The sequence below is a fragment of the Juglans regia genome, chromosome 10, assembly GCF_001411555.2.
Source record: "Juglans regia cultivar Chandler chromosome 10, Walnut 2.0, whole genome shotgun sequence".
NCBI classification, from domain to species: Eukaryota; Viridiplantae; Streptophyta; class Magnoliopsida; order Fagales; family Juglandaceae; genus Juglans; species Juglans regia.
Genome location: NC_049910.1, coordinates 18,932,757 through 19,004,845, shown reverse-complemented (window position 1 = coordinate 19,004,845; position 72,089 = coordinate 18,932,757). Strand labels below are relative to the sequence as shown.

The 72,089-nt window shown below is 35.3% G+C and overlaps 1 protein-coding gene across 2 annotated transcripts; it reads left to right on the top strand.

Annotated features, from left to right (window-relative positions):
* Window positions 1-21,097: 21,097 nt before the first annotated feature.
* LOC108996643 (probable LRR receptor-like serine/threonine-protein kinase At1g07650) lies at window positions 21,098-37,645 on the top strand. 2 transcript variants are annotated; one of them, XM_018972646.2, is made up of 24 exons: window positions 21,098-21,338; window positions 21,609-21,786; window positions 25,554-25,625; window positions 25,801-25,869; window positions 25,954-26,025; window positions 26,713-26,784; window positions 26,886-26,957; window positions 27,324-27,395; window positions 27,476-27,547; window positions 27,643-27,714; window positions 27,797-27,868; window positions 29,318-29,389; window positions 29,479-29,544; window positions 29,841-29,906; window positions 29,995-30,033; window positions 30,173-30,231; window positions 31,545-31,924; window positions 32,022-32,217; window positions 33,457-33,603; window positions 34,589-34,707; window positions 35,523-35,733; window positions 35,834-36,074; window positions 36,378-36,528; window positions 37,032-37,645. In XM_018972646.2, the coding sequence occupies exons 1-24, from the start codon at window positions 21,218-21,220 to the stop codon at window positions 37,410-37,412; spliced, it is 3,072 nt and encodes a 1,023-aa protein (XP_018828191.1). In that variant the 5' UTR covers window positions 21,098-21,217; the 3' UTR covers window positions 37,413-37,645. The 2 variants fall into 2 exon arrangements, with proteins under 2 accessions (XP_018828191.1, XP_018828195.1); XM_018972650.2 differs by lacking the exons at window positions 21,098-21,338; window positions 21,609-21,786 and adding an exon at window positions 24,681-24,917.
* Window positions 37,646-72,089: the final 34,444 nt, after the last annotated feature.

Sequence of the window (72,089 nt, the reverse complement as noted above, 5' to 3'; positions counted from 1 at the left end):
TTTAAAAACTTATATAGATGATCCTTTCCCAAAAGTGGAATGAGTTAGAACCAGGGTCTCATCCTCAAGCAGACTTAAGAATATTCCCCTAGATGGGCGAACATCTATCTCCAACCCCAATTTTGTGGCTACCTCCTTAGCCTCTACGGTAAATTTCTTAGATTGTTTTAAATGCTTTGATACAAACTCATATCCTGCTTGAGCCTCAACATCTTCTGAGGGTCCAGTGAGGAAAGACCAACATCGGACTCATTAATAAAAGCTACTATCTTTTTTAGTCGCTATGCTGACACTTTAAGCAACTCTAAAGTGGATTGTAGGCGAGCCATTATTTCACTGATCTCGTCCATACTCAAGTGATGGGAACCAAGGTGGGCCTAGTTTTAAAGATATGTTGCATATTCTAGATTGGCCAAATACGAGTTCAAGAGCTTAAATGATGAAGATTCAGCTTTGATTCATTTGATGAACTATGGAAAGGGCAACAACAAGACTTAAAGGCTTTGGGCACTTGAAGGCTTTCAACTTATTTAATTCATTTAAAGCACTTATTTTATTAGTTTCGAATAATTGGGTTTATTATGGGAAACACTTAAGGGGGTCTATGCAAGGGCATGTTGGGAAAGTTATTATTTTATTGAACTAGGGTTAGGGTTACTGTAGCCGAGTTACTGTAGCGCGGCACTGTTCATCCAGGGGCACTTTTGGAAGATGGGGGTTTATTTTGGCTAGGGTTTCATTAGGTTTTCCTTTAAATACTCTATGTAGCCTCATTCTAATCAGATAATGAAGTTTATGAAATTTGATGAATTTATTCATTGTGAGTTGAGTTTTACTCCTCTTGTTCTTAATTGAACTTTTGAACTTATCAAAGGTAAATCACAACCTTTGTGGCGTTCCTCCTTTGTAATTTGGGTTCTTGAGACGGGTTCTTCAATGGGTCTAGATTTTAATATAATCTAGGTTCTTGAAACGAGTTCTCATCGGGTCTAGATTCTCCATCCATAGACTTGATTTTGGCTTTCTTGGGAAGTTTTCAAATTGATTGTGGGTTCAAGGGATTCCTTTCCCGCGGGTTCATATCATTAAAAATCAATCTGGTGCTCAATGCCTCTAATGGGTGGCAACTCATTTGGCATCTCCTCCGGGAATACATCCTCAAACTCCTGCAACAAAGAAACAGCCAAACTAGGAAGAGACTGATTAGTTTCATCAAGAGTAAGATAAGACTCTTTATAGACAAGGAAAATCATAGGGCGATCTGCAAAGAAAGCCCTCTTAACCTCACTCTCTCTTGCATAGAAACTCACTTTTGCCTTTCCTTTTCTCTCAGAAGACTCTCTTTCTTTTTTCTCTCGTGGCTCCACTATTTTTTCTTTACTCTCAGCCACCTCTCTACTTTCTTTCTCACTCTTTCTTTTATGCTCATATTCACTCTCACTCTTTCTTTTTTGCTCAATCTCTTTTTCACTCTTCCTTTTTTGATCACTCTCATTTTCACTCTTTCTCTTTTGATCACTCTCATTTTCACTCTTTCTTTTTTGAGCAACCTCACTTTTCAATTTCAATTGGTCTTCATAGACCTGGCTTGGAGTTAAAGGAGCAAGTTTAATAATTCATCAAGCATATCATCCAATCTAGGAATGGGATGGCGATACTTTACCGTGATATTGTTGACCGCCCTGCAATCAATGCACATCCTCCACGTCCCATCCTTCTTTGGCACTAGTAGCACTGGTACTGCACAAGGGCTCATGCTCTCCCTCACGTACCCCTTGCTCATCAAATCCTCAACTTGCCTCTGAAGCTCCTTTGTCTCCTCTGGATTACTCCTATAGGCTGGTCGGTTTGGAATAGCAGCCCCGGGCACAAAATCAATCTGGTTCTCATCGGGTCTAGATTCTCCATCCTTGACTTGATTTTGGCTTTCTTGGAGAGTTTTCAAATTGATTGTGGGTTCAAGGGAATTCATTCCCACGGGTTCATATCATTGGTCTTGAGTACCTGGCAAAACTTCTATCATTCCTAGTTAGGAATGATAGTGGGTAAATACAACAGTGAGATTTTGAGAAATCTCAATAAGTAAACAAATAGTGTGCAACATATATCATAAGCATATGCAGCAAACTTAACAATGAATGCATGGACATGGACTTGTATATATGCTCTTGACCTTTCAAAGATTTTGTATAAAAACATGACTTTCATAACCTTGACTTTTGAAAACATGATTTCTTAATTTCATATTTATGAGCTCGTAGTGTTTCTTGACTTATAACATATCATATCATAACATAACATTGGATACCTCACAGCTCCCCTATACACCTGTGTTCCCCACTAATTATCGCATCAACCATTGGCCACTTTGACCAAGGTGACTACGTCTTGCCTTTCATAAACGGTAGCTCGCATTTCGCCTTCACCATTGGTGCACCCACTAGCTTTAGGTGCAATCCCGCTCTGTTATCCTTTTCATTTAGGTACCATTCGAGATTTGCCGACAGTACTTCGTCGACTCAGGGGTATCCTTCTATTTTAAACACTCCTAAGATGACAAATGAGTTCCACTAGGACATTCTCCCGTCCCAGTATTTGGAGTCGTGATAAAAATTTTACTTTTTAAAAAGACTCTTTTCCTTTCAAAAAGGGTTTTCACAATCTCAATGCATGTGACATGACAATGGACCTTAGAATTTTCATAAGACACATGAAATACCACAATGCTTCATCATAACCATGAATGCCGAAATGTTCATCATAAAATAAAGCATCCATACATGCAATGCATATCCCATTACAGCTTGAAAATATTAGAACATGTTAACATGTTCCCTTATAACAATTCAAGGCATACGAACCAATCGAAGGCATATATTTCAATCATTATCATGTAAGGGCCGAAACACATAGGACCCTAACCTAACCAAACATCATTCATAACACCTCAATCTTATGACTCCAATGATCATGCTTCATTCAAGGGGTTAGCCGAAACCTCTTATCTTAGTAGACATGCATTTTAATCAATTATCATGAACTTGAAATCTTATAATGTATTGAACATAAATCAATAAAGAATTTCTCATAGGTGGCCGAAACCTTTCCTTGTGGTTATGGACAATATTTTCTTGAGTTTAGTCTCATACTAAAACATTTGAGTGACAACCATTCATGCATAGACAAATATAGTAGAAACTGAACCCTAACATGGCATTCTTACTCCCTTTTTCATATCATACTCATCTCCCTTAAACCATTTCCATCATGCTTTAAAATAATCATAACAATGAAATTCATAACACATGGAAGAACATCAAGTTCCAAACAATCATACAAAAACTGAATCAGCCAACAAGTTCACAAACCATATGCATAAAATATCCAAGTACTTAGAGGTACTTACAAAAATCTGAAATGTATTTTTGATAATAGCAAGCTGAAAAATCATATATAATACTATTAGAATCATTGCTCAAGAAAAACCCTAACCAAGTGTTCGTGTGTAGTATTTCTTACACCTTTTTCTTTCCAAGAAAAACCAACTTTTCGAACCCTTCCCTCTTTAAAATCTGAAACTTGCCTTCAATATAAACCCTAGCTACTACTTACTAGTGTCGTGACCCACCTTCCTCAAACATGAACTTTCTTCTTCTAGCTCAAGTGTGCGTGTGTGAGAGCATAATTTCTAGATGAACTTGACTCAAAATCAAGACCTCTCTTCCTTGAAGCCATGCGTGCGTGTGTGGGTAACAAAAGAGAAGTTGGTTTCATACCTTCTAGGTCTTCTTCTTGCAAGTGTCCCTTCACTTTGCTTACTCTCAATGGATTGTTTGGATGGTGAGAAAATGGTGGATACTTAGAAGAAAAGGGGGTGACCGAAACTTACAAGAGCAAAACACAAAGATGGCCAAAAGGGTCCTAGGGTTTTCGACTCTTCCCTTTTTATAGACACTCAAGGGCTTTCTTGCATGAAGCAAGCTCATGCATGATTGCCAAGTAGAGTGTAGCCCTACTACCTTCTTCCTCTAGCTCATCATTAGCTCAAGTTGGAAACCCTAAAATATCTTCTAGCATGTGGCGTCCTCATTTCCCCAACCGAACCTCACTTCCTCTTTTACCCTCTCTTTTCTTATCTTGATTCAATGTATCTTATAGCTAAAGGGTCTTTTACTAAACTCAAATTTCTCTCCATCTCTTACAATGGTGCATGTGTGCCAAGTGGCATGTGGAGTGTGCGTGCATTGCAAGGGCTGTTGAAACCCTACTCTTCCTTAGAAGATTTGCTTTTCACTACACTTTTGGACAAACAAGTGATTGGTCCTTTCTGGCACAAAGACCCTTGCCCTAGCCGTCCACTTCAAGGGATTTCCTACACAAAACATCCTTCTAGAAGCCTTGGGCGTGTAGCCTCCCTCCAAGCTTGATGTTGCTCCTTCATAAGAAAACCTTTTTACATACCTCCATGCATGGAAAACACTTGGCAAAAACCAACATTTTTGCACCCCCATTGTTGCCGTCCATGACCTTTGGCCTTTCTTAGTTCCACTTTCTCATATTCCTAATCATTTCCTTCTAGGTTCCTTCCCCATAGTGACATGTGCCAAAGGCTTCCTTCCACAAGCAAAAATCTTCATGCATGCATGATACATGGCAAAAATGTGCTAGATTTTCCTATGATAGGCGTGTAAGCCAAAACCTAGCTTCTTCTCACCTTTTTTCCCTTATTTCCATCTATATTCCTCAAGCCCTATACATAACCTCATTGCATGTCAAACACCATGCATAAACCTTAAGTTGGGCGTGAGCCCTAATTTCATTGGGCTTCAAAAATCCTAATTTCCTATAAGGGCCGAAACTCTCTTAGGTTCTAAAAAAAAATAATTTACGCAAAAGCCTAAAAAGTCTTGGTCGTCACAACCATGTTCATAGAGGAAGTCGAGTTATAATCTTCAAACAAATAAAAGAATAGGCTTAATCAAATCAAAGAAAGGTCTCCATGTTGGTGTGCAATATGGAGACACGAGCTTGTTTATATAGACAAAGCCCAATGACTTTCCCTATTGTTGAATATTGGTCATGGCCACACAGTGGGATGCACAATGCACAAAGGGGAGAAGAGGCTCGACCTGCAATGCAATGGAGAGCTTCAGAGAGAGAGAGAGACAGAGAGAGAGAGGTGAAGGAATGAGTTCGATAGGTATTTGACATTCAACGGCATTTTCGAACGGCGGCCACATCAAGAGGCTCAACACGAAGGAGAGGAGGCTCAGCTTCTGATTTTTGAAATGTTTGTGACGTCGTCAAACGGTGGCTATGCTGAGAGAGGTGCAACGCAAAATTTGAAGGGTAAGGAAGGAAGAGGTGAGATGTGTAGGAATGGAGGGCTGAGGAGGAAGGGAGAGATGCAAAATCTGAGATGTGATTTTAAATTTTAAATGGTTATGTTAACTGTGCTAAAAGTTAAAAAAAAAAAAAAAACAACATAGGTAGCATAGCAATAGTACGAAATAGTAAAAATATCATTACTCTTTTAGTAGATTTCAACAATGGGTGATGATACACTTACTACGCCATAACAACCGCTTTATTACCCATCCAATGTTGGCATTATTTTTTCTTTTGGGTAATTACATTTTGCCTCCTTAAACTTACACTTAATTCACAATGTGCCTTCGAAACTAATAATTGCATCAAAGTGGACTCTCGAACTTTCAAAACTTCTCAACCCACACTTCCGTCTACCAGCAACGTCAAATTTAACGAAAATTCACTGCAAAGATGTAATTATCATCTAATTTATTATCATTGACCATATAAAATATAAAATAATATATGTTATCAATTAATAATAAATCATTAATCATTAACTATATATAAAATTATTTTATACCTAAGTTACAAGCAAGTATGAATAATCTATATAAACAATGAAATTATTTGATATTCATTAACCATATATAAATTAATAAAAAAATTATTTAATGATTTATGATTTATTATTAATTGATAGTATATATTATTTTATATTTTATATGGTCAATGATAATAAATTAGATAAAAATTACATCTTTGCAGTAAATGTTATACACATGAGCAGCACGTGTATTGAATTTTTGTTAGATTTAACGCTACTGGTAGACAGAAAGCGGGGTTGGGAAGTTTTGAAAGTTCGAGGGTCCACTTTGATACAGTTATTAGTTTTGGAGGCACATTGTGAATTGAGTGAAAGTTCGAGAGGACAAAATGTAATTAATCATTTTCTTTTTCTTCCAAATGCTGAAAGTCTTCTCTCCTTATTTTTCTTTTATTTTTGCATCTCTCCTCCTCTCAATCTCCAGCTCTCAATGGTTGCCTTTCAATTTTCATTTTCGCACTAATCGTTTAGGGAATCTCAGATCCAAACATTTTCGACTCTCCTCCTCTTAATATCAGACCCTAACATAGGGGAGAGAGCAAATGAGAGATAGAGAGAGAGGGGTTTGGGCTCAGTTGGTTTGGGCAGGCTGAGCAAATTGTGAGAGAAGTATTATACAAATCGCTCACAATCCATTTCAAAAGAAGAAGATAGAGAAGAAAAAAAAAATTTTGAATGGATAATAAAGCAGTTGTTGGGATAGTAAGGATATCATTTCCCTTCGAGAAAATAAAAAATTACAAAAGAAACTTGGGACTGAAATCCAAGACAAGTTGAAGGCCGCTGATAATGATCGCTGCTGCGAGTGATTCTTGTCGTGTTTAAAGATTACAGAGACAAGTCAACTTATTGACTTTGGTTATGACACGTAAATAAAATTTAAAATGAAAGAAAAAGAATTGAAATGGAGACAGAAGAAAGAGCAGCTTAAGCCTTATCAATCAATTTCATGGGTTTCATTGGCACAATAAAAGAATCCTTCCTTCACGTCTCTACGCAATCAGTACAAAGAGGACCCGTTTACGCGCTTTCTCAGCACCAACCGCCTCCATTAGTCGGCCCACGCATTTTGTCGGCTTCTCCCTTTCTTTCTGCTATTTAATACGTTAATTCGTAGGTTTGTTTTGGTAAAAAAATTTGTGATTAAATATTTCTTATTTATTAATCTTTTATATAAGTTTAAATTCCTTAATTGATATATCCACATAGCACTGCTGATCTATTTATCACATTAATTAGAGTTCTGTTATATATAATTATTTTTTTACATACTTTTTATGCACTTCACTGATTTAATTAGTCAAATTAATTATTTTATATTAAAAAAAATATATAGTCAATCACATTAATAGAATGTATAAGAAGTACATAAAAATGATTGTATATAAATTTTTTGCATTATAATTATAAAATTAATATTGTGTCTATGTTATATTAAGAGAGTAATGACAATTCTATTGTAAATAGATAAACTATGCATAATTTAAAATTTAAATAAAAATATAAACTATTTTAGATGGAGTAACACTGTTATATTAGTTTTTTGTTTTTAGAAACCATCAACAAATCAAAGCCTGCGGAAAGGTAGCTCCCCCCTTCATCCCTCCTTTATATCTTCTCTAGTTTTCTTCTTTTCATTTTTTTTTTTTTTTGGTTAGTTTTTCAGGGCTAAGTATAATGGAATGCCGATCTGCTGCTCTCCAATGTTCGGCGTCTGGCGACCACCACACACCCTACTGTAGGTTTCCCAATGCACTGATCCCTTAGACGGGTGAAGAATTTCACCGAACGGCACTATGCGTGAGCCACACGCACAGCATGGTCCAAAGTAGGTCGTGAAATCCACGCACCACTGCTAAGGATGATTTTCTGTCGCCACGCGCGGCTTTTCTAGGTCCAATGCCACCAGTTACTTTAGACTTGACTGACCACCATACCCTCAGGGTGGCGCGTGGCTCTCATACGCCATCACAATCCCTTTGTTTGTCATTTTTTTTCTCTAATGTTGAAAATGTAATTCTATGTCTTTCCAAGATATAATTTTTTTTTCTCATGTATCTTTAATTTATATTATGTCTTTTGCTTTAGAAAAATAAAAACAAAAAACACAGTCTCTTGGACTTTTATCCATAGAGTATGTCTCTTAGACTTTTGTCCATAGAGTGTGTCCTCTATTCCGTCTTAGACAGAATATGGATTTTGTAAACTCTGTCTTGAATAAAGGTGTGATGTCTCTCAGACGGTGGTCTGTAGATGTTTGCAGCATGAACTAGACTATGTCAATCACAATTGTGTACTTGAGAGCTATTAATGTTGTAGTTGGTTTGTTATGTATGTTTCGGGTCAAAGTTGTAATATTCGTTATTAATGAATGAAATATGTTTTATAAAAAAAAAAAAAAAAAAACTATTATATTAGTTGAGTGCAAAATAATTGCATTATCATATTAGTTTATTAAAATAATTGCATGTAAAGATATTTCTTCTTATTTTAAGTTGTTTTTAAAAGTTTGTAGGTCGTTTCAATTATTATTAGTTTGGGATAAATATAAAAAGCCTTTTCAATTTATAATTGCCCCAAAGTATCAATTTTGACTATCAAAAATTTGCAACCCAACCTCTCTATTAAAATTTGGACATAAGTACCCTTGATAGAAAAGTTAAAATTGATAAACCATAGGTTTCCTCTACCCAATTTGTGTTTATGTTTTTAATTATTTTAATAAACTATGTGGCATACCATCTCAAGATGACTATCTAAGCGGTAAATTTCAGATAATCAAGTAGTATTATAGTCACAATATGTTTTACAATTTTGTCATAAACGGATAGTATTTTAAAAAAAAATAACGTATAAAATAATTATGGGAGTTATAGGAATATTATTACTTTAAAAATGTCCTTTATTTAAAAATATTATAAAGAAAATTATAGAAGATTTTGTCTTTATAATTTCTTTATTATAAATTAGACGATAAGTTGAAGAATGTTTAGGTATTTTATCCGTTTAAACATTAAGTTCGTGGTTCGGAAATATTACGGAAAGCATAACTTGTATGGTAAATAATATTTGTAATTATAGAGTATAAAAATATTATATATTTTTTTAAAATAAATAAATAAATATAAAATTCATATAAAAAAAATACGCAACATTTTCATAACTCATAATTATATTTATTCAACTTGTATATACTGTTTTTCGAGTCTTCCTTGAGTCAATGGGCCGTACCATCTTCGTAAGTGCTTCACAACTTGCAACTTTTGTGGATCGATCCATGCATGCACGAGTGTACAGAGATGGGACATTTGTCTATGTTAACTTTTCAATTTTCAAGTAATTAGAGTAAAAAACTTTCACAACTTGCAACTTTTGTGGATCCATGCATGCACGAGTGTAGAGAGATGGAGACATCTGTCTATGTTAACTTTTTTTTTTCGAGTAATTAGAGTAAAAAATTTTCACATTTATATTTTAAATAATATTAGATATAATTATAGAGTATTAGAGTATGCAAATGATAAATAATTTTTTTGAAAAAAAATGTGATTTATTATTTAAAAATTAATTCTTTTTGTATAGATATCGTATTTACTTATCATTTTCAAAGAGATTATAAGACGCTTGCATATTCCACAATTACAAATATCATTTCTCTTATACTTTTTATACATTATTGTTTTTGTATGACTGAGTCACTGACATGATATTATTATAGAAAAAATAGTTGTATTATTATTGAACAAAAAAATATTTCCATTTCATTATTCAAATTATCACTCTTTCTAAGATTTATCAACTTTTTTAACATCCAAACATTAAAAAGCATACGATGTTTTTTATTTCCTTTTATATTATTGGTTAAATTTTAAGAGGAAATTGAATTATATATATATATATTTTTTAAATGACAATTACAATAATTACCGACAACAATTTTAGTAGTTTGATATCTATATTTTCTCTTTTTACATTGTAGTGTCACGTCAAGGAGACAATGTAAACGATATAAATTAAGGAGTATAGTAACATTATTCATTTTAAAATAAGTTATAGTTTAATTTTAAAAATAAGCTATGATTTTGCTCAAAAGAAAGCATGATTTTCAACCAAATGAGTCAATATTTAGCAATCAACTAACATTAAAGAAAGATTTTGCTCATAGAGATCTTGCATTACATGACAAAAAACAGAGATCTTGAATTAGATTTTTTTTTTTTTTCCAATAGAGTTGATTTTAATTTCCAAATTAATTTTGGTAGAGAAAGGGGAATACTCCACCGTGCCAAAAATAATAGAGAACTGCCCTTTAAGACATGGTGGGTCTTTGATAAGAATTTTAAAAGAGGAGGCAGCAGATATATGTTATAGATAGATACATACATAAAAATATATATATATTTATAATTATGAATTGTATTATTATTATGATTATTTATAATCATGAATTATATAATTATTAAAAAATAATAATAAAAGAGAGAGAAAGAGAAATAGAAAGAAGAGGTGGTGTACGGAATGTAAAATATGTCAGTGTCAGGTTGTCGATCGAAGTTGATCCCAATTAATGCTTTAATTATTTAAAACGCGTATGGTAGGGATCATTGGATTGCTCCAGTCCAACACCGCCCACTGGCCTTCAGCCTTCTCGCCATCACTTCTCAGCAGACGACAATTGATTAATCAATGTAACAGAAGGCGCTATCAAATGGAGACTTTGAATGTGAAAAGTCGACGTGGCGGTCCGTTCACACTTGAACTGAGTTTTCTTCTTCTTCGTCATAATAATAATAATAATATTATTCATCATTTTCATTGATATCATCATTTTATCATAATATTATATGACATTAAATAATTAAAGATTATTTATTATATTTTATTTATAAACTTATCATTTAATATCATATTATAAAATAATAATAAAATAATATAAATTAAAATAATGAATAGATTTTTTTAAAAAAAAAATTAGGGAAACAAGGATAGGACTGAGCTTGGATCGTTTCCGCAAGTAGGTTGAGCTATTTGAAAATTTTTACATTATAAATTATCTACATTTCATAATTTAATATATAAAACAAATTTTAAATTTTAAATATTAGAAATCAATTTATACCATATAAATAATGTGTGATGTAAAAAATTTTAAACAACACTATTTTAAAAAAATTTATTATTCTTTTAATACATTGATAAGTGTTATTTTTATATGATTTTTATCATTCTTTTATTTATGAAAAATATCATTTTCCCTTCAATACTAGTGATGTTATTTTATTTCTACATATTTTTATTTATTTTCTTGGATTTGAATGAATGAGAAGATTTAGTGTAAAATGAGAGCATTTTGGTACAAAAGAAGAGACTACGGATCCAGACCGATGAGAGGCAACAAGATCTGAAGTAGGCGAGAAGAGGGTCATGTGGTCTTGTGACCTCCACGCCCATTCATCTGTGACCTCCATGCCCGTTCATTTGTAACCTCCACGCCCGCCAGTTTTATTCAGCACACACAGCATCTACCCGATGTGATTTTTTCGAGTTCTGTAATCAATTTACTAGCTATCAAATCCTCCCGATCTCCACAAATCAAGCCGCATATTACTGAATCTTCCATTTTAGATAATTTCGATATTTTTGGGATAATTTCTTTTTATGTTAATATCTATTTTTAGAAACTATTTTCTAGATTTTTAGGCTAGATTGTAGCCACATTTATTTTGTTTCCGAGTTTGAGTTTTGACATCTATTTAATCTCGTCTTATGGGATGAATAGAGAGTCTTGGTTCGTAATCTTAGTTTTAGTTTTGAGTTTTAAAGAGTTTAAGTTTATGTTTTGATAGTTCAGAGTTTATTATTTGAGTTTTTTTCAAAGAGGCAGATTTGGGAAGCAGAGGCGAGAGCTGCATGTTTCATCAACGGACTACAACAAAGAACACCAGTTTTATTCTTTTTATTTTTAATTTCATTATGAACTAATTTTATTTTCTAGAATTTTGATGTAGCCTAGCATTGAACACACAGTTTATATTCCAAGTCATTTTATTTTCAATATTTTTATGATTGAGTGTTTATTCCTTATTATTAATGCTCACAATTTTATAGCTAACTATTATTCGATCTTTTGAATTACAATAAGACCAAGAGGTGATTTACGATTAAAGCTCTAGGATTAAACGACATTAGTTGAGCGAAAGCATAGATGCTTTATCACAACTATTGTGATTTTTAAGAAAAATCCAAAGAACTCAATAAGTATCTAATTTATTAAATTCACATATAGATATGGAGTTATTAGTTTGAGATATTTTTGGTATTGTTCGAGAGGAAATACTTAATAGTAAATGGATTTTTATTATTAACTTGGGATAATTGAGATTATATAATAAGAAAGAATAAATTGTGTGAGATTTTCTAGGTGAAGTCAAATGCTCTAGATCTATTGTTATTATTTTTAAAATCTTAATTTTAATGTTCTTTTCTTCAGTTTAATTTAGATAAATCATTCTTCAAATTTTGATTTTCCAAATAGTAATTAATTTAGTCAATTTCAATATTCAATAGCATAATTATTCCTTGTGGGTACGATAATATTTTCTTTAAAACAATTTACTATTTGTTACGATTCTGTACACATGCAGATTATATTTTTATACAAACATACATGCATGTCGGAATAGGTTGTGAGCAAGACCCATCCGTAAAGGATAGTGACACTCTTACACCTCCTTTATTATTACTTTACTACCCATTTTTTTCCCTTTTGCTATTTGAATATAGATTAAAAATTCCAAAATATAATCTTCTTGCATAATTTAAAAGAAAATAAAATGAAGTAACTAACATAATCATGTAAATTAATTCAAAATTTTTATAAAATTGAATTTATTTTGAATTTTACATGATTATGTTGATTGATTGAACTTTGATGATTTTATTCCCTCATTTTCTCTCATTTTCTCTCCAACTATATACTTCCCATCAACGACATCTTATTGTGTTTAGAGTTTAAAAGACAAAACGTCAGCGTATAAACTTCACACTTAAAAGACATTACAACGTACAATAGTAAAACAACATCACAAAACTTATTCTAAACAACACCGTCAATTACACACAAACTACACGTCTACTCCTCTCTTCAAAATGACTGTGATGCACCAAAAGAATAACTACTTTAACGACCTTTTCTTTTGCACTTCCAAAGCTTATGTTCTTCCCTCTATCATTTAGCTTCTGTCATCTTCATGACTCCAACTCCTCTTGCAACCCCTGACACTTTCATTTGTTGTTCCTTTCCTTTTATACACGCTTTGATCCTAACTGTTTTATTTATTTTTAGATTGTGATTTCATTTTTTATCTGATTTTGGCATGGCACAAGTGAAGTATCAAGCTACCGAACAACGTATCTCCCGTGGGACCAAAGGGGAGAACTAGGCCAAAAGCTGTTCTACCCCTCCCGTGATGGAAAGCAGGCATACCCCCCGGCAGCCCTAACAGTTTATCCTGACTCCTATCGCAGCGAAGAGCAGACCAGCTATATCGCTATCCGAACTTACCTCCCCGCGGGATACCACAGGGAAAGGTTATCTTGTCCCTCATGCGACGAAGTGCTGGTTAGTCCTTAGCTACCTGAAATTCAAAGAAACAAATTTACTTTCCTCATAAGCGTCAACAGGCGGTAGCAGGTCCAGTTGCAGACTGCCCGAAAAACTTACCTCCTCGCGGGGTGACAGGGACGAGTTGAGCTAGAGGCCACTTAGACACTCCCGCGGAGGAGAGCGGTCTTAGCCTTTAGGAGGCCTGAATACTTACCCCGACCTCTGCTGCGAACAAAGAGTGGGTTCAACGCTAGCCTAGCCCAAAATCTTACATTTCTCTGTGATGTCAACGAGTGGGAGCAGGTTCAATCTCAACAAGGGGATTTTCCTCCCCTTTGACCTAGCAGGCCTGAGGATAACAACTAAGGGAATTAAGACCAAAGGCCCAGCCCAGAACGAACAAAGTCTCCAACCAGGCCTATGGGTAGGCTCCTCTGGACACAACCTGTAGGAGGGAGTGTGCTGTAGGGGATGAGTCTCATCGATCTGGAGACCCCTCGAGTAGTGTCTAGCTCTCAAGTGCTCGCCCCAGTAATGGACGTAATATACGGGGAACCCTCAATCCTCTGATAGGAAGAACATCGACGGCCTACCAATGATACTGACTGGGAGAAGAAAATCGAAAAACCACACCGCATTAATAGCACCACTACCTGAGCTACACTGTCAGAACCCCTAAGAAAGTGGCCCCGGGCCACGCCTTGACACTTCCCTTGACAAGCCAAGACAGCCCCACAGCCAGCCTACATGCTTGTCATGGCCCATGCCTTGACACGCATGAGGTGCCTAGTGAAGCTACTGGCCGCGCACAGCCCAAAATGCACATGCCTAGCGAGGTTAGTGACCCCACGCAGCCCAGCATGTGCATGCCTATGCACACCCCCTACACATGCCCATGCGCACGACCTTGCGCCGCAAGCCCATGCGCGCGCCCTAGCAGCAACAACCAGCGAGGTTAGTGGCATGCCTGCCCAGCGCACGGCTCCAGCCCGTGCCTTGCAGGCAAGGCTAATGGCATGCCCACTAGGCATGCCATCACCATGTTGTGCCCACCAGTAGGCCATGCATATCACTATGTTGTGCCCACTAGCAGGCCCATGCATGGCACCATGCCATGCCCATCAGCAGGCAATGCACCCAACGACCATGAGACAGACCAGCCCAACCATGGGCCATGAACCACACTAGCCCATCCATGGCCATTCCATGCCACGGGCCACCATGACCCTTGCAAGATTATTTTATTGCTTTCATTTATTTTTATTTAATTATTTTTCAAGGGACCTTTTGGAAGTTTTCACTTTGTAATCTCTATAAATAGGAACCTTAGTCATTTCATTTATATCTTTTGACAATTTCTCTAGAGGACGACTATTGTTCTTGATATCACATTTTCATTGCATATGCACTTGGACTCTTTTGGGTGCACTTCGTGAATTCATAAAGAGAGAATCACGCTCTGCAATTCGTGAATATGTGTAATTCATTTTTTCAATATATGAGATTTCTTTTCAACTTTGTGCAATTCGTGAATCAAAGTTGATTTGTTTATCTTTGTGTTCTTCAAAGTTCTTGAGTGTTCATATATTTTCCATTGTGTTTATATATTTTCTTGCATCCATTCCATCTTCCCAAACACATTATTTGGCCACCGTAGTGTTTACCCTATCTAGCATATTCGGCTACACCATCAATTACCATTCTTCCATCCTTTTTTGACCCTAGCTAAAATCCCCACCTTTCATTAGGAATTCTAACTCCCTTCCATATCCGAAAATCCCCATATTTGGCTAATCGGTCATACTTACCATAATTAATCCCTTAATTCTAGGAACCATCCTAGAATCTCTCATTCTTCATATCAATCCATTCCATCTTGCCATAACCGAAACCCATCACTCTCAAATTGTCTCCTACAATTTTGGGAACCCTTCTTCCATCCAAACCCTAGCCTTACTCATCATCTAAACCCTAATTGCATAACAAGTGGCGCCAACTCCAAGAGCACTCATCCTAGTCGTGACTCACTACTCAATTGCTTGAGTTCATCACTTAGATCACCCTTTTTTCATCATCATCATACATTATTCCATCACTAAACACCAAACCTCCATTAACCTAGGTTCTCATCATTGCCACATATTGCTCAAGGCCAAGCAAGAGGACTAGTCATTTCAGTTACAACAAGGAGAACCAAGGCGAGGACAATATAGTATTTAGGGACTAGACCGAGGTCCCTAACATACACACCACATTAATGATGCCGTCGCAGAGTCAAGCTATATTACATAACTCTGACATAGGAAACAATATGAAGGACACGGACTCCATGGGACAAACACAATCTGTCCCCTAGACTTATGGCATAAATAGCAAGTCCCATGTATGAGAAAGGTATCGAAGACTCCCTGATCGCAAGGCCGGCCTCTCTTAGTTGCCTTCTTCCCTGTCTTTTGCAAACCCGTTTCTGAAGATCTGAGTTGTCGGAACAAGGCCCAAAGACGTGTGAAACATGACGTTAACACTAATATTATGCATACGCATCCCTAAGAGTATTCACATTGTTCTGGTCATTATAAAGTCATCCAAGTTTTTTATCTACTTAAACTAACTTCTTACTTCAACATAATTGAAAAATACTGTAGCTCAATCATCTTCATTTGTTTAATCATTTTTTTCTCAACCAACATTGATTTTACTTATTTCATTGTGTTTTTAATTTCGATTGTTTCTTTTTTATTTTCTAATTAGAATATGCGATTTCATTTTAATGACTAATAAAGGTTTGCTTATTATTATTTTTTTTTTACGAGAACACAAAAGGTTCTTATGATACATTGTTTTAATCTAATTAAAATTAGAATTAATTTTGCTGAGGTTGGGTTGACTCCAACGACAGTCGAAGAGGAAAAGCCCTTTTTTATTTTATGTAGTGGAGTTTTATCAATAATAAAAAGGTGTTATCCAAGTCTGTGGTAGACATACATAGCACGTACATATATGTATGTGCGTAAAGATCAAGCTGTAAAGTATGACTAATTCATATTAGAATTAGAATTTTAATTAGTATATTAAATTTGAAATTTTTACTTCTATGGTTGTTGATTAATAATAAAATATGATCTAAACAATGTTAAAAAATTAAAAATTTGAAAAAAATAATTTATTATTATAGAGTGTTTAGATGGATAATCCAATGTAGAACTAGATTCATTTCAAAAAACAAAATGTGAAACTAGATTTTAAAAGGGTGTGAGGATCGCGCTAGTGCAAGGAGACAAACCACTTTCTAAGGTCAAGTAGAAGCCAAGGAAGAGAACATTTTCTTGGAAAGATGGAAGACTAGGCAATGGTGGTTTGCAAAGTACAGCTAATCCAACGAGACAACCAGCATTATGTAGAAAGCCTGGCAAACACATCTCAGCACAGAGTGTAACAAATGACTTTTCACCCTATGCTGAGTGAGAACGAGGAGTTGAAAAGGCTAAATCGTATGAAGGTGATAAATGCTAAACGAATGGCAAGATACAAGCCTAAGGCGAGCAATGATCAAGGATAAGACCCATATTGACATAATGGCTTTCTAGGATAACACAGAAATGCTCAAAAGGTAGTAGTGCAGTATGCAGAGACCCATACTCCACCTAAAAAAGGTCACATCTGAAGTTGGTCTATAGAAAAAAGGTCACGGCCTGCAGATCATATTATCTTAACCCAGACGTATGGTCCAGTGCCACGTGGGAAATCCACATTTGAGGAGGTACTATGGATTGGACCAAAGACAAGCCGCATGTACGTGCATGTCTTGTCCCGTCAGTCTGTCTCTATCATCCTATAGATGGATGGCTAAAACTAAAAGGTTCTTATTCAGGCACATCAATAGTCAAAATGACACTTAAATATCCCACACTATAAATGGCTTAATGTAAAAGTCAACATCTCACTTTTGAGATAGTAAGCATCTACTCTCTTTGGAGTCGAAGTTTTTGAAGAAAACAAGTGTCTTCAGAGGGAGTAGCAAGGGGGCAGCGCCAATACCATGGTAGTGTTTCTAATATTGTGAGGTAAGTTAGTTTCTAGGAAATGTGGGATAAATGTCGTTGGTATGTTGTGAGTTCTAACATTGCATATTTTCTATCTTTCCACCTTTCTATTCATGAGATGAGATAAAATGAGAAATATGTAAATAGTAATAAGATAATTTGTTAATAGTAGTGAAATGATTTAAATTAATATTTTTAAAATAATTTAGAAAATGAGAGAGAAAATGTTGAATAAAAAAATTATAAAATTAAACGAGGGTTAGAATATAACTTTTTAATATTATTTTTGTTTTGGAATTTGAAAAAGTTAAATTATTTTTTGTGTTTTGTTTGGAAGTTTAAGAAAGTTGTAATGATTAGATGAAAATGTTGAAAATTTAAAATTAAAAAAAAAAACTCATGTTTGAATGGTATTTGGATGTTGAATGAGATGAGATGAGATGATTTAAAAGGTTTGTGACACCAAACTAGGCCATAGTTTATGAATATCTTTACATTGTGATTTTTAAATCTTGACGTTTGAATGGTTCAGATTGGTGATGTGGTGATTTCGGGTGCATGAGTCGTACCGTGAGTCAATCATCATGGACAGGTTAAGGATTCCCTGAGCCATTCCTACGACGCGTTACCACGAGTTTCATATGAGTAGAGAGTATGTCCTCATGATGATTGGGGTGAAACGCTTTTGTATTGACCTCACTTGATAGACGGATCGAGAGATTCTCTGTTTGTATCATGTGTGGTGTTTTTGAGTTGGTTGGCAGGGTAGAATGTGTCTCCGGTGCAACAAGTATACTTTGATATGTGTATTGGATGATTTGAAACAGGCAAATCAGCTTGCAGTTGGTCGGGTGGGAGTGAGTCCTCGAGTCGAACAGTGAAGTGATTTCCCCTGCTTAACATTTTATGAGATGAGACTTTATGAGATATGATTTATGTGATGTGATGAGAAGAGTTTTACATATTTGAGAAGAGGGTGATTCCTCACCTCAGTGATACATATATGTACATATACTTGAGTTTTGCATAAAGGGCAAATCATCAAAGAGTGATTTCTTGCTATGCTTATATACTTATGTTTTACTCAGATGGTGATTCTTCGTCATGACTATGAATGCATGTGTTTTGTTTAGAGGGTGATTCCTCATCACACACAAATACATGTGTTCACAAATTTTTACATGAAACAGTGTATTACATCTTCACGTGCATTGTTTCTCATTAGCGGTCTTATAATATCTGTTTAACCTACCTATGGTTTGATTTATCTAAACGGTAAACTTTGATGCAGAGTTAGCCCTAGGAGAGGTACCTGAGAAAGAAGGACCAAACCCGCCTGAGGAATAGCAATATAGGCCAGTCTCCGTTATTAGTATTTGTAAGGCATTTCATACCTGGATGTAGGAAATGAAATGGATGGTATTGTATAATTTTATTTGGAAAATGAAATAACATGTAGATATTTGTGAAGTTAATGAATGAACCCATTCATGGTTTAGACCTCTGGTACGAATGGTGTTTTGGTCTTTCACTGAATCTTTACTTATTCTATTGTGGTACATTTGAAGATTTACTGACACATGCACCACTTCCTTGTGAATAATACACGCCTATTTGTAATCTAAATTCTAGGTGTTGCCGACCAACTGTCACTCTTAGCACCCCGAATTCTCGCTAGGTTCTTTACCATAGAACAGGGCGCCATAAGGGACTGTCAAAAGGCAAAATGTGAGATATTAGCCAAAATTTAACTAAAGTTTACCTACTGGAATAGCTAGATTGTACTCTATAAGGTGTTCACATATTTTTTTCAAGAATTTTATTTGTTTCTTTTCTTTTCTTATTATATAATAATTTTAGTGAACTTCTTATTTGAGTTGAGCAGTATAGCCAAAATATCTATAAGCCATTTAGATGTAGTTTGGATAGTGAGTTGAAATGAAAGTTAAAAGTTAAATAAAATATTGTTAGAATATTATTTTTTAATATTTTTATTGTTTTGGGATTTGAAAAAGTTGAATTATTTATTATATTTTGTGTGAAAATTTGAAAAAATTGTAATAATTAAATGAGATGAATTTTGTATCTAAACCGAGCCAACTTCTTAGTACTGATGACTAACTATTCTTTTTCAAGTGTGGATCCAATAAGTAAAATATTTTAATTATAATGGAAAAAAGTAAAGAGCATAGTCAAGAATTTTTATTTTGATATCACGTTAAATTACTATTTATTTCCGAAGTTTAAGAAATTTATAAATTTAATAATTTAAAATTATATCTTAACAAGTATAACATACAAATGAAATGTATTTATTTGGTCACTATATATGTATGTTTGGGGAGTGAGATTATAATTTTTTATTTTAGATGAAAGTTTAAAATATTATTATTGTTTTAGAATTTGAAAAAGTTGAATTGAGATTTAAAAAAGTTTAATTGTTTATTATATTTTATATAAAAATTTGAAAAAATTGTAATGATGAGATGAGATAAATTGTCTTTGCCCCCACAACTTCTTTAGTTAGTCAAACTTATAGCTTCTTTAGTATTTATTTGGCCAAATTAATAGTTTTCTCAATAGTTTTAATTAATAATCAGTAAGAAATGATAATTTAAAGGATAAAGTAGATTACTTATAAATTTAATTTTTTTGAACACGAGGAATAGTCTAATCTTTTAAATTTCTTTTAATATTTAACATATTATAATTATAGAAATATGGCTCTATCGTAATGGACAAGATCTATTTGAATCAGATCTGAAATAAAGAATTAACAAGAACAAAAATATAATAAAAATATCTATTATAAGAAAAATAGATAGATCAAATTTTGACGGAACAGGTATTTATTTATTTTCTTAAATATTTATTGTTACGCATTGGTGTTTTTTCTGTCTTCTCTCTCTCCTCAGGTGAAGTTTTGGATCTTGAAATTTTTGAATAACAGTAAGTTGAAATGGTATAGTGAATTTTATAGAACTTCTTTAAGATGAGTTTAGATATATTTAGATGTTAAGATGAATTTAGATAAATTTATAAGAAGTTGAAAAAGTTATAAGTCTCGCATGCAAAAATGTATTGAATTGAAAAAGATTGTGAATTCTACGTATAAAAAAATTTTAAATTTAGATAAATTTGATAATTTAAAATTTTAATATTTAAATATGAAATTTAATTTAAAATTATATTGAACTAAGTTGATATCGGTATAATCTAAGAGAAATTCTATTTGCAGTCCTCAAGTGGGGACTGCATGTGCAGATATATTATTAAATAAGAGAAAATATTATTTTAGGAGGGATAATTTTATAATTTTAAAAAATTTTAAAGTTAAAATAGTCTAGACCTACACATACAATTTCCACTTAAAAACTATACCTAACATTGCTCATAATCTAAATACAAAAAATATGAAACAAGCTCAGCCGCATGGTCAAGATTTTCCACGCGGATCTTTTGGAAAAGACAATTGCAAAAGATAGTGAACGACACAATAAAGTCCAGACTACAGAAACTCTATCCCTCCCTAGAGTTCAATGTCAATCTGTATCTCCATATATTGTCGTCCAGCATCTTGCAACTCTCTCCCAGCTCCCTAGCTAGCTAGAGTTCAAAAGCTGAGCTTCATCAGCACAATTCAATATCAAAATGGAGGCTGATTTTGCAATTCCAAAGCTGTTTCTTGCACTTGTCATCTTCTCCACTGCATTGTTTTCATTTGCAACATTTGGATTGGCTGCCACTGCAAAGGCGCTTCACAGTGATGAAGGTATCATCAAAGTTTGTCAACTTCTTCACACCCTATTCGATCTATTAATAGATATATAGCAAAGAAAAGAAAGCAGATCAAGTTGGTGATTCATTTTGTTATTGCAGAATCAGCTGATCATTCCATATTTTTTTAATTTGCATCATACTCAACCAAATCTCTGTTCCAAATAATGGAAGATAAAACAGCCTGTGATTGAAAAATCAGTCCTAGCTAACTAAATTGAGCTCTTAATACTTATTTCTTTCTGGGTTTGTTTGTATGGAGCAGTGGAGACACTGAGAGAGATAGGGAAGAAACTGGGGAAGAAAGATTGGGATTTTGGGATAGATCCTTGCAGTGGAGAAGGGAATTGGTGGGTATTGGAGGATGAAAGGAAAGGCTTCGAGAGCACTGTGACATGTAACTGTACCTTGAACAACAACAGCTCCTGCCATGTCGTAAGGATGTATGTATATCTCTAAATAAATTCTCTTTTCGCATGCTTTGCTTCCTCTTTGTTTGTTTGTTTATAGCTAATTTTGTTTTCCTTTTAACAAATATATTCTCTCTCTTAAATTATATCACGATTAGTTGTCACATCGAGTAATTTAAATATAGAGCATGTCGGTGAGCTTTTCCATCTTATTTTTACTCGGACTCGGCGCTCAAGTATTTCCTACGTCGTAGAGGAGTGGGTTATACAATCCACAGGTCAAGGAAAGTACGAACCTTACAATCCACAAATCGGGTTTGGGTCGATTCACTCTGGATAAGGTCGTCGGGTTAGGCCGAGAATTTTCAGTTGAGTTTTTCTGCTCAAGGAAGTTTATAAATTTATTTTTAAAATTTTTTTATGCATACCATATTTTTGAAAGAGAAATGATTTGAATAAATTCAAAATAGATAAGCTTCATATAAGCTATTGTAAAAACGTGGACTCACTTAAAAAAAATGTAAAAAAATTATTTTTTATTAGTAGTGTTAACGTCGTGTTTTGTACGTCTTTCGGTTAGGTTCTAAGAACTTAGGTCTTTAGGATTTGAGCTTGCAAAAGTATAGAAGAAGGCAATTGGGACAGGGCGGCCTTAGGGTGCATTTGGATAGTGAGAATACTTGAGAAGTATTGAGAATGTATGTGAATAGTTATGAATAGAGATTGTAGTGAGTTTGTGGGTCCCATTGAGAGTATTTTGAGTTGTTTGAATATATGAAATATGTTGAGTTGTTGACTTTTGGATAGATAGTTGAAAAATGTGTGGGTGCCATAAATATTATAGTGATTTTATTTTTAGTAATAAATATTATAATGATTTTATTTTTAATTTATATATAATAGTGATAAATATTATAATGATTTTATTTATATATATATAATAATGATAAATATTATAGTAATATTATTTTTTATTTATATATTATAGTGTTACGATTTTATTTTTTATTTATATATAATAGTGATAAATATTTTTTATTTATATATTATAGTAATTTTATTTTATTTATACTTAATAGTGATAAATATTATAGTGATTTTATTTTTTATTTATATATAATAGTGATAAGTATTATAAAATGTTTGTGAATAGTTATGAGTAGAGATTGAAGTGGGTTTGTGGGTCCCATTGAGAGTATTTTAAGTTGTTTGGCATGTGAAGTATTTTCAAAAGTACGAGAATACTTAGAAAGTGTTGAGAGTAGTGTGGTACCCAAACATACCCTTAGAGTCGGAGAGTCTCTAATGCCAGAGTCAGTAAATTCTCTTGAAAGTTTGTAAATAAGTGAGAAAGTTTAAGGATCAGAGAGCGTATCTCGTATCTAAGAGTTGCTATTTATACTATGGTCTGGGAGGAGACAAATCATGTTTGTCCCTATAGAGTCAGTGCCTTTAGTACTGTTCATTTTGTCAGAATCTTTTAACGAAGTGTGACTCTATGACGACGTCATTAATGTGGCGTGTAGCTCGAGTAGTGGCGCAATTAATGGGTCGTGATTCTCTGATCTTGTTTTGTCTTTGGTAATTCGTCGATATTCCCGTGTCAGGGGATCGATGGTTCTCTATATTTCTCGTTACACCCTATGCAAGTCCCCATGACCAGAGTGTGGTCAAGCGATGTCAGGCAGGTTTGTTTCCTGATTAGGGTGTGGTTCTTCGTATTTTCCGTTATGTCTTATGCAAATTTCCATGATCAGGGTGTGGTCGAGCGATGTCAGGCAGGTCTATCTCTGTCAACCATTTGATTATTTTTCCTTGTAGATGTCTTGCTTCATGGGTGATCTTTGAACTTTGGGATCGGCCTACTAGGCAGTAGGCTTGTAAAGTGAGAGAAAATCTCCTTACAAATAAGATCTACTCTTTTACAAAAAAATTTATACAAAATTTATTTATTTAAAATTTATATCGTGCATTTTTCTTTTTGAAAAGTTGATAATTATTAGAGTTCAAAAGTCTTCGGAGAAGCTGCTTCTCCATCTAGAAACAAAATTTCAGCCAATGGCGGCCTTAAAAATATTTGTACTTGTGGGTTTATATTTGTACTACTGGACGAAGGACGAAACTTGGTGAAACCATGCAGTTGCCGGTCAATGTGTTTTCTGGACATTTTGCTCTGTTTTCGGCGAAAACTTTTCGCTATTCTTAGGTTGATGGATCGATGTCGGTTTAGAAAATAATTTATAACCAATATTTTTTTTATAATATTTTACATAATTAGAGTTAAATAAATATTATGTCGGTTTAGAAAATAATTTATAACCAATATTTTTTTTATAATATTTTACATAATTAGAGTTAAATAAAAAATATTTATATAAAACATTTTATAAAAATATTTTTATTTTATAATATTATTGTACAATATATTATACAATATGTTATATATATATCATTACTTTGTCTGTATTTCACTGTCATCTTGATAGGTTGTATCCACGCTTTGTTTTTCCTTTTATTTTCGGTTTTTTTATTTTTTTGGAGGCCTAGTTTTAGCTATTGTTTTAGAGTGGTAATTTGTGTTTTTGAATTGTGTTCGTATCATGTCAAATTATAAATATTTGATTATATAAATCAATTGATTCATTTAGATAATAAATCGTATTGTATCATCTATTTAATAATTAATTAAAAATAAGTCAACACGATACGATTTTTTTAAATTTTAAACTTATTTTATATAAATGAGTTAGATTAATACGCATAATCTATTTGATTTAATTAATATATTAATAATCATAATATCTTTAAAAATATAGGCTAACTTATTAAAAAAATATCAATATTTTTTAAATTTTAGCATATAATAAAATTAATACTACAAACGAGTATATGCCCAAAGTACTCGCATTAGGGGAAGCACTTTGCCATCCCGTGCTCGCCTTGGTGGTGAGCACTTTTGCTCACCCTCGGACACGATGCCTCACGCTCCTTCACGGTACAGGTCCTTCACGTTTGCTCACCCCATGTTTGAGCATTCTTTGCTCGCCCCGATATTTGAGATGGCGGGCATTTTTGCTCACCCTGTGAGTTGTGAGCACTTTCGCCCATTGACCCAGGCGAGCGCTTTTGTTCGTCCCTGGCTGAACCTTTATGTCCACTCCAAGGTGCTCACTGTTGCTTTTCAAGGGATATGCTTTGTTGCTCCTCATCGTGCTCGCCTCGGGTGTGAGCACTTTTGCTTGCCGTATGTGCGAGTTGTTGTAGCTCTCCCAGGGTTCGAGCTCTATTTGCTCGCCCCGAGGTTCTTCCCGAGGTGCAAGCATTCTTTGCTTGCCTCCAATTCCGAGCACTTGCCTCCCGCGGTCTTTTGAAAATATCACTTATTTTTTATTTTATATTTCTTCAAATTTCAAATAATTTTTATAAAGGAGTGGGTACCCTTCTACTAGTATATATATATATATATATATATATATATATATATATATATTTGAGAAACTGATGTGATAGTCTGTACCTATCCAGTCTTTGTATCACGGTTCTTGAAAGAAAAATGGCGATGCCTTAAGAATTAGGTTTCTTTTTAATTCAGTAATGGTTTTCTTCCTTTCTAAGAAGTGTTGAAGCATATGCACAAAATACCTTGAAGCTTTTCCCGCTTTATTAAATTCAAAACCAAATTTCAACCTATGCGAGAGATTTTTAATGACATTTTAGCGGCACTCTCTGGATTAAGTGTGAAATAGTTTTTTAAGATATACATGCGATTCTCCTCTTATTTACTTTTGAGATATATGCAGAGCTTTGAAGGCACAAAATCTATCGAGTACCGTGCCACCGGAGTTTTCCAAGCTTCGGTACCTCAATCAACTGTAAGCAAAAAAACAGTATTTTCCTCTAATTTGAACCAATTACATAGCAAACACATTTACTTATCAGAAATATGTGAACCAAATAATGACTTCATATCCATTTTTTCTATGCTTGCATCTATATTAAAAGGCGATAGCCAACTGGGTAATCTTCCAAACACTTCCTTTCATGCAGGGATCTCAGTCGGAACTACCTTACTGGTTCCATACCTTCCCAATGGGGTATAATGCACTTGGTCGAGCTGTAAGCAGCTTCTCCTACATTTCCTTCTATTACTACTCAAAAAGTATATCAACAGGTTATGCTTTATGTTAATTTCATATGCAGCTCTTTAATGGGGAACAGCTTGTCAGGTCCCTTCCCAACAGTTCTTACCAACATCACCACCCTCACAAACTTGTATGTTGGAATCCTTCTTGTTTGTTTTCGCATTCATAATCAATGTATGTCACAGCTATGATAAGTTAGATGCTGATGGTTCAGGTCAGACTTGCATCATTTCACAACAAAAAGGGGCAAAGTGCTTATGATCATATCTGTTAAATATTGTTGAATTATAATTTTTTAAACTTTTTCAGATAAAACAAGGTTAGTGTTTGGTTTTACAAAATATCATGTGCCAGAATAGTTTGTCACTCCGATAAACCTTGCTTTTACTGTACAATTATTCAAGTCACTATAGTTAAGGTATGGCCGCTTTGGGTTTGTGTGCTGTGGACTCAGGCCTCTTAGTTGAATCGCCTTAAACTCTTTGTGACCTTTCTATATCAATTAATATAGATGCCTACCCAACCCATTTATTGAGGCTAATGTGAAACAATACATCAATCCATTTCTAATTGATATAGTTTTTTAGGAGATAATGATATTAGAATTCTTTGGTATGGAATCTAGAGCAAACCAAGACTCTTGTATAATATAAGAGACTTGAGCTGTACAGGTGAATCTAATTCACATGTGGAACCAGTTAACCAACTTTGTCACGGGGGCTTCACATGGCTACTTTTATATTTCCAGTTCTATGAATGGCTTCAAACCATCTTCATTCACTTTTTCTAAAGTTATAATAATTTATACATATTACAGGAGCATCGAAGGAAACAGATTTTCAGGACCCATTCCACCTAAAATTGGAAAGTTGATCAATTTACAAAAACTGTAAATCTTACTTGCCCTCTTCACTAGATTAATCTTTAAAATGGATCATTAGAGATATCCATATTACTTATATTTTGGACTTCATCATTATCTTTTTGCAGTATCCTGTCCTCAAATGCTTTCTCAGGAGAATTGCCAAATGAGCTTGCCAAGTTAACCAACTTGACTGATATGTAAGTGAGCATCTCCATTCAATTGATGATATTTTTTAACCCAGTGTGATAAAACCCAGCTGGAATAGACAGCTGGGCCATATATATGAACAGCCAACTCTTTTCGCACTGCGTTACAAAATTTTCATAATGCCAAGTTACGAAAAGAAAAGAAAAGAAAAGAAAAAGAAAATATATAAGTATTATCTTATGCTAAATATAAATCTCCGTTTGAGGCTCCAACCATTCCATAACATACATTTTTATTGGAAATTTTGATTTAATTATTTTTAAGCTCTTCTTGTTAAAGTTTACTATGTAATTGGTGCATTAAACAATGATGTTTCCCCAGTGACTTCTAATGTTTGTTTCTATGATACATTTTAGGAGGGTAAGCGACAATAACTTCTCTGGAAAGATACCTGATTTTATTGGTAACTGGACAAAGATTGAAAAACTGTAAGCGTCCACAATGTAGCCTTCTTACTGCATTCAAGCACGCTCCTATTGATAACAAAGAAGTCTAATATATGTCACAGGCATTTTGAAGGTTGCTCTCTTGAGGGGCCAATACCTTCTACCATTTCTGCCTTAACAAGCTTAAGTGATCTGTAAGAATTGTACTACTTTTTCATTTATTTGCTTAAAAACGTGAAAAAAAAAAGATATATACGAGTGGCAGTTTATATTCTTCTATGATTTTTAGGAGGATAGCTGACTTAAAAGGCAGAGGGTCTACTTTCCCACCATTGAGTAATATGGAATCTATCAAGATGTTGTGAGTTGAATTCCCACTCTATTTTCTTCATCTCCTACTCTAAAATTAAGGCACTTTTAGTAACTCCAATATTGCAATACAGGATACTGCGGAAGTGCCAAATTTATGGAGAGATCCCAAGATATATTGGGGATATGAAAAAACTTAAAAATTTGTAAGTACTTCAAGAGATGACTCTAATGAGCTTCTGACTAGTCATGTTTCTTTTTCAAAACCATAATCTGTCAAGATTGAATAGAAGTTAGAACATTATAGTTCAGAGAAAGATGATTATGGTTATTGGTTTTTTATCATTCATATTACCTGGATCCATGCTACACAACCTTGTTATAGTCCTTCAATACATTGACATGGTAAGTTGTTATCAATTGAGTAACTGTAATGAGTATTTAATGTTAACAAGTTGGGAACTGTTCTTTGATTGGGTCCTGTTATTTATCAGGAAGAAGCACTGGGGGCTTATTAGATTTTTTTTCGATAAAAGTACATATCATTATCATTCAGAAAATACAGTGCTACTGTATTAAGGAGTCTAGGCTCCTCGAAGACAAGAAATTTAATTTCCTCTTTATTGTCAAGATTCTGTACTAAGAATCTGATAAAAATATTTCATGTTTTTAGCAATTGGTCTTAGAGCCTATGGAAACAAAGAATTGTTGGAGGTCCAAAGAAATCATATAAAATATTTTGGGTTCTTAACGAGTCACAAACCCAATGACATAAAGAATTTTTGGAGGTCTGGTTTTCTTCAAACTAATCCATTTCAAAATTTTTCTTGATCTTGTCTTAGCAATGGAGGGCTGTCTAAGAAAAAAACCACCACTCATATTGATATATCTTTCATCCAATAATTGGTTACTAGAGCAGTTTCCCAAGCAAGAAGACAAGTGGGCATGGGGGGCCGGGTGAATCACCTTGAACAAGACGTTCGATCTCTTTTGGAAAGAGAACAACTCATGGATTGCACGATGTAGATGTTCAGGTTGCTTTCCAAAATTAAATGCAATAACAGACATGCAGGATGGCCTTCTTGTCCAATTGTGTTATCCCCGAGAGAAGCAGCCAGACGAAAATTCTAGGGACAAACGATATTTTTATTTGATTTTGGAAAAGGTGTATATAATTTAGGTTAGTTGTGATAAGCATACACTGCCAGAATTTCCTTCTGCAGGTTATGCCCTTTTTCATCATGTCATAGGGATTTCAGACGCTCCTGTATCCTGTGCTTTATTTCTCAAAAAGTTTCTATCATTTCAAGAGTATTAGAACTTCTTCTGTCCTGAAGAGGTGGAAATGTAAAAATACAAATGAGTTTTTCTGGACAAGCTAAAATAATGTAGTAGTTTTCTTATTGATTATGCTTTCCTCTTGAAATAATTGAATCTGTCATGGTATCGATATTGAATTTATATGATTCTCATTAAAGCTTTCTGGTTCCAGTACTAAGATTTTCTTCCATTGGTTAAGTTAGGTACAATTACATGATTGTTCTTGTTAACATTTCCCACCCTCCATTCGTCTAGTATTCTTCAGACATCTATATAAAGGTTGGATATTTCTCTTTCTGGTAGAAAATAATGTCCACTTTACTTTATTTATGTAGAGACCTCAGCTTTAATGACTTGACTGGTGGAATTCCAGAATCCTTCGTCCAACTTGAAAAAGTAGATTTCATGTGAGTGAATGTCCAATCAACAAAATTCGTTATCTGTTCACAATCTCATTTAAAACTGCGTATAAGATGTGAATGTTGCTTTGTCCTAGGTATTTAACAGGAAACAAGCTCACTGGAAGTATACCTGAATGGCTCCTAGGAAGAAACAAGAATGTGTATGTACTCCCTTGACACTTCTTCTCACATTTCCACCTCCCATTTGTATGCCTTTAGATATAATGATAATACCATTTTGGTAGTTGTTTCATTCCACCTTGATCTGGTTGCATTTGGAGTAGCTTGTAATATCTAGAAGTGTAAAGTACCCTTTACCATGTGAGTCAAATAATATATTTTCTTCAAGAACTTTGATCCCTCTGAATCCAACTTGAAGAAAAAGGCTTGCAAAAACTATTTTAGTATATATTGAAATGTTGGGTTATTCTCTCATTCATTGGTATTTGATATACAGGGATGTTTCTTACAATAACTTCACTTGGGATACCTCTGGTCCAACAGAATGTCCACGTGGAAGTGTGTGAGTGTTATCTATTATGTTTCTCTTTGACCAATTACAATGAATAGAGTGACAAAAACAACAACAACCATTTGATCGATTTTTGCAGAAACTTGGTGGAGAGCTACTCCTCATCTGGAGATAAATTGTAAGATTCTTTCCCGGATAATATAATCACTTAGTAACAGTATGAATTCTTCAATGCTTGTCATTTATGAATAATAGCTTCAGTCTTCATGTGTTTTTATTTAAGATGTAATTGCAAACATCTCTATGATCTATTGCAGAAGTCAAATTCATCCATGCCTAAAAAGGAGTTTCCCATGCCCGTCTCGGAATAATGAGCGTGAGTTTATCAATCTGGACCAAGATTTGTTTCACTTTTCTTCCAGAAGTTGTTTTGAGTAACATTTATTCTCTGTATGAACTTAATAATACGGATTTAATAAATAAACCTCAACCAAACTCCACTCCCAAGAAGAAAAGGAAGAATTTTAGGATTTTAGCTTCTGTGTTTTTGTCATGGTAGTAAGGAAGAGGCCTGGTGTAGCAATAAAGAATGTAACTATTTGGAAGAAAACTGTATTTGACAGTGTGTATGCCAATTTGTTCCTTCTTAGACGTCCTATGCTGCAGGAAAGTTGGAAAATGATATTTAAGAAAAAAGAATGGAGTGTTTTCTTGGAAAGTTGAAGAGCAGTATAGAAGGTGCAATGAGCAGTAAATGAAAAAGGAAGTTTATATTTCAGCCTATATTGATGAGGGTTGGATGGAAGAATAAAGGGAAAATATGAACTATGGCTCACAACAAAGAGGAGAACAAGATGCAGCAAAGCTCAACCAAATTTCTACTATCTAAATAAATAATAATTTTCAATGATTGAATGATCTCAAATGACCTCCTACTCATCCTATATTTTCTATTTCTTGCATTAACCAATCTAAATATATTCGCTCAACTTGCTACTAACAATGTTATATTCCAAAGAAGCATTAACTAGATATGTAATCTCAACCCCAAGTTAAGGGACACCTAATCAGGTGTCCTCAATTATAGCCCCAAAAGTGTGAAACTACCACTTGTCTCAAAAGCTTAAGTTGATGGAAAGATGTAGATTTTATTATTTATATTTATGTCTTAACACTCTCCCTCACATGTGGGCCATACTCTCTCTTAAGTGGGCCCAACACGTGAAATATTTAATTAAATGGGTGAAGTGTGGAGTCATGATTCAAACTCAGGACCACTACTTTGATACCATGTAAAACTACCATTTGTCCCAAAAGCTTAAGCTAATGGGAAGATGTAGATTTTATTATTTATATTAATGTCTTAACAAAAAGCATCCTCCACATATACACTCATTGTTTCAAACAATCACAAAAGATTCAGATTTCACTTTTTGGATTCTGTATGATTTTATATGAATGGTATGAGCTAGATCTGGTTTTTATTGTATTAAAATGGAGTAAATGTTTGGATCCTTAGTGTTGATTCAATCAACAAATTTAGAAATGCGCATTCTGCCTGAATAGAGAGCTGGTGCTACACAATGATATGTTGTACTAATGCAAGTCTATCTTCCAATGTTCACCGATAGGATGTTTGCAAAGATATTCTTTCTAACATTTTTTCTTGAATTATCCAAACTTAAACAGATCCTTACTCCTTGCACGTTAATTGTGGTGGTAAGGAAGCAAATGCCAATGGTAACAGATACGAAGCAGACAGAGAACAAAGAGGTGCTTCAATGTTTTACTGGGGTCAGAACTGGGCTTTCAGCAGCACTGGGAACTTCATGGACAATGACATGGATGCAGATATCTACATTGAAACCAATACTTCTGCACTGTCCAATGTCTCTATGTTTGATTCAGAACTTTACACAACAGCACGCGTTTCTCCTCTCTCCCTGACATACTATGGACTGTGTCTCATGAACGGGAACTACACTGTTAAACTCCACTTTGCAGAGATTATTTTCACAAATGACAGATCCAACAGTCTTGGGAGACGTATATTTAATGTCTACATTCAGGTAAGCAAGCTTGATTATGCACCAAATGAGAAAGAAACTTTATCCTGTGTTCATTTTAAACAAACAAGTACAATCCTTACTATATTCTTTAATAAAGGATAAGTTGGTACTGGAAAATTTCAATATAGAAGATGAGGCAGGTGGAGCTGGAAAGCCACTTGTAAAGTCATTTGCTGCGGTTGTTACAAGTCGGACACTAAAGATCCACTTTTACTGGGCTGGAAAAGGCACAACAGGCATTCCACTTAGAGGAGTTTATGGTCCTATCATATCAGCTATATCAGTAGACCCTAGTAAGTAACTCTTTGATCTAAATTCTTCCGGTTACATCGTTACCTTACCTCTTACTTAAATGAAACAAGTATTATTTTATGATGAGAGAGAGAGAGAGTTTGTTGTGAAGCTCTTAATATGCTTGTCCAAGGATTTTTAAGAGCATCACATGCAAGTACAATATGTTCAATATGATGACAAGAACTAGTTATAGAATGGCCAAAATAAAACTCTTTTTCTGACACAAAATGCTGCAAAATTGATTTTTATTTTCAATTTTAACAATTAAACTGACATCTATTACAATTTACAAAGGCTCCATCTTTTGCACTTGTCGTCAATTTTCCCCCTTCATTACCACTTCATTAGCTGTCTCTTATACTTCCTCTGAGTTACCACTTTTTAATTTCATAATTTAGGTTATAAAAAACTATTAGATTTCCAGGTTATTAAAGGTTATTTAAAAAAGTTGGATAACCATCTCAGCATTAATTTATTTCCTTAAACAGCATTCGGTTTCCAGGCTAATTGGTTTCCGAGTTTAATTGAAAGTCTGTTACACTTCCGCTTATTTCTCTACAGATCTTGGTCTTTTATTTAAGGTGTAATTATTGGTTTCATTGCCATCTTGGAGAGGCATAGCCGATTGTCATCTTTGAAGTCATTGATGCTAATCCAAACAACGCTGCAGCTTCTTTTCGAAAACTCATCTGATTGAGTGGTCATAAAAGGTTCCAAAACGGGTTTCCCTCGTAGAGACGAAACTCATTGTGGCAATGCTGGTGGTATTGGTGGCCATCTCTTTTGTGCAAAAAACTGCGGCAACTGAGACTCCAGTGCCAAGACTAACATTCGAAGCTGTCATCTATGTGCCCACTTTCTATGCATCTCTTGTAGCTTTGACTTTTGGGTTGTTCTTCTGAGCTATAGTGGTCCAAGTCCAATGACCAACATAGATAAGCAACATGATGGTTCATTTCTCTTTTAAACTCCAGGCCCCCTCTCTATGTATAAATTGACAAGTATGTCGAGGTTCTCATGACTATGAGAGAGGTAAGGGAATAAAATAAAATAAAAAACTTAATAATTTCTCATGAATTGCGCGGGTGTACAACTAGTGAGTATTAATTTTGAAACCAAAAGTAAAGGCCCAAGAAGGTTGGGATTTGTTTACGAGGCTAGACCATTTCTGTTTGCCTTTAAATGAATCTAGTTGTTCCTTTCATTTGGTTGATTGGAAAATTTTCATCTTCTTCCAGATTTCAAACCTCCGTCAGATGGTGACAACAAAAAGTATTTAATAATAGTGGTTGGGACAGTGGCTGTGGTAGTATTTTTAATCTTTCTTGCCCTATGTATCATGAAGAAGAAAGGCTGGCTGGGAGGCAAAATCTCTACTGACAAAGGTATGAAATATTTGTATTGAATCCTAGTTCAGATCTTTGTTTATTGGCATCTATAAACCAAAATTGCATACCCCATAACTACGATATGATTTATTCCCCCCTCTAATGCATCATCTCACAATTCCACATATTCTATGATTTCAATATATCACACAGAATTTACCTTAGCCCCATTAATAAAGAAGCTTCCAGTATTTCTTGTTCTATCTGTGCATAGACTTTGTAAAGCATATAGACAAGCACGACCAGGTCAAGCAGGTCTTAAAAAATCCATGTCATAATTTATTATTTGGGTGGATGTATTGAGCTGAATGATTCAAAATCTTGTCTCTCTTTCCTGCAATGTGCATTATGGTTGTCTTAAAATGGCAGTAACAATTTCAATACCATGATTTTTTGAGAAAGCTGAGATGACTTCATCGGACGTAGTTTATGCATGGTTTCGAGTTGCGTATCTGCTATAACATATTTATATTCCACATACGATCTTGAAAGCTATAACTCTTTTTATTCTCTTCTTTTTCCTTCGAAATTTGACACAATTTGGCTCTGTCCTTAAACCCTTACCAGCACAATCAGGTCAAGCCCAAACGGTCCACATAAGCATGACCTTATACAATCTTTAAAATCCATGTTTTAATGTATCGTTTCGATTAAAATTAGTTTTAGAGATTAAAATCTTTTTTGTCCATCTTTCCTGTGTATGAAACATGAAGATTGCTTACAATGTCAGTAACAATTTTTATTCCCATGATATTTTTGAGAAAAGTGAGTTGACTTGTCACATTTTTATGTTAACTTCTAGAAAGAAAAAAAATCAACAGCATAATTTATCTTGTGTATCTGCCTGAAAGTGTTTGTGTTCTATGAGATTTCAAAATCATCTCTCTCACTCTCTAGATTACGGATTAAGAATTAGCAAAAGATTATAGAAGACTGTTTACAATATTTTCTCTCTATTGACACTCAGTACTGTATTGTCCAGAGCTTAGAGGTATAGATCTGCAAACAGGATTATTCACATTACGACAGATCAGAGCTGCCACCAAGAACTTTGATCAAACAAACAAACTTGGGGAAGGTGGCTTCGGGTGTGTTTACAAGGTATTTCTTTTATTCTATTGTATAGAACCAATCTATTGCAACTAAGTTAAATAAAGATGATTGACACGTTAATATTTATGCGATGAACAATTGTAAATATTTTAACCTGTTTTCTTCCTTATTTTTCAAATTAAGAATTTATGCCAAAAACTGTACAAAAGAAATTATAGGGGAACTAAACTTCAAATGCATAAAATATCTTTAACTAATTCCAGGATTTGATCATCATGGTTCAGCTTCAACTTTTGAAAGGTTTCAAGAAGTTCTGTTCATTAGAGCTACTAGTCATGTACCCATGCAATAAGTGGCTAATTATGGAATAAACCGAATGTGGTCTTTCTTGATTAATTTTAATAAACGAAATATAGAAGAAAGAAGACTGTTACATTAGAAAGAAGTGGAAGTGTCTACAATCTCTAAACTTCTAAATTACATAAATTTATTGCCTGACTTTTCAAATTACTTTAACCTTAAATTATCAAATTTATGACTATTCACTAACAATATTCAAAAAAATATAATGAACAAAATTGATTGAGTGATGAGGTGACTCAATAGAAGCAAAAGATCATGCTTCGAAAATTACATAATTAATAGATTCGAAGAGCATTCTTAATTATTTATTTACTTCCAGTAAACACTCAAGATTTCTGTACACTAAAAGATGGTACACAGTTGATGCTCAAAAAGAGTGAAAATTCATTAAAAAGTGGCAGGATGTGGACATATGATAGTCAAATGGTATAACATTCGCATGATAGTTGCATGTTTTTCATTTGGTTATGCTAAGTCTTATCAGACTCTTTTTGAAATAGGGTATGTTATCAGATGGCACTGTAATTGCTGTGAAGCAACTCTCATCGAAATCTAAGCAAGGAAATCGAGAATTTGTAAATGAAATTGGAATGATTTCAGCACTACAACATCCAAATCTTGTAAAGCTGTATGGATGCTGCGTTGAAGGAAACCAGTTATCGCTGATTTATGAGTATATGGAAAATAATTGTCTATCTCGTGCTCTTTTTGGTGAGTACCTTCTACCATCTAAGACGTGTATATTGCATACAGCACATGCTGTTAGTTTTTAAAGACCCTGAAAATTTGATTTTGCTTACATTTTAACCAGGGAAGGACACATTCTGCAGATTGAAACTAGACTGGCCTACCAGGCAGAAAATTTGCTTAGGTATTGCTAGAGGTTTGGCCTACCTCCATGAGGAGTCGAGGTTAAAAATTGTGCATAGGGATATAAAGACAAGCAATGTGTTGCTTGATAAGGATTACAATGCTAAAATTTCTGATTTTGGTTTGGCAAAGTTAAGTGAAGATGACAATAGCCACATCAGTACCCGGGTTGCTGGAACCATGTAAGTGCCTCAAGAACATAGTATCTAACTTTTGTCTTTTTCCAGAGAAAACTCGTATAAAGTTATATACTGCTCCATACTTGTCTGGAATATTATACTTAAGCAGGCACTTAACCAGTTGAGTTTCCTCCAATTGCTTAGACATTAAAAATAATATAGAGAATTTCAAGGTGTTTATACCTTTAGCTTTCAATTCCTCATTACAAGGCCCTTGAGATCTTTGACTCATTGCCATGCATGTCACAGTTTAAGATTCAAACTACAGGTTTTGTTTGAAACTTCTTATGCTGTTTGCTTTTGCAGTGGTTATATGGCTCCCGAATATGCAATGCGTGGTCACTTGACCAATAAAGCAGATGTTTATAGCTTCGGAGTTGTTGCATTAGAAATAGTCAGTGGAAAGAGCAACACAAACTATCGCCCGAAGGAAGATTTTGTTTACCTTCTAGATTGGGTAATTCAACTCGCTTCAGAATTTCTATCATTTTAATTCTTTCAAAGGTCTTAATTTAGTTTAGGCTTTTTTGACTGTCTAAACATTGAGACCAGGACCAGTGTTGCAAAAATGTGAAACCAATGTGCGGGCACGCGGGTCCTGTTAAACAATACCCTGCTCGATTTTCTCTCTTACTGTCAAATAGTTTGCTAATGGCAACCATAATTAGCTAATGAACAAATCTCACAAGTCTTAGCATTACTGATTCACAAATTTATACTCAATTGCATTCTTTAAAAGTTGTGATTGATATGGTTTATTCTGTCTTTTTCTCCCTTATATCTCTGATCATAGAATTCTTGTTGCTTGTTTTCAATGTTATTGCTTGTTTCCTTATTCTCAGAACATATTCATTATAATTATTAAACTATAAATGATGCGGTGCGCCGGTGACAGAGTCTTGTTCTGGGTTGAATTAGTTACTTATTTCATTGGTAACCTTTGTTTTTGGCTTCTTCTAGGCCTATGTCCTGCAAGAGAGAGGAAGTCTATTGGAGTTAGTTGATCCAGCGTTGGGTTCAGAATATTCTTCAGAGCAAGCCATGGTAATGCTGAATGTGGCTCTATTTTGCACCAATGCATCCCCAAGCCTCAGGCCTACGATGTCCCAAGTTGTGAGCATGCTTGAAGGTGGAACTACTGTTCAAGAACTACTTTCTGATCCAGGATTTTCAGCCGTCAATTCCAAATATAAGACTTTAAGGAAACACTTCTGGCAGAATCCAAGCAGAACCCATAGCATGAGCATTGATGTTACATGCACCGATTCCTCCAGTTCATACAGCGAACCAGGGCAGACTGGCCTGCTTTTAAGAGTTAGTTCCATTAAATCGGATGAGTAATCTCTGTATCATAATGGCACTTGCACTGTTGTAAAGATCAAACCAGGTCACTTGTGAATGGCCATCTTTTGCAGGAAGAGGTGTCTAATCAGTATAAATGATACATGAGAAGTGTTAGATCGACAATGAGATTTCACAAAAATAAACTCATAAATTGATGTGGCTAGATATGATATGTGAAATCTTTTTTACAGTAAAAAGAATGTTATAAGATGTACAACATAAAGTCATATTAATTTGTGAAATTTTTTTTTTTGGTAGATGAAGCAATTTTCATGATACAAAACCTACGTTGATAGCGCTTCTAATATTCAAAGGCACAAGTAACTAGCATGTTTAACCTATGGCAAAACCCAAATGTTATGATAAAGAAAAAAAATTTAAGTCTGCGAAGATGACTGGTGTTATGGGATTATGGAAATTGTTTTTTTTTTTTTTTAATAACATTTGAAGTACTGCTTATGGAAATTGTTTTTGCTTTAAGATATTGCATCCGGAATTTATTTATTTATTTCATATGGAAGAAGTCCCTTAATGGAACTTTTAGCGGCAATTTTATTTTCATCGCATTGGGTAAACCCCAACTTTCGATTACACCGTTTTTTAGGAATCTTGCGGCAATAGATGGAGTGGATCGTTACTCGACCCAATTACACCGTTTTTTAGGAATCTTGCGGCGATAGTTTTCGCCACAAAAAGAAAAAACATCTTGTGACGGGCAAACAACCGTCGCAATTGATCTTTGGGGCGCCAAAGAGCACGGATTGTTTTATTTTCCCCTCGAAATGTAAACACATCCCCAGTACTTTCCCTTTCAGTGAACTCCTCTGTTCTTCCCCATCCCCGAGTACGTACCATCGCTGTGATACCCACCCCCGCACGTCTTGACCAGCATTTTCAATCACCACCCAAGCTTCGTTGTCTCCACTTCGTTAGCCTTCCCAGCGAAACCCACAGTCGTGCATTATTGAAGTCGTGGCCATTGTTTCCGGCCCAAAATCTGAGATCACTCCGCCCGTTTCCTTCGCACGAAAGCCACTCAAGCCATCTAGTCTAGATCTCTGCCCTAGAGGGTCTATTTCCTACGCACAAAAACCATTCTAGTCATTTCTCGTCGACGCGGCACCACTCAAAACAAAGAGAAGCTTTTGAAGCTGCTCAGAGATGGAGGCGGCACCACAAAAACAAAGCTGATTGCCGAAAAAGAGTTACACATGAATGAAGTGTCATTTTCGGTGATGTGAACAATCGATGCAAATAACCCTATTCCAGCGATTTGTATGCGCTGCATATATGCGTGACCTTACATGTGTTGAGTCCCTTCCCAAGCAAGCAGTCATTGTTGACTGCTTGCTGCTTAACCTCTAATGCTCAGCTCTCAACTGTCCATTGAATGCAACAATAAATGCATTCATACGTAAAACAATGCATCTATAAATTGAGGCTTCTGGCGAGAGTCTCATACACCCAAGGAGAAAAGAAAAGAGAGAGAGCCGAGAGAGCTCTGAGAGAAAAGAAGAGAGTTGAGTTGAGTGGAGTGTAATCCTCCTTCTCTGTAATATTTTCTTGTGTTTCACTATTTATTAGTGAAGCTCTTTTCTGTGGATGTAGGCAGTTGCCGAACCACGTTAAATTCTTGGTGTCATTGAGCGCGTGAGTGTACTCTTTTATTACCGCTTTTATCCCTTCCGCTGGGCTTATTTCCCCAACAAGTGGTATCAGAGCGTTTTGTTGGAACGAGTTTTTTACAGAAAACTCAGTTTTAGTGCGTAGCTCAGTTTTCAAATTTGAGCATACCACACTGTGTTCGTCTCATCGAGACAAGAAAAGCTGTGAAAACCAGAGGCCGAACGGAGGCCGCACGCTCCCTCACGTGCCGTCTGAAGATCGGAGAGTGAGACCCACTCTCGACACGCGTCACACGCGCCAAGGAAAGTACCCAGTGCGTGAGTCCCACGCTCAACCACGCGCCAAACGCGCTCCAGAGAAGCCACTGCGCGTGAAGTTCACGCGCCTGACGTGCCACTGACTCTACAACGCGCGTGCGTTACACGCGCCTACGCGTTCCACGCGCACCAGAGCAGTTTCTGCACGTGAAGTACACGCGCCTACTCGTTGTTTGTCGCGCCACGCACTGCACGCGCGACAGAGTTCCTGTTTTGGTTCTTTTGTTCGTTCCTTGTGCTATCTGAGTCCGATTTTGACGAAACAAGACCCGTTTCCAACAAAATCAAGCATTTCGGATACAACGGTACTGTCCGTTTTACGATATTCCACCTCAAAGATCCTGTACTTGCATTTTGTATTTGGAACAGTCTAAATCCATGGAGGATTCAGCATCAGGCGCTATGATAAAGCTGACTGCCTCAAACTACAGTCTTTGGAGACCTCGAATGGAGGATCTCTTGAACTGTAAAGATCTGTTTGACCCTTTGGAAGATGAAGGGAAGAAGCCAGATGAAGTTATGGATCAAGTGTGGAGAAAGATGCACAAGAAGACTATTGGTCAGATCAGGCAATGGATTGACCATAGTGTTTTTCACCACGTGGCCCAGGAGACGGATGCATATAACCTCTGGAAAAAGTTAGAGGATATGTATCAGGCTAAAACTGCTCGAAACAAGGCCCTCTTGATGAGACGGCTTGTTAACTTGAAGTTGAAAAGCGATACCTCTGTTGCCGAGCATACTAGCGAGTTTCAAAACCTAGTTAACCAGCTCGGGTCCGTCAACCTGAATCTTGGCGATGAAGAACAAGCCCTGCTGCTTCTCAGTTCATTACCAGACAGTTGGGAGACGCTGGTGGTCTCCCTAAGTAACTCTACTCCAGATGGCAAATGTGACGATGGTTAAGGATGCCCTGTTTAATGAGGAGGCCAGACGAAAAGAGACAAGCATGAATCAAACTCATGCCCTTGTCACCGAGAGTAGAGAAAGGCCTCAAGGTAATGATAGAGGGAGAAGTGGAGGCAGAAACAGAGGGAAGCCTCAACCACGTGGAAGGTCCAGCAGTAGCAGGAACCAGCAGACGGGTAACATGAAATGTTACCACTGTGGCAAAGAAGGCCACATGAGGAAACACTGCCGCAAGTTTTTAAGGGAGCAAGGTCAAAGCAGTAAGCTAAAGAAAGAAGATGGTGAAACCCTTGTCACTATTTCTGGAGATGTGGCAATAGTCTCCACCAGTGACGAGACGTGTCTGCACGTTGCAAGCCATGATGTTGAGTGGGTGGTAGACACAGCAGCATCATACCACGCCACTTCCCACAGTGAATTTTTCACTACGTACAAAGCAGGAGACTTTGGTACGGTAAGGATGGGGAACGCCAGTTCCTCGAAGATTATGGGAGTTGGCGAAGTGCAGATAAAAACCAACGTTGGTTGCACCATGGTGTTGAAAGATGTTCGACACATTCCTGACCTTCGGCTCAACCTGATTTCTGGGACAGCCCTTGATCGACAGGGCTATGACAGCTACTTCAGCAAAGGCACTTGGAAGCTGTCACAAGGTGCCATGGTTGTTGCCCGAGGACATATTTGCGGTATGTTGTACAAGACCCATGTGAAGATCGGTTCTGATAACCTCAATGCAGTGGAAGACGAGGCATCACCGAATCTGTGGCACAAGAGACTCGGACACATGGGTGAGAAAGGGTTGGATACGCTTGCGAAGAAGGCACTCATCAAAGTTGCCAAAGGAACATCGTTAAACCCTTGTGAGTACTGTTTGTTTGGCAAACAATGCAGAGTCTCGTTTAAATCCTCTACGAAGAGAAGATCAGAGTTGTTGAGTTTGGTACACTCTGATGTATGTGGTCCTATGGAAGAAGAGTCATTGGGAGGTAACAGATATTTCGTGACATTCATTGATGATGCTTCACGAAAGGTTTGGGTATATGTTTTGAAGTCAAAGGATCAAGTCTTCGAGCACTTCAAGAATTTCCACACCCTAGTGGAAAGAGAGACGGGCAAGAAGTTAAAGTGCCTGCGAACGGACAATGGAGGAGAATATGTCTCCAAAAGGTTCGCTGCATATTGCGCTGATCGCGGTATTCGACATGAGAAGACGGTCCCATATACTCCTCAGTACAATGGTATAGCCGAAAAAATGAACCGGACCATCATTGAAAGAACAAGATGCATGCTCAGTATGGCCAAGTTACTAAACCCATTCTGGGGTGAAGCTGTTCTAGCTGCCTATTACCTGATCAACAGATCACCTTCTGCACCACTGGAATTTGAAATTCCTGAGAAGGTTTGGTCTGAAAAAGATGTCTCTTACTCTCACCTGAGAGTGTTTGGGTGCAAAGCCTTTGCACACGTATCCAAGGAGCTGAGACAGAAGCTCGATGTCAAGTCAACTCCATGTATCTTTGTTGGATATGGAGATGAAGAATTCGGATACAAGTTATGGGATCCAGTGACAAAGAAAATTGTCAGAAGTAGGGACGTTGTGTTCCATGAAAACCAGAACATAGGAACTGAAGCTTCATCAAGAGAGCTTAGTTCCGATACTCCAAATCCTGCATCATTACAGTCCGCCACAGATAATGAGAATATGCAGGATCGAGATCCAAAAGCAGAAGAAGAAGCTCAGGGTGTCGAGCAGGGGGAGCAAGAATCCACTCCACCAGCAGCTGGTGTACCACCACAAGGGTTAGATGGTGATGAACCTCCTTTGGTTGATGAACCAAGAAGATCGGCAAGAGGCCGCCTATTGATTCCGTCGAGAAGATATCCAGAATCAGACTATATTTTGCTTACTGATGAGGGGGAGCCAGAGAGCTTCCAGGAAGTTCAAACTCATGCTGATAGAAGCCTATGGGTGCAGGCAATGCAAGAAGAGATGAGTTCTTTGCAGAAAAATCAGACCTATGAGTTGGTGAAACTTCCTGAAGGAAAGAAAGCCCTAAAGAACAAATGGGTGTTCAAGCTGAAGAAAGATGGCCAAGGAAAGCTGATGAAGCATAAGGCCAGATTGGTTGTCAAAGGATTCCAGCAGAAGAAGGGAATCGATTTTGACGAGATATTTTCCCCAGTGGTGAAAATGATGTCAATTTGAGTCATACTCGGATTGGTAGCCAGCTTGAATTTGGAACTCGAACAAATGGATGTAAAGACAGTCTTTCTCCATGGAGATTTGGAGGAGGAGATCTATATGGAGCAACCAGAAGGTTTTGAAGCTCTAGGGAAAGATCACTTAGTCTGCAGGCTGAAGAATAGTCTCTATGGCCTCAAGCAAGCGCTGAGGCAATGGTTACAAGAGACTTGTTGCAGATCAGTGTGTCTATGTTCGAAGGTTCTAGAATGACAAGTTTGTCATACTCATTCTTTACGTTGATGATATGTTAATCGTTGGTGAGGATAGGTCCATGATTAACAAACTAAAGAAGGAACTATCCAAGTCCTTTGACATGAAGGACTTAGGCCCAGCACAGCAAATTTTGGGCATGAAGACTGTTCGTGATAGGAAAGTCAAAAGGGTGTGGCTATCACAACAAAAATATGTTGAACAGGTCATTAGACGTTTCAACATGGGAGATGCTAAGCCAGTCAAAACTCCACTTGCAAACCACTTCAAATTGAGCAAGAGCTCGTGTCCTTCTTCAAAGAAAGAGATTGAAGAAATGGAAGCAATCCCCTACTCTTCAGCAGTAGGAAGCCTGATGTATGCAATGGTTTGTACCAGACCAGATATTGCTCATGCTGTAGGCATGGTGAGCAGATTCCTTTCAAATCCAGGAAAGGATCATTGGGAAGCAGTCAAGTGGATTCTCAGGTACCTGAAAGGTACATCGAATATGTGCTTGTGTTTTGGGGGAGCTAAACCAGTTTTGGAAGGCTATACAGATTCAGATATGGCAGGAGATCTGGATAGCAGGAAATCTACTTCAGGATTTCTCTTCACCTTTGCAAGAGGAGCTGTCTCTTGGCAGTCCAAGCTGCAGAAGTGTGTTGCTTTATCTACAACAGAGGCAGAGTACATTGCTGCAGCCGAAGCTGGGAAAGAGATGTTGTGGATGAAGCGTTTTCTCCAAGAACTAGGGGTTAGTCAAGAAGACTACAAGGTACATTGTGATAGTCAAAGTGCTCTAGGCTTGACCAAGAATTCAATGTACCACTCCCGCACCAAGCATATTGACATCCGCTATCATTGGATACGCGAAGCAATGGAACAACAGCTGTTGAAGCTTGTGAAGATCCATACGAAAGAGAATCCAGCGGACATGCTGACGAAGGTGGTTACAAGTGAGAAGCTTGAGCTATGCAGAGACATAGCGGGATGGAGAGCATCTAGGTAAATGGGCATGGAGGGGGAGAATTGTTGAGTCCCTGCCCAAGCAAGCAGTCATTGTTGACTGCTTGCTGCTTAACCTCTAACGCCCAGCTCTCAATTGTCCATTGAATGCAACAATAAATGCATTCATACGTAAAACAATGCATTTATAAATTGAGGCTTCTGGCGAGAGTCTCATACACCCAAGGAGAAAAGAAAAGAGAGAGAGCCGAGAGAGCTCTGAGAGAAAAGAATAGAGTTGAGTTGAGTGGAGTGTAATCCTCCTCCTCTGTAATATTTTCTTGTGTTCCACTATTTATTAGTGAAACTCTTTTCTGTGGATGTAGGCAGTTGCCGAACCACGTTAAATTTTTGGTGTCATTGAGCGCGTGAGTGTACTCTTTTATTACCGCTTTTATCCCTTCCACTGGGCTTATTTCCCCAACAACATGCAGATATCTATACCGAGAACCAGCTAAATTGTCGCGATTGATTTTTTGCTGCAGCGGGAGATCTTTTGAGGCGAGTTATTGTTCGTTGGAAATACCTTAAATTGCAACGAAAAGTATGCTTGTTGAAAATGGTCACAGATATTTGCGACGATAGGTCTATTTTTAGCGATATTTACATGCTGTAAATAGATAATAGCGACGATAATATAATATTACTGGAAAAAAATGTATCACTTGCGGCGATTTATTGATCATTTGTAGGGGTGTAACCGGTCCGGTCCGGTTTGGTTTTGGACAAAATCTAGGACTGAACCGGTATGTACCTGTTTTGTATTTTTCAAAACCGATTACGCACCAGTTATCCTCTTAAATCGGTACTTCAGGTTTTCGGTCCGGTCCGATTTTGGACAAAATCTAGGACCGAACCGATATGTACCGGTTTTGTATTTTTCAAAATTGATTACGCACCGGTTACCTTCCTAAACCGGTACTTCCGGTTTCCGGTTTTCGGTCTGGTCTGGTCCAGTTTTTCAGTTTTTTTAAAATGTAAGTTTCACAATTTGTCATTAAAAATTTGTTTATAAAAAAAAAATTGATATAAAAAATACTGTTTTATACTTTTATTTTAAGTTATATATTAGTATTAGTTATAAACTATATATTTAATATTAGTATTAGTTATAAACTTTTAGTGATTTAGTATTAACATTTTATGTAATAATTTATAAATTATAATAAGAAATTATTTCATGTATGAATGTATATAATTATATATAAAAGTTTCACATAAATTTATAATTATACATAATATATAAAACTTATATATATATTTATTAATATATATAATATTTTGTATAAAACTTATATATACAATAATACAAATATTATTTTTTATATATATTTTTTTATCAACCAGTCCGAAAAATCTTAAAATCGGAACCGGCCGGTTTTCACATTCTAAGAACCGGTCCTAGACCGGACCGGTTCAAAACTGGTAAAACCGGTCCAATCCAGACCGGTTTTCCGGTTTTTCAGTTTGAACTTACACCCCTAATCATTTGCGATGATATTGTTCATTGCTTTTGACTTTTCTCAACGATTTAGTGGTAAAAGGATCACACCATCTCTAGCCTTTTTTTATGCATTTGCGACGACATAAAATTGTATAAAAAGTGATTTTTCTCAACGAGTTTTGTGTATCGCTGAAATTGATCAGAAATGACGGCTTAATTTCGTTGAAGATGCAGCAATTTAAAAATTGCAGAAAATGATCAAATGTAGTGATTATTAAGAGTATTTGCGACTATTTGGAGCGTTGAAAAGACTTGATTTCTTGTAGTGACTATTTCTGAGAACATATAAATGGTAGAAGTTACCAGAGTATTGTTACATCGAAGCAGAAAAAGGCCTCCTCAACTTTGCAAAACAAGCATTCTCATCTTATAAAGAAGAAAAATTCTATTCATCATCTTCACACACCACAGGATCTACATTTTTTTTTCTCTTATCAAATATGTGATATATGAATGATGAGTAGAAGAATTCAATAAGTTTAAGAAGAATATATAAAAAAAATTAAAAATATGATTTGTGGTGTGTGAGGATAATAAATAGCAAAACTCTACAAAGAATGGGTGTGATTAGTCCTTATGCTCTAATATTTAACTTTTACTTCCTAAATTTTCAGTTTTGATGAAATAAATCCTTTTGAAAAAAATGTTTAACAATCCATTTAAATTAAGACCATCACACCAATTAATACTTGAGTGCCGCTCGATCGTTATGTAAAAACTTTAAAACTTTAAAAAATAATTATAAAACAATAATTTAGGGAAGAAAAAATATAATTTTATTTGAGTGCCACCAATGCCTTTTTTTAGTTCATTTTTCTTTTTTCAATTTTTGTTTTCAAAATAATTTTTAAATTTATTATTCTTTACATGACACGTGGCACTCAATTATTAGTGATGATGCATCGTGTTAACGGATTATTAATGATGCTATGACACCCGGAATACGCTTGCATACATGATGGCGGTGCACGTAAAGACAGAGATCTAAAAAAGAATAAAATAAGTATAGAGAGAAGTTTTGAGATTAAGCTTGGCCAAAGCTTTACCCTCCTTCTTTGCTTCATTTTTTGTCTACATTCTCACGCACCAAACACTCATTCACAACCCACAACACAAGTTCCATACCTCATCATTTGTTTGATTTTATGATAAAGTTTATATGTAGAGAATCAGTTAGCAACATCAAGAAATCAAAATGTGTCTATGTGTGATGAAATGTGAAAACATACTTTGGTAGAAAAAGATGAACACATGTTTCATCTTTCTTTGGGGGGGAGGGGGGGGATTGAATAGGTAAAGAGTTCAGCACTTAAGCATAGATCAAGACACTAAAAAAGGGACTTGATGAAATTGCATAAAATAATAGTTAGGTCTTTGGTTGTGTGCCAGTGCTTCGACCATAGGGTTTGTTAAGAAAACCAATGGTTAAGATATGAGGCGTATATGTGCTTGAGTGTAAGATTATGCCCTATATGTTTCGGTTATGACTATACATAGTTTTGACAATTCATGTGGGTTAAGTTAGCACTAAACTAAACACCATAATGTTGATGAATACACATTCCAAATATTGGGGAGGGGGTCACTCCTAGACATGTTACTTTCAACTATTCATAAAAAAAAAAGAAAAAAAAAATACACCTTCCGAATAAGAAAAATACGAGATTATGCCAAACAAGTAGGTTTGGCCAAGGCAAGATTTTGATGTTCATGATGCAAAAAATAAAAATTTGAATAATTGTTGCTTGAACCTAGTAGTGGTATGGAGGACTAGGTGAAGAGAAGTGAAAAAGTTTAGATTTCTTCCCATCACATGATTCGGCCATACCATGGTTCACATGGTTTATAAGCCTCATACATGATTAAGTGATCATTTAAACCAATCCTCGTGGTACCTATATGTATGATTTTAAATGATGGAACAAAATACGACCATTGCATACTGTTAGAAATACTAGATCAGAATATGCAGCAGAAGCGACATTACCTCATCAGAAATATCTTAGATCTAGTGCAGTTGTTCCACAAATTCTCCATCTTCGTTGTTGTTCATTCGTAATCCTCCTGGCGATAGTGGAGTGTGCTACGTGGTAATATAACAAAGTAACGCTCACATATTCCACAACCTAGATGCCGGAACTAGAGAGAACCATTTTAGAGAGATAATTTGTGATGCAAGTGTCATTCACAAGGGGGAGTAACCCCCGGCTGGCCTTAATGGCCAGCCATTAAGCCTCATGAAATGGTTTAAGAGTCACTTCATAACCTCCAAGAGAAGGTGAAGGGATGCCCACTATGGGTGTCCATTTCTTACATCTCTCACTCACACATGGTGGGCAAGACCTTAGGTTTGTATCCCTCAATATGTTCTCAATCTTGTTCATACTAGCAAATAGGCTGTGCGACCATCGAGCACAGATGTAAGAGAAAAATGGGAGCACTATACCAAATCTCTTGGAGAGAAGACCAGCATAGTAACATCCCTAAAAGTGTCTAGTTATGCCCTAACTCATTTGGTCACATCAGACTAAGCATCCATAATCCCTCTCGAGTCTGAATGACTCAGAGCAATGCTCAATCTCCATAAAACATGATATACTCATAGCTATATCGCAACTTCCAATAAGCAATATAATTTGTTGGCAGTGAGTACACACCAATATCGATATGTTACCAAATAGTCTTCCATTCATCCTCATGTCATTTAGTTTCAGTTCAGTCGCTTTCCCAGCAATGTCTCTCTAGACCATATCATTCATTGTCATAGATAACATGCCAAAGTAGCAAACACTAAAACATCAACCTCGTGACATAGTCAAAGGTCTCCTAAGGGCATAAATAAATTAAGGTCATCAATTATGACCTACATGACTCACACAATGAAAAAGCAGGGATCCATTCACTCACCTCTATTGTTTGTCACAAAAGCACATGTAGTATGAAATACATACTACGATGGAGTTCTCTTTCCAAAGAAAGAGCATATATCTAATCTCAATTTACCGTACAGATCTTAGTCTAGTCATTATCTCAGCGCCTATCAAGAGACTTTACCATGCACATTCCTTTTAAATATGATGGACCTCATCTTAGCTCCCATTAAGGCGACATATATTTTGTGTCTTATCCCTCTCTGAATAAGTACCGAGTAACACATTGTCTCATTTTTGCTTGCTACCTCTTTGTAGCGCTAAAGACAATTGCTCGTGTGAGTGAGCTGATTTAAGCCTGTCGATATATATTTTTCACCATAACTCCTAAATATATGGTGAATGTGTGCTTACATAAAAAATGCTTCCAGTCATACCACAAGATCATAGAACACATCAGTATCATGTACACGACGAGCAATACCATGACGAAGAGAAATCACATGGTCAACTAAAAATAATCAAACCACAACTATCAAGTGAAGTTTTAGGACCATTTCTCTCAATATGCATTCTCATGTTGTAGTAACTTTCCAAAACATGCGCCTATCAAGAGACTTTACGTTTATATATAAACATCATTTGCACAACCATGAAGTCAGGGATGACTTCTCGCAAATCTCATTTAAGGTCAAACTCACAATATAAATCTTAGATTATACGCAACAAGTCCTACTGCGACTTTAAAAAATCTACAAGGTGACCACAAATGTCATTTAGCAAACTTAATTTACGATTTTAAGGTTTCATATAAATCTCTTGTACTCAACAAAAGCATGTGAGATAACCATAATTTAATTTTCATTAAGGGTAAAGCGATTAGGGCCTTTGTTCCTATAGATAATCATAATAGTCTAGTTATTACTTTTAACGACAATCGTACCACAAACTTACTTAATTAAACCAGCCATATTTACCCTCTAGCAAAATCTTGACCTCTAACTCTCATTAGCAAATCATAATGGAAACACCAAATAGTATAGGCAAAACTAGATTCTTTGGTATTGTCCATCTCTTTAATTGTCTATAGATTTTGAACAAGAGCTCCTAGAAATAGTTTTTCTTATACACAGTCTCACAAGATGTGAAGTCTTAGCTAGTTTTTACAAACCCATGTCCATCACCTCGTAGTATGGAAAACCTCTTATTAGGCGACACTTAATTATCTATGAGAACTAGTTCGCAATATCTCTTAGGATGACATATTTCTAAGATTGTTAACAGCATTCAAAGAACCATATTTTATTCAATAGGTCGCTAATAAAAAACGACTAGGTACATTGGGTATCTTTGAATAGATGATTTGTTTAGGTCGCATGTAAACAGCACCAGCAACATTCATTTCCTTTTTGTACCAAAATAATACAAGCAACAATCATGCGCTTCAATACTTTGTGCCTAAACATTACAAAAGCTAACCATCTAATTCTCCTATGAGAATCAGCTATTTAACTCCTTCAAGAAAAGTTCCAATAAATATGCAATAAATAGCTATCTAAAGGCAACTCAATTAGTGCCAATAGATGGATCTATACCTCTATCAACTTCACTTTTTCTATGTCAATCAGATCAACAACCCATGTTGAATCATATAAGTGAAGTGAATTTAAGATTCTATATTGAGATTCTTACTATCTACCATTAGCGGAGCCATATTACAAATATTCTCTTCTAGTCTCTAAACGACAAGATAATATTGATATATTGCTTCCACGCTATTTACGAGGGTCTTTATATTCAATAATTTTTTGGGAGTCACTATCACTAGTGGTACACCATCACTCAAATGTCTAATCACACTAGTTGTTGAATTACTCCCACTATTTTTAGCGATCTTTTATATAAAAAATTGAAAATATTAATATTAAGGTAATGTAGAATAAAACGTTCTTTCCAAAAAATAAGTGTTACTCAAATTCACAATTCTCCACCCTTGCCGAAAATATGAGTAGTTTTTCTGACTAAACCAAAAATGATCAAGCTTAAATCCTTAAATTTTTAATAGAATTCACGTTTGCACAAAATAGTCACTTAGCCTTTCTCAAAGTCGAATGAACTCGAACTAAGAATGACAAATCAAAATTAAGGTCACAACCCCGTATTACATCAACCCAAGTGTGATGTAACAACTGTTTTGCGCCATAATTTATGTATAATTCTATTATCAGCAAGTCATAACTCATATGATTGCGATTTTGAAAAAAAAAATTTAACTGAAAATATATATTTTCTTAAAAACATTTATATCATGAAACAATATTTTTATTTCATGTCCTTAGTGAGCATGTATAGGAACATTAACATAGAAAATATTTATATTGTCTTTTCTCTTTAACTCTTCTAAATAAAGGAGAGAAATCTCATTAGCGAGAAAAACTTCAATTTCTCAAGCTTCACACCCATCATCATATGCCTCCACTACACATTTTAGCATATTATCTCTCCACCTGAGAAATAATATCACTGAGTCAATGAGTAACCATCCAGCTTCTAAACCTCTAGGAATTTTTACTAACACCACTATTTTCAATGAGTCTTAAAATCAAATTAGGTCTAGACTTCTCTAATATCGCATTAAAAGTGCTACTAAAAACATCGTTTTGTGCAACAAATGTAGTATGTGACGTTTTATCCACTAACTAGTGATATATTCCAATTTCTTGCTTACCAAGTATTTTTCATATTCTCCAATCCACTATAGGAGAGAAAATAAAAACTTTGCGAGAAATTACCTTAGCCTAAAACCTATCTTACATCAGTGCAACCACGAGCAAGGTTTTAAGACTTAGGTCTCGTTTGGTTTCGTAGGACATCTCAGGTCATCTCAGTTCATCTCAACTCATCTCAGCTCATCTCAACTCATCTCACTACTATTCATTACTATTCAGCAACTTTAACTCACAAATCTCACTACTATTCACAACTCATCTCATTACTATTTACAATCCATCTCAACTCATCTCAACTCATCTTCGAATCCAAACGTCTCCTTAGTTAAGTTGTACCTAATTATTCAGACTTTTGTCATGGTTACTATGCAAACCTCCAAATTTAAATTGTTTTAAGATTATAACACTCAACCTCAAATATAGGAACAATTAATCTTTAAGTTACAAAAATAACGCGTAACTTTCGTTATTAACCATAAGATTCCCAAAGGTAAAATAGTGGTTGGCTCTATTTGACAATTGATCCCTTCAACTTCTATAAAAATTGTAGTGCATGCATCCCACAATCACTTCCAATTTTACTCTAGACATTCTAGATGTTTTAACAATAATGATGGTTTGAGACTATCTGACACTCATAATAATCTTTATTCGTTTTCAACTATTGCTCATGAAGGAGATTAATGAGACAATTAAGTCGCATAAATAATCTCTAGACTTTCTTTTCAGTTATCTAAAAGTTACTAACCTATGCGTATCTAATTGCACACACATCTAAGAAATTTACCGCGTTAATCTAAGTCAGAGCAAAAATAATTAATACACGTCTCAAGATTGAAAATTCACTAAACTTCATAATCATCTCTTGTACTTCAATGCTTAATTATTAATTTCTAACTTAATTTTTGCGCAAATTTATATCGTATAAGAGATTAATTTCAAATCATTCTCAACTATACTCCCACTAAGATAAACAATCTACCGAGTTAATCACATGCAAATACAATTTCTTCTTAGATTGAAGAAATTCATTTTGAGCCAATCATAAGCATGGACAATACAAACTTGGACTACTTAATCCTCTATTTTATCACATCTAAAAAAGATTCTAAAGAATAATTTTTAAAATTAGCCTAGAAAATACTAGTGATAAAATAAGCTTATATAATTATATGCAATCACAATACATGTACAAAATAATCACATCACATTTCATTCAAATATTGATTATTCATAAAGAATAATAATATAAGCAATTTATAACATAAAATAAAATGCCTAGCAAATGTGATAAAATATCTCATAATATCATGACATGCATGTATTCAATAAGCACATGCAAAAAATAAACATATTTAAGAAAAAATAAATATTTTATGTCACAATTACATGCTGAATTAATAAATAAAATCAACAAACACACTAACAATAAGCTCTCGCCCAATGGTTGAGCTTATAGCCATTGAGTATGAGGTCTTGGGTTCAAAACACACTACATAGACATTTTTTCCTCTAATGACCCATAAAAAAAAAAAAAAAAACAAAAATTTGGATGAAGTGGATGGGATGGTATGTGCATGCGCACTTGGCCACGAGCGATAAGCTCTCTAGGTCGGTCCAAGAAAAAATAATTTTTAAAACAATGTCCCAAATCCATCTTAGCTAAAAAAAAAAAAAAATTCTCAGCCCAAAATGATTTAAAACAAACCCAAATCGTTTTGCAGCCCACAAACCAATTCATCACATAAAAAAAACATTATCAGCTCAAATGAGATTAGTATGCTTTTAGAGACAAATAATCATTCACACAATGTTTCTTCTTCATTCTTAAACACATTAGGGCACTGTTCATACAGAGGAAAATTTTCCCAAGCGCCGCCAACACCGCACAAGATTTTCGACGTACTGTCGGGACCACCATTCTCCGTCGCTTATTGGTGCGTGCAGAACCCCGTGCTCGCAACACCTTGCGCACTGCACCAAGTGCCTACAACTCCTTATGCGCGTTGTGTCATGGCGAACGCAGCACCTGGTGCCCGCTATATCAAGGTAAACGTAGCTCTGCAGGTGCGCTCTGAACCATAGTACAGATGGGTTTCGATGCAAAGAACAGCGCCTTTATTGAGGATAGCTTCATGTGCAGTGCTGCTCATCATGAAGCACCACGTTTGACGCTGCTCTTACACCGTGTCGATGGGCTCTCTGCCTTGAGGCAGTGTTTTACCATCGTTGCACCAAAGCTGACTGCGCAACACCTCCGTCAGTGCAGCGCCATGAGTGGTGCAGCATTGATGAGTGACGCACCACATGTGACGCAGCAATGATGCACCCAGATGGTGCTCACTATGCCAATTTTATCGCACAACCCATGGGTGATGCCTTGGCCACGCAATATCCAGACAGTGATCACAACGTCATAGGCTATGCTATTCATGGTTGGAGAGTGATGCACCCAAGGTTTGCACAATGCGCAGTACCTATGAGGTGCGCTATAGTGTCTCTGGCGTCCTATTTCCGAAATACACAACCACCTCTCAAATAGCCAAGGTTACCGAGAGAAAATAAAAATGTTCTCTTCGTGTAGTAAAAATTCAGTGAATGAAATTGCACATCAAACACAAATCGAGAACAACCAATTCTTGCTCTGATAGCAACGTTAGAAATACTAGATCAGAATACGTAGCGAAAGCGATGTTACCTCATCAGAAATATCTTAGATATAGTGCAGTTGTTCCACAGATTCTCCATGGCCGTTGTTGTTCATCCGTAATCCTCTCGGCAATGATGGACTGTGCTATGTGGTAATATACCAGAGCAACGCTCACAAAGTCCATAGCCTAGATGCCGGGACTAGAGAATACCATTTGAAAGAGATAATTTGTGATGCAAGTGTCATTCAAAAGGGGGAGCCCCTTTAAGTGTAACCTCCGACTGGCCCTTAATGGCCAGCTATCAAGCCTCATAAAGTGGTTTAAGAGCTACTTCATAATATCAAAAAGAAAGTGAAGGGGTGTCCACTATGGGTGCCCCTTTCTTACACATACAAATTTGATCATCCTTGAATAGTATAGGCTCAACATTAATTAAATACATGGTTGGTAAAAATGCTATTAGATTTAGAAAAGTCAATGGTTGGAATTATGTTCGTGCCTAAGCTTGAAAGGGAGGAGCATAATTAAGACTCAATAAGTATAAGAATCAGCTCAAGAGATGCGAAGGTGGAGTTCATGTACAATCAGGTGAATAATTGGTGTTAAGTTGGATTCTTGTAATTTAGGGAATTGAGGTAAAGGAGGTGAAATGGTAAAAATGGAATTCTTGTAAGATTCGGCCATGTCGAGAGGAATGTGTATGTTGTGATGACATAAAAGAGATTCTCTACTAAGGCATCTTGTGAGGGCCGCGTCGAATCAAGGGAAGAGATCCTCTCTCCTAAGAGAAATATTGGCAAAAAGGAGACAACCAGATGACCAATGTGCAGCCAGACAAGAAGTAAGACAACACATTGTAGAGAGCTTGATAGATGTGGGACAACACAGGGTGATGAAGGATGGTTCGCCAGATACTAGGCGAGTAAATGATGTGCTGGCCATACAAGGGCAAGCAATAGGCAATGATAAGCTCAATGCAGATATGTGAACTTTCCAAGATAACACAAAGGTGCTCAGAGGGATACATGTGTCGTACCCCAAGGCCCATACTCCATTAGAGACGTTAGATCTAGAGTAAGTTTGGAGAAGAAAGACTATGGATCTACAGACCATATCGTCTGATCTCAAAGGTACGGTCTAGCCCCACGTGGGAGACCCTTAACAGGTGAAAGGTTGTGGGATGCAAGCTACATAAACGTGCATGCCTTGTCCCATAAGTCACTCGATCTCTATCATTCTTCAAGTCCAGAGGGCAAATGGACCGTTGAGACTGAATGTCTCTTATTCAAGCATATCAAGAGCCATAAGAACGTTAGGATTGTGACTAACAGTCCTATTGTATAAAAAGGCCTTGGACAAGAGACAACATCTCACTTTTGTGATCACAAAGTGTCTATTCTTTCTTCTAGTCAGAGTCGTCAAGAGAGTGGTGTCCTTTGTTATGTGTTGATCGGGTATAGTGATTCCTGATCGATTTTGGTGAATGAATTCACGCATTTATCAAGTAGAGAGATTTCTTGTGTCGAATGAATGGAGTGATTCCCCTTTGGTACTAATATGATGTGATCTTGTGATTTTTTGAGTTTTGAGAAGAAGGTGATTCCTCGCCATGATAATGAATATGCATATATATGAATTGCTCAGAGAATGATTCCTCACCATATTTATATGCTTATAATTTTCTCAAAGGGAGATTCATCGTGATGACTAAGAAGGGTGATTCTTTGCTGTGCATACCTATGTGTTCTCAGATTTATTTTACATGAACTAGTGCATGCATATTATTTTCATTGTCTCTCATTGTTAGTAATGTCATGGATTTTATAACTTATTTGATTTTTTTTAAAATCTCACCATAATAGTCCCACCTGCGGTTTCATTCATCGGAGCCATAGATCTTGATGTAGATTTATCTTAGGAGAATTATCTCGAGGAAGAAAGACCAGCCCAACCCAAAGAATAGTTATGGAGGCCTATTTCCAACTAGTGATTATTTGTCTTGTAAGATGTTTATTTTGGTTAGGAGACAAACTCTTTCTGGCTTATTGTATTTTGATGTGAGCGATGAACTAATGACGTTTTGCAATATTGTTTGGGATGAAGTGATTGTGAATACCGCTATTATTGAAGGTTTTTTATTTGTATCTCTGGTACACTTGACATTGGCCTCAGACTAATCTCCTTACATTTTCCATTGCAATTTATTACGTCTAGTGTGTGATTATTGTATGAATGCACACTTCTCCCTAGTAAAGATTAGGGTGTTGTTGATTGACTGGCACCCTTGGCACCGTAGTCCCTCATCAAGTACGTTATTGATGGCTGAGGCACAACATATCCTTGAAGTATAAAATAAATGGTTTAATAAAGAAGTAATAAAATTTAGTATGGTGGCTAGCACTTAGGGTTTTGGCCACTATATGTGGTTAGCAATTAAAAATTTGAAAGATTAAGGTGAGATTTGGTTTGAGAGTTGAGATTTCAGCTCACTATGTATGGAGAGACATGTTTTGTTACTTTTGTATCCAAACACAAAGATTGAAAATTTAAAAATGGTTTCATATATATTTTCACAAAACCACAAAGTAGGGATGGGATGTCAATATTTTATGTTTTTTCTCCATAAAGCAAAAAATGGAGCTGTCTCATTGTCAGATTAAAAAATTTAAAGATAGTTTTCATCTATGTTTTCACAAAACGACAAAATAGGAATGTGATGTCAAAATTAATAATAATTCTTCATGTAATTAGAATGTTATATATTATAAAAGTAATTATTTATTTTCTAGAATTACGGCCTTCTATAAATTTTGTAAATGCTAAGAATAATTGATTAATTTAAATCTGTAAAATTATTTTATTTTAATTATGTGACTTTAATAGTTTTTGGGGTATGTAATTTATCATATACTATTACTTAATATAAATATATTTATAAATAATACTCAATCAATACAAATACTATGTAATAATTGGTGGGACCCACAACTATCAAATCTTTAAAAAGTTAAAATCATCTCATCTCATTTTTAAATCTAAATACACAAATTTTTAAAAACTATCTTATCTCATCTTCATTCAACAATCTCACTATTATTCATAAATCATCTCAACTCACTTTCCAGACAGAGCCTAAATACAATATGTTATAAGTTAAGAAGACTTGGGGGAATTACAAAAAAAAAAAAAAAAATTCCCTTTTAGGAAAAAATGTAAATTTACAAGTTTAAGTGCAAATACTAAAAGACAAGAAACCAAAATATAAATATAAGAAAACTGAGGCAACCTTGTTTAATTCGACAAATCTAGGGTCAGGTTTTAATTATCAAAATACTTAAATCGGTTTCGTTTCACTAACCTCAAATCCCGAACTTACTTAAACTATCACTCACATAAGACTACAAGCAATTCTGAGACTATCCATTAGTTGTCTTTTGAACTTAGTTAATTTTTATTTTAAATGTGTTTTTTTTTAATTTCAACTTAAAATATTATGTGTGGAAGTCTTATATTACCAAATTGATTTCTGAAATCTATGTTTTGGTTAAAAAAAATTATTTGCTTTGGAAGCCTATATACACTACAACAAGAAGGCTTTCTGTAAGGAAAATATATCTTTGCAAAAAGCCATTTTCTCGTTGCAACAGACTATTAGCAACGAACATTGTTCGTTGCCCTACTTTCAGAATTGCCGCGTCAGTGTAGACATTCACCAATGAATTTTTTCGTTGCAAATAATGACTTTTAGCAACGAGAATCTTTCATTGCAAATGTATACCTTCTTGTTGCTAGTGTCCATCTAGGGATTTACATTAGCAGCGACTTATATTCATATCAAATATTTAGTAGCAATGAACTTGATTCATTGCAAATGTACTAATGCAACGAATCTCGTCCTTGCAAATAAAAATTTGCAACGAATTTGATGTGTTGCAAATACATTCTATGTAACAACTAGTTAGAAATTCATTGGTAGAATTTCTATTGACTTTAGAAATCTTGAAAACCCCATAAGTTTTTATGAATCAACCAATCGCTCAAGTTTTAATCTGTCATCATAATCAGTGTTATTACTCACTTTGGTGCTAGATTTATGAGTTTAATTATTTGAGGTAGTTAGAAGTGTCATATTGTGTTTTGGTCTAAGCCATTAGACTCAGTTGATTATTTAGAATTTTATGGCGCAATAATCATTTTTCATAATTTCAAACGAAACATCTATTGGAAATTGTGAAATTATTTTTAGGGGCACTTCGAGGTTGAATTTTGGTAAATAATTTTCACTATAGGTTAATATGAATATTTAGAATTTTTCAGTACTAAGTTTATTATGCATTTTTTTGGAATGAATAGTAACTTCGATAAGCACACCCAGTGCAGTATTTTCAAAATCACAGTGTGGAATGTCCAAATTAGATTAGATAAGTTTTATTTGAACACTTGGCAAGATCTTAGCCACACATAGTGAATAATATTAGAGACTTGGCATAAAGAGGAACCATTAGATGGATTTGGGAAGGAAGTCAAGGTGTGAGATCATGCCCTAAGCAAAGCTCTGTTTCATCTTATCAATTAAATTGTGCCAGACAAAAGAGAGTTTCAACCCTAGCAAAACCCTAAATAGTTGGAATCAAATTGAAACCCCAAAAGGTTGGTTGAAACCAAAACCCTAAACGGTTTTCCCAAACCCTAAAGTTGGCCACCAAACCCTTTTTAATCCAATTTATAGCATTGTGTTTAATCACTTGATTAAATCACTTCCACATGTTATTAATTAATCAAATCTTTGTTATGGCATCATTATCAAACCTTTTAAACCTTGAAAATTTGTTTGGGCTAAGAAAAATTGGTTTTGGGCTTGATAGCATCTCAAACCCTAACCAAACCACCTTTCAACCCCAAATTGAGGCCCACTTGGTTGGGGCCCACCAAGGCCCACGAAATTAGCCACCTTGGCAAAACTTCTTGAAGAAGTTTCTTGCCCCACATGGCAGACCATCCATTGCCATTGGATGCAACCCATTAGTGCCTTGATGTGAAGAGAAGTCCACTCCATCAACCTCCATCTCTCACAGCTGCTGCAGGCAGTCCATGGCTCTCACTATTCTCCACTTTATGTGACATAGCCACCTCCAATCAAGGGTCATTCAAGCCCATAATTTCCCCCTCCAGAAGTCTAAAGTCGTGCAAGACACACTTCTCTCCATTTTATCACTTCTTTCCCCCGTTCTTAGAGAGAAACCCAAAATAGCTCTCTCGGGTAGATTTCTGGGTCTTTTTGCGTGGCGATTGTTTATCCCTTATAGGTATTATCTCACGATGACTCCTTCATAAAAGTTGTTCGTATTTGAGTCTAGTTTCTGTGGATATCTTATTAGTCTCCTTCCATGCTCATTTGATTGGTCAAAAGTATTTTTAACCATGGAAAGATCATTCTGGGCGTGAAACTGGAGAGTATGATATGTTTTGAAATTTTTGACCAAGCTAATGGACATATCTTGGTCCGAAAATTTTATGGAATGTTTTTAGCATGTGTTTGTAAATTTTCATTGAGGTTTTTTTGCATGAATAAAACTTTTGATGATAGATTTTCTTAGATTTAGAAACTTGAAAACTGGAAGTGGAAAAACAGTTTTTGTTTTGTGAAGGTTTGAATATTTCGTGGTTTAATTTTATCCCAAATGCTTTTGATATTTTTATATGATGATCCTAAACCTCTTATATACATGTTAGGATGTTATTTCAAAGATATTTAGTATTAGTTTTAACGATATGATTTTCTATGCAAGAGGATTTCGGTTTTTGCCTAAGATATGATGTTTTTGGGTTAGATCCATGTTTTATTGAGTTTTAGCCATATGATTTTAAGTTTGATGGCTGGATCTTCTTTAGGACACAGTTTTAAATCATGAGATGTTTTAGTTTGAAGATCACATGTGTACAAGCCATGGATCAAGAGATTGATCAAAGTTAGTGGAGAGAAAAGTTTTTGTTTTGGACTAAGTTCAAAACCAAAAATTCCAAGTGTTGTTTTGTGATTTTTGGTGGCTTTTGTTTGATGATTTAAGGCATGGTTGATCTTAGGATGATGTTATGAATATGTTAGAAGTAAGATTTGATTTTTTTGGAATTGTTGGAGATGTTTTTATTAAGGTCAAAGCTTGTGATTTAAGGGTATACTTTTTATTAAAAAGTTTGGGCTTTTTTACAAAAATTTTGGTGTTGATGATTAGCTTTTCTTAATGGATATTTTAAGTGTATTTTTAAACTTAGGATAGGAAGATCCTTGTAACAAAATTTTGGTTCAATCATGGGTTTTGAAGATGGAAGAAATTGCAACCAAAATCAAGAGAAATGGCCTATGTATGTTTCGGCTATTGTGAGTTTTTCATAGTTGTGATTGGTTTTAAATTTTTCTAAGTTGTTATTTGACTTTAGGATAAAATTTACATAATGAATGTATATTTTGGTAATTTTTGGAGTTAGGATGTGAAATCTTTTAGTTAGGGGTAAAATGGTCATTTTCTCAAATGTAGAGGGTAAATTGGTAATTTTACTCTAAGTTGTCCCTCTTCACTTTTCTAATTATTAGTAATTAATTTCTAATTTTTAGAATACCCTCTTACATTTTTTCGTGTTTCACGCTTTACACTCATAGGACGCGACGATCAAGGTAAGTTAGCTCTTAACTTACTATCAGTTTACTGTGTATGTGTGATGGGTAAGGGAATTACAGTTTATGTTCGTATGTTGTTATAGATGTCATGTCATGTCATGCTATCACATGTTTATCTATTACACGAATTATTCTATCACGAAAATTTTATATGTTACATAATATATTCTATCACATGTTACTATCTGTTGCAAGTATGTCACATTACGTATGCCATCTTTTACATGTATATCATGTCACATAATATTCACTGTCACATGTTATGCCATGCTATGAAATATTGTCTGTTATATGTTATGCCATGTCACGAAATATTGCTTGTTACATGTACACCATGTTATAAAATATTTTATGTTACATTTATGTCTCAAAGTATGTCATGCTTGTTATCTTACGTTCATGTCACGTTACGCTACGTCAAGATTTCTTTCTTTTATGTCACGTTCATGTCACGCCACGTTACAAAATGTCATGTATGCCAGTTAAGTTATTCATGTTAATCACGACCGTAAGCGCTAGGATGGGGTAATATCCTAGTGGAACTCTTTTGTCACGCTAGAGTGTCTAAATAGGTGTGAAATTCCCTGGGTTGACGAAGTACAGTCAACAGGTTGCGAATGGGGCCTAACTAGCTAGTCACCAGAGCGCGCCAGACACTAACGCCGATGAAGCCACACATTATGTTACGTGTGTCTACAGCAACTGTGGACACAGCAATTGTGGAGCATACACTACGTGAGACACAACAATTGTGACACGTAGAATACGTGGGGCCACAACAACTATGGAGTACGTATTAACACACTCACAGCTGGTATAGACACTTGTGTTGTGATGCGGTAATTGGCAGTGACACACGGCTCAATGGGACTCTTGTAGCACCCATATGGTCACTTTATGATTAAGTCTATTGAAAAATATTACAAGTTCATGTATTTCACATTCAAGTCATGTTTCACGTTATGTTAGGTTCAAGTTTATGTTCATGTCAAGTTTCAAGTTCATGTCAATCATGGTAACCTCATGAGATAAGATTACTCAATCATAGTGACCCCATGAGACAAGAATATGTTTCAAGTTCATGTTTATATCATGTTATGTTCAAGTTCACGTTCATGTTATGTCATGTTCATGTTCATATTATGTTCCAAGTTCACATTTATATTATGTCATGCTCAGGTTCATGTTATGTTTAAATTCATGTTCAAATTATGTATGTTCACGTTCATGCTATGTTTTAAGTCCATATTATGTTTCAAGTTCACGTTCATGCTATGTTGCTAGTCCATGTTATGTTTTAAGTTCATGTACATGCCTTGTCACAACAAGCTAAGTTTCAGTTTCAGTTCAAGTTATGTCATTTATGCCATGCTATATGTCAAGTTATGCTATGCTTACTTATGACTTTGATTATGCATTCATACTTTTACTAACATGCATGCATTAATAACCTGTGTGGAAGTTTCTTGTTAACTTGTTGAGATTTGTAATCAAATCTTACCGTGGTAGTCCCCACTACCATTCCCCCCGAATGGTAGGCGATGTGTCAGGATCAGAGAAGGGAGCACACTGGCAGACTGGAGGAGGTTAACTAGACGCCGTAGACTCAATACGGAGCTTTCAGCCTCCATAGTTAGGTCTTTGGATAGCATTCCGGTATCGTTAGTTGAGTTACACGAGTTACTTAACGAATTAGCCCAATAGTATATTTTGGCATTGTAATCATGGAGCCAGGTCTCCGTTATTTTTAGATTACAGTCTTTTGAGACCCGTGCTGTAATCATGGATGTTTTGGGTATGCATGGTTTATGTTTTAACTATTTAGGATATTATAAGTTTGGTGCATAGTATTGCTAAAAAAAAATATTTATCTGCTACGAATATTGCATAATGCTAGGTGCATGTTAGGAACATTACATCTTATTTGTTATGAACGGGGGCAGGTAACCTTGTGTTGCATGTCCCGACGCTTCAGATGTCCGTCCGATCCCAAGCGGAATCTGGGGACGTCACATTCCAACTATGTTTTTGGTTGCAAATGTACATTTGCAAAGATTTCACTTTTTGATTCATTGTAATGTAATTCAATTGCAATGAATTGCATTCCTTGGAAATGTATATTTGCAACAATATGCATTCGTTGCAAATGTACTTCAACGAAATGCATTCTTGCAAAGGTACTGAAGCAACGAATGCATCCATTGCAAATGTACTACACCAACGAATTGTATTCGTTGCTAATGATATATTTGCAAAAAAAAAAAAAAAGAGAAGCTATTTGTAATGAATGTATGTCGCTGCAAATAGTCTTACATATGAGAAAAAAATACAATTCAATTAATGGTTTAACCTACACAAATGGAGGTTTGTAGGATAGAGAAAGAAACAAAGTTGAGGCAGACTTAACAAGCAAAACCAGAGAGAGAAAGATAGATCAATGGTAACATAATTTGAAATTAGGATGACTATAATTGCATGTGAATATATGACAACTTTCTAATTCATGATTATGATATGAAGGTATTAGGGGAAGCATGTTCACCCACACAATCACAAAGACAGAAGTATGTTCAAGGGTCTGCAAATGATTCTTATAAGGAAATTTAAATTATGCAATCCATTAGATAATATTGAGCAAGGTCATCTTTACAGTTGACAATCTACACAAAGGTATTTTGATGCAATTTTAAGAGCTAATAATAATAAAAAAAAATCCTTAAGTGAAATATTATAATAGCAACTACAACAATTTAGATATAAAAAGAAATAAAAATTTTAAGAAGAGAATTAAAACAAACATGCTCTAAGGTAATGGGAAGAACGATATCTTTGTACATTTCGAGGTCCACACCCTCTATCTGATTTAGAATATGGAGATTGTTCCCAACTTATCAAGAAAGTGAGAAAAATAAATGATTATTATTTTTATCACAATCTGTTACATAATTTTTCAATCAGGTAGCATAATACAAACTCAAGCATAATCATGTAATTAGAACTCATTCCATGCTCAAACATCAACACAAGTGAAGCCAAAAATTAAACATTAAATCTGTCTAAATGCATACCATCCACTCCATTGCAATCCAATCGAACACTTCCCATATATGAAATTTGGCCATACAATTTATGCACCTACTCCATACATTTATAAAACTTTATAAGTTTCATACACACCAACAACAATACCAACCAACTTCACTTCAATATTTAGGATCAAATTCGTATACTTCCACTTCACCCTTTCATATCACAACTTGACTTATAAAGCATACCAATATGCTTGTTGCCCGAGTACTCCAATCCAACCCAAATATACATATTCTATCCATCTAACACTTGAGCTCCGCACAAATCCATTATACAACCAAATAGTCATACAAACTTTCACATTACATTCAATATGCATAAAAAAATAATCCATTCAACCTTCATAAAAACTTTACTCAATTTTAAGGCTTTTGGTAATACATACATATTCTCAAATTACCATCAAACACAAATACACATTCTCAATGACAGGTTTCTAATCACTACATCAATTGTTCATAGTTTATTGAAACCTACACATTCAATGCATAAAATATGTCCATATTATTTATAAATCTACGCAACACAATCACAAAGTTTTGTAAGTTACAATTTATGGCTCCATAAAACCACAACCATATATCACTTAATAATTTGTACTAAGTCACATCATCCCACTCCAATCTTTCATATACACAACTTAAATTCATAAAACATACTAACATACTCATTGCCCACTACATCAATCCAACACAATTACAAATCACAAAAATTAATGAGCTTCATTCATGGCTCCACACAACCCAACCTTCACAATTACTATATTCAATCAATAAGCTTCATCCACACAAACACGCATACTCCATAACCAATTCATACATCTCCAAAATGTTATCATCTTAAAACTATACATCATATATACTTCACACAAGCATAAAATGCAAGAAATATCATTTTAAACACAATCTGAAAATTCTATTAAAAATTCATACATCTCCTTGTTCTTACAAACTTCCTACAAGACAACACAATCTCAACCAACATATCCGTTCACATAGAGCGTCCAAACTACATAACTTATCCCGATACTTCACATTACATACAACCACATCACACTGCAAAAACATCTCATCACTTCACATGGCATCCAACCACTTAACAAACTACATAATCACCCCACCACTTCACACAATACAATCACATCACAACTTCACATTTAATCCCGTCACTTCATAAACATATTGCCATGTCACCAACTACATCACAACTGCACAACAGTCTCGTCATTTCACACTACGCACAACCATAAAACAAACTGCACAATAATGCTCATCAGTTCATACTACACAACCAAATCACAAACTACTCCACAGAGCACGGTTCACAATAATCCCACACTTCACCACAAACTTCACATTTAATCCCATCACTTTAAATTCACAATTCATAACACAGAACACATTCACAATGATCAACAATAAAGCACATTCACAACACCAATTTAGCTTGACAAACACAATAAATTATCAAGGAAAAGAGACATAAATTATACCCTAAATTGAGGGGCTAAGAGCTTGCTACTACTTGTTGTCTGGTGGCCTCGTGTCGTCAAAAGCCGTTGGTTTGGTTTGTGATTGTCCCTTGGTCGTGACAGCACATGATGTAACACCCCGTTCTCGTAGGATAGAGATGTTACTAATATTCATAACATAATGTCCGGTAAAGAGATTCATTTCCCGAAATACCTCATTTATTGAAAATCATCAAAATATTAAAACTGAATTGAACATGATTGTATTGAAAACTGAACGTAAAATAAAAGAACATAAACTAATCCTATGAATGACATAAAAGAAATCTAATTCTTGGGTGAATATCACTTATTCCTCCCTAGGTCTTTGTACTAGATCTATTCATGGCTATTCAGCTCTGCGTCATCATAATCACCATCTGTAAGAATTAAATATGGAAGAAAACAAGAAGACAAACAAAAATGAGTCGAATACTTAGTAAGTAGCACATCACACCGTAAAATATAATTTGGCCTAACATGGACTTAATTTCTGAAGACTCTTCATAGATTTACAATCATGACTTTCTGAGAGACTTTACATACATATATCGTCACAAATTCATATAACATGCGTATTTTTCATTAACATGAGCAGAAACATATATAATCATGGCAAACATGTAACGTGAATGCATAATAACTTGTTTATCTTGTCTTAACATGGAATGAAACGCGCTTGAGTCCGTGTTTCACTTAACTAGCATAACATGGAGTGAAACTGCCAGTTAAGTGAAACACGCTTGGGTCTGTTTTTCACTTAACTTGCATAACATGAAGTGAAACACGCTTGCGTCCGTGTCTTACTAAAATTGCATAACATGGAGTGAAACACGCTTGAGTCTGTGTTTCACTTAAATTACATAACATGGAGTGAAACACGCTTGGGTCCGTGTTTCACTAAACTTGCATAACATGGAGGCGTCCGTGTTTCACTTAATTTGCATAACATGGAGTGAAACACGCTTGAGTCTGTGTTTCACTTAACTTGCATAACATGGAGTGAAACATGCTTGAGTCCGTGTTTCACCTAACTTGCATAACATGGAGTGAAACACGCTTGAGTCCGTGTTTTACTTAACTTGCATAACATGAGGTGAAACACGCTTGGGTCAATGTTTCACTTAGCCTGTGGTTAACAACGCTTGAGTCCGTGGCACCGTAAAACTTCTTATCTTTCTTAATGCATGAGAATTTATTAGGTTTCATAAGCATTTCTAACATGGCATTGTCTTGTACATGACATAGTATAATATGGCACATTCTTGTACATAGCATAACATAACATGGCACATTCTTATACATGACATAGCATAACATGGCATATTCTTGTACATGGTATAGCATAACGCAACATGACATAACATGGCATATTCTTGTACATGGCATAGCATAACATGACATATTCTTGTACATGGTATAGCTTAACATGACATGATTTAAACATTTTATGACATTCCATGGCATACATGATCTAAGTACTAGTGTACTACATGAACATGGCTTGTATAATCTGGCTATTCTATTATATGGCATACTTGACCTGAATTACTACATGAACATCTCATGGCTTCCATACGATCTTAGAAACATTCAATTAATCAAACAACAAATTCATTCAAGTATAATTTCATATTTCACCAAAGATCGTGAAAGGGAATCTAACATTGACTTATCTCTTATCGTAGGGTAGATAACCATCATAAGCACATCATATAACAATAATATTCACAGTACGCGTGCATTTATATGATCATACTATTTACCTCTTAGTGTCGCTTCCTAATTCCCGCTTTGTAGCGTGCTACCTATAGAAGGCACTAATCGTCACTAACTTTCCTAGAAAGATGTGTTGTAGCATTCTAAATGCTTAAAATAACATATAGAGATAATTTAATTATACTAAGAATAATACGTAATAGTATCATTCAAAACTCATAACATATTCGTTGACTTCTATTAAACATATAACTTAATAATTTTATAAAAATCCAGTTAAAAGTCAATTGGAATATTAACTAAATAATAGGCTCCAAAAATAGTTTACAAAAAAAGATACTTTAAGATTATGCTTTAAATTCCTTAAATATTTCTGGTAAAAATAAGTCTCTGCCTCATATATGAATATATATATATATATATATTCAATAAAAAGCTAAGCCCATTAAAACGACTTAACCAGAGTGTTTTATGAAAATAAACCCAGCCCAACCTACTATGTCATATAAAACATGTCCAACAAGACTCAGCTTAATAGGAGGGAATTTTGGGAAAACAAGCATATTGGGCTGGGGCATTTTGGGAAGGTTGAAGGTAAAGGAAGTAAAAGAAAACACAGGCTTACGGGGAAGACATAAGGTTGTGCAACTGGGACTCACCAAGAGAGGGATCAGCTGCGATGAAGGGTCGTGGTGGCTGGCCGAGGTTCACAATGGCTAGGAGTGGTTAGCGGCGTCGTAATGGGCTTCTCGGAAGAAGTGCGAGGCAGAGGGAGGTGCTTGGTCGGCGGCTGTGGCTGCCGTGAGGTGATTTGACTCTTCTAGTGGTCAACGGAGGGCTGAGTAGAAAACACCGTTGCTTCTAGTATTCATGGTGGAGAGAAAACTATGGAAAATAAGCTTAAAGGTGTCGATGCACGTCGTGGAGGAAGGAGAGCTTACCGTCGGCATGCTCTGTGGTAGTTTTCGGCAAGGTGGCCGACTTGGTATGAAGAGTAGTGCTAGGGTGGCTGTTGGGAAGTGGTTTTCTCTGTCTGCCGAGGCTGCTATGGTGGCTAGTGTGTGAAAGTTTCGTGGTTTTTGCTAAGGGTCTCGTGGGTTTTATAGATGAGGGGTAGGAAGCTATCGTGAGTGATCTGGAGGGGTTTGAGTTTGACTAAACTTTGGAAAACTACTCCCACAAGGAAAGGAACACTTGCGAGGATATTAGAGTTTTGAAGTGTTTGAGTTAGAGATAATTTCAAATCAGGAAACTCCCAGACCAAACAGAAAGATAAAAGAGGCGTATAGTAGAGAACTCTTATTCAAAACAAATTGCTACCTCAAAACATATCTAATAAAATAATAACAATGAAGATAACAATAAAATAGTAGTAGTAATAATAATAATAAAATCACATTTTTGGGATTGGGGTGTTACACATGAGGAGGAGTCTGATTGGGCATGAGGGAGGAGGAGAAAACAGGGAGGGAGAGCTTCAGTGGTGCAATTGGGCGGAGCTAGGTGGTGGTAGGGGCTGGGGTTTGTGGCAATGCACAATGGAGAGAGAGAGAGGGAGTGTGTGTTGGAGGCCAATTGAGGGAGGGGAGAATGGGAGGTGATCTGCCGTGAGGAGTGTTGGGTGCCCCTGTTGGGTCTCATGGTGGAAGGTTCATAACGAGGGACAGGAGGCAATAGTGGCATTGTCGGCTTGCGGCGGTGCACAAATGACTACCGAGAGAGGAAGAGAAATAGAGGGGCTAAGGGAGGCATTGGGGCTGAGTGTGGCCGGATTTGCATAGGGGAAAAGTGAGAGAGGGACGCAGAGGAACTGTTGGCGACTATGGTGTCATGCCGTGGAGGATGGCGGCGGCGAAGCCCTAGTCTAGAGAGAGAGACAGACAAGAGAATGGAAGGGAGAGAGATCTGAGAGAGGGAGAGTGAAATCGAGAGGGATAAGAGGATGTGGTCATGGCGTCGCGTGGTAGGGGCACTACATCTGTGGTAGGGTTGAGAGAGAGAGAGAGAGGTCAAGGGAAAGGATAGGGAGGTTGGTAGGTGACGACATGCTCGTGGTGGCTAAGGAGGCTGCCAACGATGGCAACGCTGGTTGGTTTGCAAGGAAGGACATTGGGGGAGTTTTCGATTGGGGGGTGACAGCGTGGGGAAGGGGAAGAAGGAAGAGAGGGAGAGAAGGAGAAATAAGGGATTATGGTTATTGGACAATCCGATCCTAGCTCTACATCTTGGGGTTCATAATCTAAATCCAACGGTGGAGATTAAACTAAGGGAAATAAAAGAAGATCAAATAGAAAACAAAGAGTTGACAATAAATGGAAGGGAAATATACTAAGTATTAAAACTAAACTTTTTATTCTTGATCTAAATAAATAATATTCTTCCTCATAAAATAAAATGATGAGTTTTAATAAATATTTCTCAGAGAAATAAATCCATCTAAATAAATAGAGTTTTTAACATAAAATAAAATAATGAATATAGGCCCTACATCTTGGTATTCCTAACTCTAATACAAAGGTGGAGATTAAACATGGAGAAATAAACTAAACTAAATAATAGGAAAATGAAATAGAAATGCAATGGGACTAAATTTAAAATCCAACTTTATTTTATTGAGCTAAAATTAATATTTTTTATCATAAAAGCAACTGATAAAATTTACTAAATATTTTTAAGAGAAATAAAATCATCTAAATAAGTAGAGTTTTTATCAAAAAATAAAATGATAAATATTAAATAATATTCTAAACTTGCATAATATTAAATAATATTAAAGAAATAAAATCATTTAAATAAAAATAATTTTCTAAGCTATATTATTTTCTGGGCTCCAAAAATAAAAAAAGGCTTACTTTAAAAATTAGGATTGGTCCAAATACACTAAAAATACTCCATTTAAAAATGTTTTGGACATTTAACATATTTAGAATATTTTAAAATATTTGGTTCAATTTAAAAATCATCTACAATATTTAGAAACAACAATTCAAGATTTAAAACGTATACGTGAGACTCTTGACCAACCGAGAGGAAAATGAGCTGTTGGTCACTTAATGCAAATCTCATACTTCCTTGCAAAAAAGGTTTGCACAATTTTCAGCTCGAAATAGCAAGGAAATGTGTAATCGTTGCTATTGCCATTTTGGAAGGAAATTATATCATTACAAATGTACAATTTACAAGAAAATCATGTTTCGTTGCTAAAATTATGCACAATTTTGAACTCCTATTTTTAAGGAAATTAAAATCATTGTTAAAATTTATTTGCAAGGAAATAATGTCCTTGCAAATGAAATTATGTTCGTTGGTAAACAGGTTTGCTCAGTTTTAAACTCCTATTTGCAAGGAAATTAAAATCGTTGCTAAAATTATTTTTGCAAGGAATAACATTTATTTGCAAGGAAATAATATCTTTGCAAATTTACATTTCCAAGGAAATTACGTTCATTGGTAAACAGGTTTGCACAGTTTTGTACTATTGTTTGCAAGAAAATTAACGTCTTTGCTAATATATTTTTTGCAAGGAAATAATATCATTATGTTTCGTTGCACAAAAGTTTGCATACATTAGCAAGGAAATTATTTTGTAACAAATGTACATATGCAAGGAAATAACTTGTTTCTAAAAATGTTTACACTATTCTAAACTATTATTTGCAAGAAAATTAACATCGTTGCTAATATATTTTTTTGTAATGAAATCATATGTTGGTAATAATCATAGTAGCGAGATTATATCGTTGGAAATGAGGATTTTGCAACGATTCAATCTCATTGGTCTAGATGATGTTTTCGCAAGGAATTTTTTTTATTGCTAATGAATTGTGAAATTTTGCAACGACTTTGATTCGTTGGTAAGGAGGCCAGAGGTATTTGCAACAAATCAAATATCGTTGGTAATGGAAAAAAATTGTTCTTGCAATGAAAGTATATCGTTGATAAAGGAGGGAGTAGACATTTGCAACGAAAGGGTACGGATTTTCTTGTTGCTAAAGGGTAAAAATTTTTTGCAATGGGAAAATGTCTTTGTAAATGTCTCAAAAATCAGATAACTTGATTGCAAAATGGCATTCCAGATATGAGCTTAATTTGGAACAATAGTTTTGCAAGGAAATGTTTTCATTGCAATTGGATCCATTTGCAACAAGAAATGGAATTTCCTTGCAAAAAATATATAGATTAGCAATGAAACAAAATTTCTTTGCAACATTTGGTTGCAAAAAGCCAAACCTGCTATAATGCTAAAAGGAAGTAACTATTTATGAAACTCTTGATCTAAAATAATAATGTTAAACACGACTTTATGGCTGGGAAGCGAAAGAATCTTAGCGGAACTCTAAGGCCATTAACGGGATACTTGGTGATTGAAATGAGGTGAGAATTTTGTGAATAATAATAAGATAATTTGTGAATAGTAGTGAAATAGTTTGAAATAAGTATTTATTGAGTTTTGAGAAATGAGAAAGAAAAAGTTGAATTACACCACAAAGGATGAGTTATCTGTCATCCCCTTCGGTGATGAGTCAGTCCTATGAGACATCGTAATGTGCTCCACAAAAAGAATGTTAGTGGAAAACCTCACACACTCCCTTACGTATTTATACTCGAATAATGGCACTCCGCTTGTGTTTCACTCTTAATTGACTTTTTCCCGATAATAGTCTCACACTCTCTTGTCTTTTACCTCAAGAGTTTTCCCACTCAAGTTCTTTAAGAACTAATTGAACTCAATCAAGACAATGCAACATTGATTTATCTCAACTAGTAAGTAGGTCCAAGAAAGCAAGTACAAGCGAAACACAGAAGGAATAAAGACGACACGAGAATCAAGGAAGTTATACGAATGAAAGAGTAACATATAAGATAAGATACAAACTTTAATGATGTATGCAACCCCTTTGATGATAAGGTTAAATCAACAAATTTATTTCTTTCTCTTCTTTGTAACAATGTATCATCCTTTGAATATGCTACATTTTTTTTTCTTTTATTTTTTTTATTTTCTCTAATTCAATCACAAACAGCAATATTCAATTGTGAAAATCAAGCAATTGAATTCAAGCACACAAGAATTGACAATGAAGTAAAAGAGAATCAATGGAATGGCACTCCAAGCAATTGATAAACTTAGAGATGCAAGAAACCCTAAAATTTTGAAACCGAAAACCCTAAAAATTTTGGCAGCCTACTTTTTGTTTATATTTTATTTTCAACCCTAGAACAATGAAGCCCTAGAATTAAATTTAAAAATGCAAGAAATTAAAAGATAGAATCAGACTTGATTGGAAACCTGGCTTTGAATACCAAATAATATAAACCCGCGTGAATGGAATCTCTTGAACCCACAATAAATTTGAAAACTCCCCAAGAAAGTCAAAATCAATTCAATAGATAGAGAATCTAGACCCGATGAGAACTCGTTTCAAGAACCTAGATTATATTAAAATCTAGACCCATTGAAGAACCCATCTCAAGAATCCAGATTATAAAGGAGGAATGCCACAAAGGTTGTGATTTACCTTTGATAAGTTCAAGAGTTCAATCAAGAACAAGAAGAGTAAACTCAACTCACAAATAAAATTTAATATTGTCTAACCCTTCAAATGAGGCTACAAAGAATATTTAAACCCA

Coding starts and splice junctions, on each gene's coding strand:
- LOC108996643 (XM_018972646.2), top strand. CDS start 21,218: ATGGAGGCTGATTTTGCAATTCCAAAGCTGTTTCTTGCACTTGTCATC. Junction 26,958..27,323: donor TTAACCAACTTGACTGATAT/GTAAGTGAGCAT, acceptor GATACATTTTAG/GAGGGTAAGCGACAATAACT. Junction 36,529..37,031: donor TTGTTTACCTTCTAGATTGG/GTAATTCAACTC, acceptor GGCTTCTTCTAG/GCCTATGTCCTGCAAGAGAG.